Source organism: Apodemus sylvaticus, chromosome 1 (genome assembly GCF_947179515.1).
Source record: "Apodemus sylvaticus chromosome 1, mApoSyl1.1, whole genome shotgun sequence".
Taxonomy (NCBI): Eukaryota; Metazoa; Chordata; class Mammalia; order Rodentia; family Muridae; genus Apodemus; species Apodemus sylvaticus.
The window spans coordinates 102,924,003-102,996,091 of record NC_067472.1 but is presented as its reverse complement, the minus strand read 5'-3'; the positions used below and the strand labels follow the sequence as shown (position 1 = coordinate 102,996,091).

The 72,089-nt window shown below is 38.5% G+C and overlaps 3 protein-coding genes and 1 pseudogene across 3 annotated transcripts; 3 read left to right on the top strand and 1 right to left on the bottom strand.

Annotated features, from left to right (window-relative positions):
• The first annotated feature begins 6,268 nt into the window (after positions 1-6,268).
• LOC127681148 (olfactory receptor 51F2-like) lies at positions 6,269-7,210 on the top strand. The gene has a single exon (XM_052177125.1). The coding sequence runs from the start codon at positions 6,269-6,271 to the stop codon at positions 7,208-7,210; it is 942 nt and encodes a 313-aa protein (XP_052033085.1).
• A 5,169-nt stretch (positions 7,211-12,379) lies between these two features.
• On the top strand, positions 12,380-13,330 carry LOC127684192 (olfactory receptor 51F2-like). The gene has a single exon (XM_052181186.1). The coding sequence runs from the start codon at positions 12,380-12,382 to the stop codon at positions 13,328-13,330; it is 951 nt and encodes a 316-aa protein (XP_052037146.1).
• Positions 13,331-34,142: 20,812 nt separating this feature from the next.
• On the top strand, positions 34,143-35,089 carry LOC127681142 (olfactory receptor 51F2-like; annotated as a pseudogene).
• Positions 35,090-67,018: 31,929 nt separating this feature from the next.
• LOC127681134 (olfactory receptor 51F1) lies at positions 67,019-67,978 on the bottom strand. Its single transcript, XM_052177099.1, has one exon. It carries the CDS (start codon positions 67,976-67,978, stop codon positions 67,019-67,021), a length of 960 nt encoding a protein of 319 aa, XP_052033059.1.
• Positions 67,979-72,089: the final 4,111 nt, after the last annotated feature.

The window sequence follows — 72,089 nt, the reverse complement described above, 5'->3', positions numbered from 1 at the left end:
TTCCTTCCTTCCTTCCTTCCTTCCTTCCTTCCTTCCTTTCTTTCTTTCTTTCTTTCTTTCTTTCTTTCTTTCTTTCTTTCTTTCTTTCTTTCTTTCTTTCTTTCTTTCTTTCTTTCTTTCTTTCTTTCTTTCTTTCTTTCTTTCTTTCTTTCTTTCTTTCTTTCTTTCTTTCTTTCTTTCTTCTTTGATCCAGTGGCCATTGAGTAGTAGAGAGTTGTTCAGTTTCCATGAATTTGTAGGCTTTCTGTTGTTGCTGTTGTTGAACAACAACCAGTTTTAGTTCATGATGATTTGAGAAGGTGCAAGGGGTTGTTTCAATCTTTTTGATCTGTTGAGCCTTGCTTTGTGACTGAGTATACGGTCAATTTTGGAGAAGGTTCCTTGAGGTGCTGTGAAAAAAAAGCATTTTTTTTTTTGTGTGTGTTTGGGTAAAATGTTGTGTAGATATATAACTGTTAGGTCCATTTGGTTCAAAACTTACCTTAGTTTCATTATTTCTTTGTTTAGTTTCTGTTTGATGACCTGTGCAATACTGAGAGTGGAGTGTTGAAGTCTCCCCCTATTAATGTATGGGGTTTGATGTGTGATTTAAGCAATGTTTCTCTTGTGCATAGCCTCGCATTGGGGTGTAGATGTTCAGAATTGTTATGTCATCTTGGTGGAGTTTTTCTTTGATGAACTGAAGTGAACTTTTCCATCTTTTTTGATTAGTTTTGGTTGAAAGTCTATTTAATTAGATATTAGAATGGCTATGACAGTTTGTTTCTTGGATCTGTTTACTTGGAAAACTTTTTTCCAGCTCTTTATTCTGAAGTAGTGTTTATATTTATTGTTAAGGTTTGTTTTTGTTTATAGCAGAATGGTGGATCCTGTTTATGCATTTATTCTGTTAGCCTGTGATTTTTGTATTGCCAACTTAAGCCCATTGATGCTGAGAGATATTTTTTTTTTTTTCTCTTTCTTTTTTTTTTTGTCTTTTTTTTTATTTGATATAATTTATTTACATTTCAAATGATTTCCCCTTTTCTAGCCCCCCCCCCACTCCCCGAAAGTCCCGTAAGCCCCCTTCTCTTCCCCTGTCCTCCCTCCCACCCCTTCCCAGTTCCCCGTTCTGGTTTTGCCAAATACTGTTTCACTGAGTCTTTCCAGAACCAGGGACCACTCCTGCTTTCTTCTTGTATCTCATTTGATGTGTGGATTATGTTTTGGGTATTCCAGTTTTCTAGGTTAATAACCACTTATTAGTGAGTGCATACCATGATTCACCTTTTGAGTCTGGGTTACCTCACTTAGTATGATGTTCTCTAGCTCCATCCATTTGCCTAAGAATTTCATGAATTCATTGTTTCTAATGGCTGAATAGTACTCCATTGTGTAGATATACCACATTTTTTGTATCCACTCTTCTGTTGAGGGATACCTGGGTTCTTTCCAGCATCTGGCAATTATAAATAGGGCTGCTATGAACATAGTAGAGCATGTATCCTTATTACATGGTGGGGAATCCTCTGGGTATATGCCCAGGAGTGGTATAGCAGGATCTTCTGGAAGTGAGGTGCCCAGTTTTCGGAGGAACCGCCAGACTGCTTTCCAGAGTGGTTGTACCAATTTGCAACCCCACCAGCAGTGGAGGAGTGTTCCTCTTTCTCCGCACCCTCTCCAACACCTGCTGTCTCCTGAATTTTTAATCTTAGCCATTCTGACTGGTGTAAGATGAAATCTTAGGGTTGTTTTGATTTGCATTTCCCTAATGACTAATGAAGTTGAGCATTTTTTAAGATGCTTCTCCGCCATCCGAAGTTCTTCAGGTGAGAATTCTTTGTTTAACTCTGTACCCCATTTTTTAATAGGGTTGTTCGGTTTTCTGGAGTCTAACTTCTTGAGTTCTTTATATATATTGGATATTAGCCCTCTATCTGATGTAGGATTGGTGAAGATCTTTTCCCAATTTGTTGGTTGCCGATCTGTCCTCTTGATGGTGTCCTTTGCCTTACAGAAACTCTGTAACCTTATGAGGTCCCATTTGTCAATTCTTGCTCTTAGAGCATACGCTATTGGTGTTCTGTTCAGAAACTTTCTCCCTGTACCGATGTCCTCAAGGGTCTTCCCCAGTTTCTTTTCTATTAGCTTCAGAGTGTCTGGCTTTATGTGGAGGTCCTTGATCCATTTGGATTTGAGCTTAGTACAAGGAGACAAGGATGGATCAATTCGCATTCTTCTGCATGCTGACCTCCAGTTGAACCAGCACCATTTGTTGAAAAGGCTATCTTTTTTCCATTGGATGTTTTCAGCCTCTTTGTCGAGGATCAAGTGGCCATAGGTGTGTGGGTTCATTTCTGGATCTTCAATCCTGTTCCATTGATCCTCCTGCCTGTCACTGTACCAATACCATGCAGTTTTTAACACTATTGCTCTGTAGTATTGCTTGAGGTCAGGGATACTGATTCCCCCAGATTTTCTTTTGTTGCTGAGAATAGTTTTAGCTATCCTGGGTTTTTTGTTGTTCCAGATGAATTTGATAATTGCTCTTTCTAACTCTGTGAAGAATTGAGTTGGGATTTTGATGGGTATTGCATTGAATCTGTATAGTGCTTTAGGCAAAATGGCCATTTTAACTATATTGATTCTACCGATCCATGAGCATGGGAGGTTTTCCCATTTTTTGAGGTCTTCTTCCATTTCCTTCTTCAGAGTCTTGAAGTTCTTGCCATACAGATCTTTCGCATGTTTGGTAAGAGTCACCCCAAGATACTTTATACTGTTTGTGGCTATTGTGAAGGGGGTCATTTCCCTAATTTCTTTCTCAGCCTGCTTATCCTTTGAGTATAGGAAGGCCACTGATTTGCTTGAGTTGATTTTGTAACCTGCCACTTTGCTGAAGTTGTTTATCAGCTGTAGGAGCTCTCTAGTGGAGTTCTTTGGGTCACTTAGGTAGACGATCATGTCGTCTGCAAATAATGATAGTTTGACTTCCTCCTTTCCAATTTGTATCCCTTTGACCTCCTTATGTTGTCGAATTGCCCGACCTAGTACCTCAAGTACAATATTGAAAAGATAAGGAGAAAGGGGGCAGCCTTGTCTGGTCCCTGATTTCAGTGGGATTGCTTCAAGTTTCTCTCCGTTTAGTTTGATGCTGGCTACCGGTTTGCTGTATATTGCTTTTACTATGTTTAGGTATGGGCCTTGAATTCCTGTTCTCTCCAAGACTTTAAGCATGAAAGGATGCTGAATTTTGTCAAATGCTTTTTCGATGCTGAGAGATATTAATGACCAATGATTCTTAGTTTCTGTTATTGTGATGTTGGTGGTATGTGTGTATGTGTGTGTGTGTGTGAGAGAGAGAGAGAGAGGGGGGGGGATGGGAAGGGGAGGGAGAGGGAGAGGGAGAGGGGGAGGAGAGAGGGAGAGGGGAGAGGGAGAGGGGGGAGCGAGAGGGGGGAGAGGGAGAGATTCTCTTGTTTTGCTGGTGTAAAATTATTAATTTCTTGAGTTTTCTTGGGTGTAGCTACCCTCCTTGTGTTCAGAATTTTCCTTATAGTATCCTCTGTAGGACTGCATTAGTGGAAATGTATTGTTTAAATTGTGTTTTGTTATGGAATATTTTGGTTTCTCCACCTATGGTAATTGAAAGTTTCTCTGTAGATGTAGCATTCAGTGGGACTGTTGATGGTTTTAAGGCATCATGGTGACAACTGTCTACTTGATATTCTTGGTAGTCTAGTTATAGGGATATTTAACTCATAGTCCTTGTGTGTGTGTATCATCAGTGTGGCTGAGAAATTTTTATTATGCCTAGGGATACTTATTTCAGGGATTAAGAGAGGGCTCAGTGCTTAAGAGCACTTGCTACTCTTGCAAAGGACTTGGTTTTGGTTTTCAGCACCTACAGTAGGCAGCTCATGACCACCCAAAACTGTAGTTCTAGAGATGTGTACTCCATGGGCTTCTGTTTACATGTGGATACCCACACAGGCATTCATACATGCACATAAATAAAAGGCATAAGATTTAAAGAGAATAGCCATTTGATGATTGCTCATTTGTTTTAGATGTGGATTAGGAAGCAGAAAACTTGTTTATTATCCTCTCATTTACAAATACTCCAGTAAATTTACATAAATTTATTTTCAAATGAAGGTCTCTTTTTCACATATAGAAAGGAAAAGGGAGAGGGAGAGGGAGAGGGAGAGGGCCTGGGAATGTTGAATTGAGAAGCAATGCTAACCAAAACATGATCCACAGGTTTTAGAATCCTGGACCTTAGTTGAAAGACAAGCTTGACATTTTTACTTACAACTTTTCATGGAAGAATTGAGACAACAGCTTACCTACGCATCCTGTGGGAAATAATTTCTGTCCTGCTCATAGTGTTTGACATTTGCCAAAGTGATGAAAGTGGGGTAAAGATTAGAAAATAAATCCAAAAGAAGAGAGTCTGAGAGTAGAGTACCAGGAAGGTTTAGGAGGGCTTAAGAAATAATGCAAAAGAAACCCATTCTAATGCAACTGCAAAGTCATGGCCACCAAGGTGAAAATAACTCAGGGACATACAGTCGCCCGTTCCCTCAGACCTAAACCTCAGAGCCATGGAGGATGCCCTGCAAGACATCTAACAGAATCTATCAAGTACATGAATGAATTGCTTCTGAAAAATAATAGCAGAGCCCAAACACTTAATACTCACCTATATGTTATGACTGCTCAGAAAGAGACAGAGAGACTGGTGGTTAGATCTGAACTATCCTGTAGGGTTCCTGGCTAGGTATTGAGAGTAGGTGGTGGGAACTTTAAGAGCTGGGCTATTAAGAGGCATTTGGTGACATATGAGACTTATCATGCAATACTTTCCCCCCTTTTGATTCTTGGTTACTTTTTATGAAATGCTTCTACCATGTTAAGCTGCCATGTGATTAAAATAACAGAAATGCTTAGCCCCAGACTGAAACCTGTAAAATAGCCTAGATAAATCTTGCCTCTTTATAAACCTAATGCAAAGGCAGTTATCACAATACTTAAAAGGCTTCCAGTTTGGATCATTTCCTTTTGTGCTCTATCTACATCACAGACATGTTCCTTGAATGTCACAGCTTTAGCTGATTCTTCTACTTAAGTCGAGATTCACACCTTTTCAGTGGTTTTGTTCTCAGGGTCATTTGCAGGCTTTAATGTTACAACTCACCTGATTTTAACTCAGTCATCACATTGTAAACATGTGCATCAGTGAATGGAAGGGACAGACATTTATATTAAAATCAAACATACTGAAGAGAAAAATATGGTGTTAAAAAGCTTGAAAAACAAATAATGTGGTGTCATTAATCCTTCAGATTTATGTGCCCCAAAGCAGAAAACAGACTTCTCCTCACTCCAACATTAATATTCCTTTGAAAAGTAGGAAACCACAATGTTTGTAAAGGTAGTGTAGTCCTGCTTCAGTGATTTTCCATAAGCTTCCAATGAGTTGTTAGTTCTCAGTGTGGTCATCTTTTTAAATCATCCTTCTGCAGTCAGAATTTTCCTTAAACATAATTAGATTTCTGATTACTACCTGTGCAAACAAACCTTTTCCTTCTATCATCCAGGGAGGTTTATTTGTATATATTGCTATAAATTTTTCTTTTCTTTTAAGTATGTAATTATAGACAGTTGTGAACTGCCATGTGGGTGTTGGGAATTAAATCTGGTCCTTTGGAGGAGTAGCCAGTATTCTTAACTGCTGCACATCTCTCTAGCACCCTTATTATAGTTTTTGTTCTTTGTACTTGTGTTTGTGTATGTGTGTGTGTGTGTGTGTGTGTATGTGCATGCATGTGTATACATGGACATGTACCATGGCTGTGGAAAGCGGTCAAATGACAACTTGCTGAAGTAGGTGATCTTTTCCTATCCTGTGGGTTCTTGGCGTTCAACTTAGGTCAACAGCTTTGACTTCACTTGCCTCTCCCACTGAGCCATCCTCCCAGCTCTCATAACCAAATTTAGTCTCCCTTTAAATATAAGAACAAAGATGCTCATGCATAATATAATAGAGATCTGAAAGCTTGGGTGTCTTTACAGATGTTAGTGTTGCTTCTTCTCCAAGTTCACCTGTGTTCAGTTTGATATCTAACACATAAATGGACCTTTCCATTAATGATGACAGACAAGAACTGGTTCTTCAGTGTTTCTAAACTCCATGATATATAGCAGAGATTTGAAGCATTTCCTTTTTTCTGTCATTACAGAATGTGTGCCTTTCTCCTAGAGGCATCTGCTTCCTTCATTCACCATGCCATCCTTCAACCAGAGCACTGCGTACCCAACAGTCTTCTTCCTCACTGGCATTCCTGGTCTTGAGGCCTCTCACACCTGGATTTCCATTCCTTTCTGTTGTCTGTATGCCATCGCCATCTGTGGGAACAGCATGATCCTCTTTATCATCATCACTGAATCAAGCCTCCATGAACCCATGTACTATTTCCTGTCCATGCTCTCCTTCACAGACCTGGGTCTGTGCCTTTCCACATTGGGAACTATGTTGGGAATCTTCTGGTTTAATGTTAGAGAAATTAGCTTTGATGCATGCATTGGTCAAATGTTCTTTATCCATGGCTTTACATTTATGGAATCTTCAGTTCTCCTGGTGATGGCCTTTGACCGATTTATTGCAATCTGTAACCCACTGAGGTATGCTATGATCTTAACCAATCCACGAATCATTGCAGTGGGCTTTGCAATCATAATTAGGGGAACCACAATTCTTATTCCTTTACTCCTGCTCCTCAAGCGTCTGACTTTTTGTCGTAGTCATGTGCTCCATCATTCCTACTGCTTCTATCCTGATGTGATGAAGCTTTCATGCTCAGATACCAGGATCAACAGTGCCTTTGGCTTGGCCCTTGTCATCTCTATGGCAGGCTTGGACTCTGTCTTGATCCTCCTCTCCTATGTTCTAATAATCCATTCTGTACTTAGCATTGCATCCAAGGAGTGGAAAAAGGCGTTTGGCACCTGTGTCTCCCATCTCAGTGCTGTTGCCATCTTCTACATCCCTATGATCAGCCTGTCGTTGGTGCACAGATTTGGGAAACATGCCCCTCCCTTTGTGCACACTCTAATTGCCAATGTTTATCTGCTCATTCCTCCGGTAATGAATCCCATAATCTATAGTGTGAAAACCAAACAAATTCGCAAGGCCATGGTGAAAGTATTTTTTGTTAAGCTATCTTAGGAAAGTTTTAAAGTTATTTTTTAAAGAGAGTCCTCCTTGAATTTTTGTTTTATTATTCACTTGCATGATTTAACACCATAGCTTGAAAAAGCCTGTTAATAAATACATTTTATTTTTCCTAGTTTTGTAAGTTCCTGCCTGCAGAGTTTTAGACTGGATTCCCTAATGACAGAGATATCATGTTGTCTAGTTATTATCCTATTATTACTTCTGTACCTGTTATATATGTTAAAGTGTGTTTATTGTCATTGAGAAATTGATTTTACTGCTCTAAGTTATATAAATATTAATGGCTCATATAATAAAGACTCTAAAATATGTTCACTAATTGTATAATGTACAAAGTATCTTTATAATAATAATTATTGCCAATCAGCTATTCATAGTTAAATAAAATGTTATAGTAGAATCACCAAAGATTCGATGAGAAAATGTTATTGAAATGAGTACTTTTCAAGTTCTCTAAGGAAATTTTGAGAGCTCATTGTTAAATGTAAGACCTAGCAATGTATTGTCTAAAATGAACTCACGGAAAACCATCACCTGATTTGATCATCACACAATGCAGTCATACATTGAAACTAAAGTTCTGCTACATAATTATGCAATTATTCCAGCTTAATCTGAAAATTAAAAATATATATAGGACATGAAAAATGTTAACTATGCTAATTTTATCTTTATGTACTGAGTACCTATACTGAATTATCATCCTCTACTCCAGTATATCTTAAAAATAATTAATGAAAACAAAGAATTTGTGATAAAGCAGTGATTTTTACATCTAGTTTGTGATGGAGAAAGACTATGTTCTTTTCTCTGTATCAAGCTAGTGCAAAACTCTGGAATATGTTATATCCTTAAAGTGCTTTTAGAAAAAATTAATGAAGGTTATTTGGTTGTCTACAGAACAGTAAGGACAGAAACATCTTTTTAAAGGTTACAGAGCAATGGACTCAAAGCTTCTCTGCTTGCCTGCACAGAACCTACACAGATCAAGACACTCTGCACTGCATACCAACATAGATGGGGAGGGACTTTCACAAATGCGCTTTTATCAGAGGGTTCTCTGACACTGCAAGTAAGACTTATAAGACCGTTTCTCCATGGAAACTGAAGGAGCTCACAGTGAGGCAGAGGGGAAGGAAACCATAAAGTAGAAGGAGCCCATGGGAGGCTCATCCTCTGGGGTCCACATCATCTCCTTCTGGGGTTTTCTGATGAAGAAATTTTAGAAAGCCCAGGACATCTCTCCCTATAAATGGTCTGTATCACAGTGCAGAAGATCTCAGCTCCTCAGCCTGCTCTGAGAGAAAAACACCAAAGAACATCTGTGTACTTGTAAGTACAGCTGTTGCATTGAGGAAAGCAATAGACTTTACCACTGCTGTTTCTCATTAGAATAAAAAGATTATTAGCCTCATCGAGGTCTTCTGGATTCCTAAGGAAACCTAGAAGAACAGAAATCTGTAACTTTGGGCCATCTGTTCTAAGTGAGTTTAGTAGTGATATAGTACCACTGTCTTGCTTCACAGAGCAGGTTGAAGCACCATTACAATTTGAGTTTTCTGGCTAGTTTTGGAACATTCAAAGCTTCCATGTAAAACCTGATGCCACTCCCGCCATGTGTGCACCGCTCCAACACTGTCATCTTCATTGGCCATTATCATACACCTCCTGTATTCTGTTTGCCTGTTATCACATTGATTCTTCACAAATGCTGCCATTTTTAATCCTACATCCCATTTCTGATCTGCCAATGTTCATAGTGGAATGTTATGTACTCATTGAAGAACTCAGTCTAGTGAAGACAGAAGTTTCTTGGGACCTAGGACTGTCCAGGATTCTAACAAGTTTGCTGCATCATTTGGTACAGAAAAGACAATTCAGATTAGTTAGGCATAGGACCTTTGGTACTGAGTTAAAGTTTAGATGAGATGCCATTATTTTAGAAAAAAAAAAGCCAGCACTATGGGGAACAGACAGGGAGTTTGTTGAGGCTTCCTAGTTAGCTAACAACCTTGCCCCATGATCAATGAGAATCCTTGTCTGGAGAGAATAAGATGAAAGGTGAGAGAGAATACACCGGAAGTATTCTTCTGTCAAATGTATGTGTATGGGCAGGCACACAACCCAAAGCAGGTGAATACATTAACACAGACACATAGATCCACAGACACACCTTCATTTATCTAAACAATGCAATCTGAATGAGAACTTTTGAAGTATAGGAGCGAGGGGGTCCTGGAGACACCAGACGGAGACACCAGACGGAGAGGTCCTGAGCTAAGTTCAGAATCACTGGTCAGTTCTTTAAATATTTAGACTGTATAAATGTTACACTTACACTATTTTGTTTTCATTTGTTATAATATAATGGAAGGCATTAATGAATAATGATGAGAGCCTGGAGAGATGACTCTCTGGTTAAGAGGAGAGCCCAAGTTTCTTTTTCAGCATCCATGGTAAGGGGCTCATAGCAGTCTGTAATACCTTTGGTCCCTGTAGACACCTGCACTAGCATATACAACCCCACCTCCTATAGACACACACATGCTACATAAAAATAAGATGCATCTTTTCAAAAGATTATAATGATTAATAAGCAAGGTATCCACCTACTACCATATTATATTATTTAGAAAGGTATATTTTCAGATAGAGCATCATCAAACAATAGAATAACCTTTAATCTGTATGTATGACTCTAAAAATATACATAACTTAGAGAAAGAAGTGTTTTCTTGTGATTTGTTCTAGTGAAGGTGATGTCCCCAAGTGTTTCCATAAGCAGAAATTTATGTTGAATTTATTAGTAACTTTATGGATTAGATAGATTCTAAAGAGCTTAGCCTCATTCAGAAAAGAGAGCTACATCATTTAAGTAAAGTACTTCAGTATGTGGGAGAATGTTATAGTGCGTGCTTGGTCAAGTAAGGGAAATCTCAGGTTGAGCTTGTCAGACTTAAAAAAAAATCTATATTTGCTAGTTTGGCTATACTTTATTTTTAGTGATGTGGTAGTGGGTTTGACTTCATGCTGAAGGCAGGTAGGGCTACAGAGGGAGAGTATGCAGGTGTGTCTGCACAGACTCCACTGGCATCAGTGGGGAGAAAGTCTGGAAACTGGAAACACAGGGCAAAGAAACTACTTTCAGTAATATTTCTATATTTCTTGCAAAATGGATATAAGTATTTAATAAAGTGGTGAACATGGAATGAGAGGAAAAAAGATGCTTAATCTATAGTCACTATATGTACATACATGAACATATTTGCACAGAACAACAATTAGTGAAACAGGAGGCCCTGAATTTGAGAGTATATGGGAGGGGTTTGGAGGAAATAAAGGGAAAAGTGAAATGATATAATTATGTTATAATCTCAAAAATTAAAGAAATAATAGAAAAAGGGTTAGAAATTTAGAAAGTGGCTCTATTAATTATGGTGTATAGAATTCTCAGAGGCCTGCAATGTTTATTATTTACCCCAGGTTATTTTTTCTGTTTGAAAATAATCCCCCTGGTCTACTCAGTGTGAGCAAGGCATGCCAATGCATGTAATGGATTACCACTCTGTTGATCATAGTACTTTAGACTACAGAAGAGCTTTACCAATGATGCATATAAGGCCTTTGGTTGCTTTACATCAAGTTAATCTATACAAAGATTAACTGAGTCCAGTGACCTAATCAATCACAGGAGATTTTGGAAGGAAGGCAAGGTTGCAGAGGGTTCTTGTTTTGTATTTGAAGAAGTACAAAGTCATATTGTGAGAGAACCTTTGCATGAGCCGGAAGATGGTGTTGAGGATGCACGAGTCTCCTCCTCCACTCACCAGCCAGCAAGGGATGGAGACCTCAAATTTTTGCTACAAAGGTTTGAATTCTGTCAGTAACCTCAATAATCTCAGATGAGGACTGTGGGAAGCTGTTTTGATGGGCCCTAAAGATGGCGCCTGGCCGTGAGCCAGTCTTGCTGCTCGACTGATGGGCAGGTCCTTGTTTGGAAGAACTTGAGCGTCTAGCCTGCTTCCACCTTGTTGCAGCCTATGAGCATCTGCTACGTGGCTCATGGGGATTGGCTCACTATAATATATTTAAGGGGGTTGGGAAAGTGCCTCGGGAGTCAGAAGATTGTTCAAGGTTCCTGAATAAACCGCTTGATAGGCGCGACAGAGGACCCTGAGTTTCAGGGGAATACACTGCTTAGGGCTGAAATCGCAAATTCTGCTTTCTGAAGTCCTGAGTTGAGGACCTAGTTTTTCTACACTCCAACACAGAGAACTTTAGGGAATGGGCCTTGTTTCTAACCACTGAAGTCTTAGTACTTTAAAATATAGCTGGACAGATGTCATCTCATGTAGGAGAATGTCATTTGATGCCAGATGCCAGGTTTCCACTGCATGAACCATTGTTGTTGAAACTGAAGGCAATGGGCAACATGCTGCGAGAGAGCTCTAGAGACATTACAAGGAGCAGGGGATGGAGAGAAGAGATAAGTATTTTAGAATGGAATTTAGGTTGTTGAGGAAATTGGTATTATTGTACATATTTTTGTTATGGTATGATTTTCTTTTCTTCCTCCTTCCTTCCCTCTATCTCTCCCCTCTCCCTCCCTTCTACCCCCCCCCCCACACTCTTTCTTTCCTTCCCCGCTTCCTTTCTTGTTTTCTTTCTGGTGCTGGGACAGACGCCAGAACTACTACTGTGTCATGCTCTCCTGCTGACCCAATCTCATGCCCTCCTGGCCTTTGACTGTGGCAAGGAATGGCAAATTTTGTCTGGTCCCCTACTCACCCCCTCCTAAAATACAGAGCATATTGCTCTCTCTTATGTTTTCATATGCTTCCAAAAAATGATTGCACATGGAAAAGAAAAGTGGCGATTTATGATTTATTTTTGAGTCTGGCTTAATTCACTTAGTGTATTATATTTGTATAAAATTCATCCTTATATAATTCTTCATTTCATGACTTTGTTCCTCTACGGGAATAGTCTCAGTTGTTCCTCCAGTTTATCTACTCCAATTGTAACAAGCTATTATTTGTAACAGGTATTGTCTTTCAGAAATGTTTACTAGAGAACTGACCCACTTTGTACTGGGTGCATCAACAATATATACTATCATTTTAGGACATTCAGCTGAAAACACTGAAGGTTGAAGTCAATATGTCAATGTTCCAGAACACCTCAGCTTCTTCCATCATTTTCCAGCTCACTGGTGTGCCCGGGCTGGAAGCCTTCCACACCTGGATCTCCATTCCCTTCTGCTTTCTTTATGCAACTGCACTGTCAGGGAACAGCCTGATTCTCTTCACCATTATCACTCAGCCCAGCCTCCATGAGCCCATGTATTACTTCCTCTCCATGCTGTCCACCACTGACCTTGGACTCTCCATATCTACTCTGGTCACCATGCTGGGAATATTCTGGTTCAATGCCAGGGAGATCAGCTTCAATGCCTGCCTGTCACAGATGTTCTTCATTCAACTCTTCACTGTCATGGAATCCTCAGTGCTGTTGGCTATGGCTTATGATCGTTATGTGGCCATTTCTAACCCTCTTAGATATGCCTCTGTCTTAACTGACCTTAAAATAGTAGGGATTGGAGTAGCAATCATCACTCGGGGAACCCTAATCCAGACTCCCCTGGCAGTGCTCCTGAAAAGATTGTCCTTCTGTAGCAGTCATGTGCTCCGCCACTCCTACTGTTTCCACCCAGATATCATGAAGCTCTCATGCACAGACACCAGGATCAACAGTGCAGTTGGGCTCACTGTCCTGATCTCCACTGCTGGAGTTGACTCTGTCTTCATCATCCTTTCCTATGTCCTGATCATTCGAACTGTCCTCAACATTGCTTCTCCAGAAGAGAGGAAGAAAGCTTTCAGCACTTGTATGTCCCATATTGGGGCTGTGGCTATGTTCTATATTCCACTGCTCAGTCTGTCCTTTGTCCACAGATTTGGCAGACGAGCTCCTCCCTATGTTCATACTCTGATTGCCAATGCCTACCTGCTGATCCCTCCAGTCATGAACCCCATCATCTACAGTGTGAAGACCAAGCAGATACGCAAGGCTGTGCTGAACACTCTCCATTCTAGCATGACAAAGCCCTAGATCATTGTTTCATATGTTTTGTGCCTTTGGCACTCTATGGAAAAAGAACGTGATCTTTAAGGAGGTTAGAATGCTGAGAGACATTGTAACATTTTAATATTGATAGCTATCAAAATGATATATTTAGTTGCAAGAAAGAATGTATGAGCCAAAAGAGAGTACTGTAAACTCTAGATTTTCAAGATATCAGTGTTCCCTAAAATGTCATGATAGTAGTGCCTTTCCTCCTCCTGAATGAAAGATTTCAATGATATTGCTATACAACTCTCTTCTTTATTGTCAGAAATAGCATTACTTCTATTCATAAATGGAAATAAAATATAAATTATAATCCCAAATTTCCAAATGTTATTACCTAAATATACCATGGTAGCTATCCTTGTCCATATTACTTAATTGTACAATATCTCTGATTCTATCTTATTGAACCAGTAATGCTGCCATCAGGAATCTAACATTTTGGTCAAACATTCATTTTCATATCTTCAGAGAAGATTTTTAGTGTGTGTCACCAATGAAGAATAACTTAATTTTAACTCTTGTGTATAGTTTATATCCCTAGCACTTTGTTAACTGAGTGTGGAGGGACACCTCTGTACTGCACTTGCAGTAATGCTCAATTGCAGACAAGAGGACCAGAAGGCCAGGTCATTTTGATCATCTTGAGACATCAAAGATAGTTAGTGTTTGTTAGGGGGGTGATGATCTTTACCCAAGACAAAGCCAGACTTATTTAGCAGTCAGTATTCTATTTATGAATGAAGAAATAAATGTAAAACATTTTAATATTCATTTTTATACTTGTATTGCATCTTTCTTAAGGCAAAGTATAGGTTGTTAATAAGTATACATGTTACCATTTAGACTGGAAGGTAGAAAAAATACTCTTGATGGAAACAGGAATTATTTCATTCAACACAATAGACAGCAGGCATTTTAGGGCAAAATGCAAAGGGAATGGAAATAACAACAACAACAAAAAACCTGTGACAGTTCTTGTATCTTGTTGCTTTAGGAGAAAAGTTAAGACCATAGCATCCTTATACTCTTTCAATAGTTATTTACCCCAGAGCTAAGGTTACATCCTGTAATTATACGTTACTGCTAGGTTCATCCTGGTACTTTAGGGATTTATATAATGGGCCATCTAGAGTCAATATCTAACATCACAAGAAGGGATATTTCCTTGTCATAGTTCATTTGTCAAAAGTGAGAAGAGGATTTCTCATGGATGTGAACTTGGGTTGTTGGAAAGTAAACAGGAAGGACACTTCTCCTTTCCTCTTATTAAACACCTAGAGAAAGACCTTTTATATAAAGACATTTTGAGGAGGCTGCCACCTTTGCTTCTGTGACTGAGGAGGCTGGTGCATCCGGGAATGCAGAGAACACCAAAGAGTGTAAGGAGCTGAGCACCACAATGGCCATTTGTGCACCTATCCTGCCTGGGGACATCTGCTCCACAGGGAGTCCTATGGTTAGAGGTGAGGCCACCATCTTCACTACTGTGAAGACTGAGTAGGCTGTTACAACCAGGAATTCAGGGAACACCTGAGTGTAAGATCACTTGGGACTCGGTCTGCCAGGGCTCCACCAGCACCTAGGACCTGGGCAGTGCCACAGCACTCTGTTCAAGGGAGAGCTGGTCACCCAGAGGTGCTGAGACAGGCTTGTAGACACACCAGCCAGAGACAGCAGGAACAACAAACACCAGAGATAACCAGATGGCAAAAGGTAAATGTAGGAATGTTACTAACAGAAATCAAGGCAACGTAGCACCATCCGAACCCAATTTACCCACAACAGCAAGTCCTGGATACCTCAACACTCCAGAAAAGCAAGATTTGAATTTAAAATCACAGCTCATGGTGCTGATAGAGTGTTTCAAAAAGGACATAAATAACTCCCTTAAAGAATTACAGAAGAACACAAGTAAACAGGAAAAAGCCCTTAAAGAACTATAAGAAAACACAGCAAAATAGGTGAAGGAATTGAAGAAAACCATCCAGGATCTAAAAATGGAGGTAGAAACAATAAAGAAATCACAAAGGGAAACAACTCTGGACATAGAAAATCTAGGAAAGAAGCCAAGAGTCATTAGTGCAAGAATCAACAACAGAATACAAGAGATAGAAGAGAGAATCTCAGATGCAGAAGATACCATAGAAAGCATTGAGACAACAGTCAAACAAAATGCAAAACACAAAAAAGCTCCTGACCCAAAACATCCAGGAAATTCAGGACAAAATGAAAAGACAAAACCTAAGGATTATAGGTAGAGAAGAGAGGTAGATTCTCAACTTAAAGGGCCAGTAAATGTCTTCAGCAAAATTATAGAAGAAAACTTCTCTAATGTAAAGAAAGAGATGCCCATGAACATATAAGAAGCCTACAGAACTCCAAATAGATTTGACCAGAAAAGAAATTCCTCCCTTCACATAATACTGAAAATGCCAAATGCTCTAAACAAAGAAAGAATATTAAAAGCAGGAAGGGGAAAATGTCAAGTAACATAAAGGTAGATCTATCAGAATTACACCAGACTTCTCACCAGAGACTATGAAAACCAGAAGAGCCCTGGCAGATGTCATACAGACCCTAAGGGAACACAAATACCAACCCAGACTGTTATATCCAGCAAATCTCTCAATTATCATAGATGGAGAAACCAAGGTATTCCATGACCAAAACAAATTTACACAATATCTTTCCACAAATTCAGCCTTCAAAGGATAATGAATGGAAAACACCAACCAAAGGAAGGAAACTACACACTAGAAAAAGCAAGAAATTAATCTTGCTACACTCCCAAAAGAAGATAACCACACAAACATAAAAATTCCATCAAAAATGACAGGAAGCAACAATCACTATTCCTTAATATCTCTTAACATCAATGGACTCAATCCCCCAATACAAAAACATAGACTAACAGACTGGATATGTCAACAGGACCCCATATTTTGCTGCATACAGGAAATGCATTTCAGTGTCAAAGACAAACATTACCTCAGAGTAAAAGACTGGAAAACAATTTTTCAAAGCAAACAGTCCCAGGAAACAAACTGGAGTAACCATTCTAATATTAAATAAAATAGACTTTCAACCAAAAGTCATCAAAGAAACCACCCACAGGACACTTTATACTCATCAAAGGGAAAATCTACCAAGAAGAACTCTCAATTCTGAACATCTGTGCTCCAAATACAAGGGCACCCTCATTCATAAAGGAAACTTTACTAAAACTTAAATCCCATATCATACCCCACAGAATAATTGTGAGTGACTTCAACATTCCATTCTCCTTAATGGGCAGATCAGGGAAACACAAACTAGACAGAGACACAGTGAGACTAACAGAAGTTTTGGACCAAATGGATTTAATATATATATATATATATATATATATATATATATATATATATATATATATATAAAACATTTCATGCTAAATCAAAAGAATATATCTTCTTCTCAGCACCTCATGGTACCTTATCCAGAACTGACCACATTATTGGTCACAAAACAGACCTCAACAGATATAAGAAGGTTGAATTAATCCCATGCTTCCTATCAGATCACTATGGAGATAGGGTGGTCTTCAATGGCAACAAAAACAACAGAAAGTCCACATATGCATGGAAGCTGAACAATGCTCTATTCAATGATACATTGGTCAGGGAAGAAATAAGGAAAGAAATAAAAACATTTTTAGAATTTAATGAAAATGATGGCACAACATACCCACATTTATGGGACACAATGAAATCAGTGCTAAGAGGAACACTCATAGCTCTGAATGCCTCTAAAATGAAGCTGGAGAGAGCATACACTAGCAGCTTAACAGCACACCTGAAAGCTTTAGAACAGAAAGAAGCTAATACACGCAAGAGGAGTAGAAGGGAAACACAAACTAGACAGAGACACAGTGAGACTAACAGAAGTTTTGGACCAAATGGATTTAATCAAACTCGTGGTACCTTCTCCAGAACTGACCACAAATCATCAAACTCAGGGCTGAAATCAACCAAGTTGAAACAAAAAGAACTATACAAAGAATCAACAAAACCAGGAGCTGGTTCTTTGAGAAAATCAACAATATAGATAAACCTTTAGCCAGACTAACCAGAGGTCAGAGACAGTATCCAAATTAACAAAATCAGAAAAGGGAGATATAACAACAGAAACTGAGGAAATAAAAAAAAAAACAAAACATTAGATCCTACTACAAAAGCCTATACTCAACACAACTAGAAAATCTGGATGAAATGGCCAAGTTCCTAGACAGATACCAAATATCAAAGTTAAATCAGGATTACATAGACCATCTAAATGGTCCCATAACCCCTAAAGAAATAGAAGCAGTCATTGAAAGTCTCCCAACCAAAAAAAGTACAGGAACAGATGGTTTTAGTGTAGAATTCTATCAGATCTTCAAAGAAGACCTAACACCAATACTCTTCAAACTATTCCACAAAATAGAAACAGAAGGAACACTACCCAACTCGTTTTATGATGCCACAATTTCGCTGATACCAAAACTACACAAAGATCCAACAAAGAAAAAGAACTTCAGACCAATTCCCTTTATGAATATCAATGCAAAAATACTCAATAAAATTCTTGCCAATGAAATCCAAGAACATATCAAAATGATCACTCACCATGATCATAGGCTTCATCCCAGAGATGCAGGGATGGTTCAATATATGGAAATCCATCAATGGTATCCATTATATAAACACACTCAAAAAAATGACATGGTCATTTCATTAGATGCTGAAAAAGCATTTGACAAAATTCAGCATCCTTTCATGTTAAATGTCTTGGAAAAAAACAGGAATTCAAGGCCCATACCTAAACATAGTAAAAAGCAATATACATCAAATCAGTAGCTAACATCAAACTAAATGGAGAGAAACTTGAAGCAATCCCACTAAAATCAGGGACTAGACAAGGCAGCTCCTCTCTCCATATTTATTCAATATAGTACTCGAAGTTCTAGCTAGAGCAATTAGACAACAAAGGGAGATCAAAGGGATACAAATTGGAAAAGAAGAAGTCAAATTATCATCACTATTTGCAGATGATATGATAGTATACTTAAGTGACCCAAAAAAACTTCATAAGAGAACTCCTACAGCTGATAAACAACTTCAGCAAATTGACCGGAACTATAATTAACTCAAGCAAATCAGTAGCCGTCCTATACTCAAAGGATAAACAGACTGACAAGAACTTTAATCCTCTGAAGAATGAAAGCGAAGAAAGTCTCAGAAGGTGGAAAGATCTCCCATGTTCATGGATTGGCAGAATCAATATATTAAAAATGACCATCTTTCCAAAAGCAATCTACAGATTCAATGTAATCCCTATCAAAATCCCAAATCAATTCTTCATAGATCTAGAAAGAGCAATTCTCAAATTCATCTGGAATAACAGAAAAACCCAGGATAGCAAAAACTATTCTCCACAACCAAAGATCTTCTGGGGGAATCGCCATCCCTGACCTCAAGCTCTACTACAGAGCAACTATGATAAAAACTGTTTGGTATTGGTATGCAGACAGGCAGGAAGATCAATGGAATAGAACTGAAGACCCAGAAAAGAACCCACACACATATGGTCACTTGATATTTGACAAAGGAGCTAAAAACATCCAGTGGAAAAAAGACAGCATTTTTTAACAAATGGTGTTGGATCAACTGGAGATTCGCATGCAGAAAAATGCAAATCGACCCATTCTTATCTCCTCGTACAAAGCTCAAGTACAAGTAGATCAAGGATCTACACATAAAACCAAACACACTGAAGCTTATAGCTGAGAAAGTGGGGACGAATCTTGAACACATGGGCACAGGGTAAAAGTTCCTTAAGAGAATACCAATGGCTTATGCTCTAAGAACAAGAATAGATTTTGGCCACCCAGATGCCCCAAGACTCCCAGGGACTGAACCACCAACCAAGGGGCACACATGGTTCCAGCCAAAAATGTGGCAGAGGAAGGCCTTGTTGGATATCAGTGGGAGGAGTGGTCCTTGGTCAGGTAAAGGCTCAACAGAGGCCCCAACAAAGGGAAACCGAGGTGGGAGAGGTGGGAGTGTGTTGGGTGGAGCGGCATATATGTGGAGGCAGGGGGAGGGAGGAGGTGTTGGGGGTCTTTGGGGAGGGGGGAAATTGGGAAAAGTTTTACCATGGCAATGTAAATGAAGATGATATTCAATTAAAAAAATTCAGTGGAAAAAAAAAAGACCTCAGAAGTTGGAAAGATCTCCCATGCTTGTGGATTGGCAGGATTAATATAGTAAAAATGGCCATCTTGCCAAAAGCAATATACAGATTCAATGCAATTTCCATCAATATCCCAACTCAATTCTTCACAGAGTTAGAAAGAGCAATTCTTAAATTAATCTGGAATAACATAAAAGAAAACAAAACAAAAAATGGATAGCTAAAATTATTTTCAATAGTAAAAGAACTTCTGGGGCAATCAGTATCCTGGACCTCAAGCAGTACTACAGAGTAATAGTGTCAAAAACTACATGATACTACTGGAGGACCCTGTTATACAACTCCTGGGCATATACCCAGAGTATTCCCCAGCAAGTAATGACACATGTTCCACTATGTTCATAGCAGCCCTATTTATAATAGCCAGAAGCTGGAAAGAACCCAGATGACCCTCAACAGAGGAATGGATATAGAAAATGTATATTTACACAATGGAATACTACTCAGATATTAAAATCAATGAATTCATAAAATTGTTAGGCAAATGGGTGGAACTGGAAAATATCATCCTAAGTGAGGTAACCCAATCATGAAAGAACATGCATGGTATGCACTCACTGATAAGTAGTTATTAGCCCAGAAGCTTGGAATACTTAAGACACAAATCACATATCAAGTGATGCCCAAGAAGGAAGAATAAAATATGGATACTCTGGTCCTTCTTAGAAGGGGGAACAAAATACTAACAGAAGGAGATACAGAGACAAAATGTGGAGCAGAGACTGAGGGAAAGACCATCCAGAGACTACCCCTCCTAGTGATTCATCCCACATACAAAACCCAGACACTATTATAGATGCCCACAAGTACTTGCTGACTGGAGCTGGATATAGTTGTCACATAGGAGGCTCTGTTAGTACATAACAAATACAGAGGGGGACACTCTCAGCCAGCCATTAAACTGAGCACAGGGTCCCCAGTGGGGGAGCTAGAGAAAGAACCCAAGGAGCTGAAGGGGTTTGCAGTGCCACAGAAGGAAAGATACAAGCCACCCAGTACTCCCAGAGCTCCCAGGGACAAAAACATCAACTATATTGTACACATGGTGTTACCCATGGCTCCAGATGCATAGGCAGCAGAGGATGGCCTTGATGGACCTCAAAAGGAGGAGAGTTCCCTGGCCTTGGAAAGGCTTGAGGCAGCAGTGTAGAGGAATACCTGAACAGGGAAGCGAGAGGGGCTTAATTGGGTAACAGTGGAGGAGAGATGGCTTATGGGACTTTCAGGGCGGGGGCAGATCAGGAAAGGGGAAAACATTTTAAATGTAAATAAATGCTGGATCTTAAAATAAAATAAAATAAAATAAAATAAAATAAAAAGATGTTTTGAAATAAATTAATTCATACTTAAAATCTTTAGCACAACACAGCTTAGAAAGCACATTCATACATATTATGTCACTTCATATTCATAGCATAGTGGGACAGAAAAATAGGTGAGATAATTTTTGTGTTTTTCTTTGCTTTTGTTGAAAATATTTTTTTATGTATTTCCTATTTTGATTATGGTTTCCAACCCCTCAACTCCTCGCAGAACCTCATCTCCTCACCCAATCAGCTCCATGCCTTCTATTTTTATCTTTTTAGAAGACAAACAAGATAACAAAAAAGCTAGCAAGCCAGAAAACCACACACACACACACACACACACACACACACAGACACACATGCACATACACACACTCACAAATAAAAACAAAAATAGAAACAAAAGCACCCTATAAAATTCAAAGACAGAAATCATAAGATATTAGTAAAATATCAGTGAGACAGGCAGGAATATGTCAAAACAAAGCAATATGAGACAGAAGTTAACAAAAAGATCATTGAGTTCATTTTTTAAATTGAATCTTTTCTTTCTTTCTTTCTTTCTTTCTTTCTTTCTCTCTCTCTCTCTTTCTCTCTCTCTCTATTTCTTTCCTTCCTTCTCTTTGTTTCTTTGTTTCTTTCTTTGTTTCTTTCTCTCTCTCTCTCTCTCTCTTTCTTTCTCTCTCTCTTTCTTTCTTTCTTTCTTTCTTTCTTTCTTTCTTTCTTTCTTTCTTTCTTTCTTTCTTTCTTTCTTTCTTTCTTTCTTTCTTTCTTTCTGTCTTTCCTTCTTTCTCTTTCTTTGTTTCTTTGTTTCTTTCTTTCACACTCCAGATTTTATTCCCCACCCAGTCTACCTTCCAACTGTTCCACATTCCATACCTTTTCAAACTCAAAACTCAAAAAGGTCAACAAGCTGAAGGGACTAAGTGAGGACACCCCAGGCCCACTTGGGAGGGAGAAGAAAGCAATCACAAGGAGGGAGGGAGGGACCTTGGAGGGTAAGTGGACAGGGTGGGGAATAGGGGGAAGAGGGGAACTTGATCTGATATTGGGTAAGGAAAAAGGACTGAAGCCCTGAGGACCATAGAAAGAATGGCAACAGGCAACCTTGGGAGGTAGGAGTTTGCGAATGCAGAATGCACCAGAGACCTGGGAGGTGAGAGACACTCAGGAAACAAAAGGTGGGACCTTAGATGAAATGCCTGGCAGCAGGAAGAGGGAACTTACAGAGCCCACCTCAAGCAGACAGACAGACAGACATCAAGTGAGGCAGGGGGTTGCCATCCCACAGTCAAAACTCTGACCCATAATTGTTTCTGTCTGAAAGAACTACAGGGGTGGAGAGGAGCCTGATGAAAAGAAGGTCAGGCAACAGGCCCAAAGTGGGATCCATCTTAAGGGGTGGTCCCAAGCCCTGACACTATTACTGAGGGTATAGAGTGCTCACACAAAGGGACCTATCATGAGTGCCCTCCAAAATACTCAACAAGCAGCTGAAAGAGTCAAATGCAGATATTTACAACCAACCAATGGACAGAAGCTTTGGTTGAATTAAGGAAAAGCCGGAAGAAGCTGAGGAGGAGGGTGATCCTGTAGGAGGACTAGCAGTCTCAATTAACCTGGACCCCTGAGACCTTTCAAACACTGAACCACCAACCAGACAGCATACACCAGCTGATATGAAGCCCCCAACACATATATAGCAGAGGACTGCAGGGTCTGGCTTTAATCAGAGAAGAAGCATCTAATCCTCAAGAGACTGGAGACCCTAGAGAGTTTACAGGTCTGGTGGGTTGGGTGGTGGGTGGTAGGGACATCCTTGTGGAGATGGAATTCACTTTTTGTTAGTCATCTCCCGGTGTGCATGATGTCTACCCTTACATATGGCTAATATATCAAGCGAGACTCCATTTCAGAGGACTAACTTTTTAAGTGGAAATCATTTGGAGTGAGGTTTCAGGTTGGTGCTGGTTCTGCTTTGAACCTGTGCAAGCCCTGTGCATTCATTCTTGAGTTCATATTACATTGCCCCTGTGAGTGTCTGCCATTATTTCCTTGGTGGCATTCATCCCCTCTGTCTCTTAAAATCTCTCTGTCTCATCTCCTGCATAACCTTCTGAATCCTGAGGGGACGTTTTAATAAAGATATCCGATTTAGGACTATCTGTTCCAAAATCTACTCTCTGAACACTATCCAACTGCAGATCTCTGTGTTAATTACCATCTGCTGAAGGAGGAATCTTCTTGATGATGGCTGAGGCACTGATCTAGGAGTGTAGCATAATGCCATTAAGGACCATTTTATTGCTATGTTCCTTTAGAAGAACAATAGTATTTGATTTTTTTCCCTAGGCCCAGGGCCTGGCTAGTCTCATGTTCCTAGGAATTCCTGTATTTTGCAAATCAAATTTTGTTTTAAAATAAGTTTAGATTTAAAAGAGGATTTTAGAGACATTGAGAGTTTATGTTGCTTGACAGACATTTCCCTGACCATTAGTGCATTTGTATCAGTGAAGAGCATGCTGCACCTTAAGAAGCCAATGTGAACTCATTAGTGTTTATCACTCAGATCTCCTCATGTGCGTGTGAATGTGTGTTTAACATTATTGCCCCCTTAAGTGTTAGAATTACTTCGGGGATGAAATCTAACCTCCCTCTCATACATTTTCAGATTGCAATGAGGATTACTAAGCTAACTTCCACTCCTAGACAGCTTTCTTGTTATTATACACAGACCGTCTGCAGTACCATGTTTTGTCTATTACAAGCCCTAACAATTCTGATACATAAATATTTACTAAATAATTTGAAGCACTAATGAGTCAACGGAAAATACATATATCAATAGCAAACATTTTATCTTTTTGTAGATAAAAAATTAATATCAATAAATTTAAGGCCAGTATCAAGAAATTTTGTCAAGCCCAAAGTTTCTTTTTGATGTGTGTGCATCTACAAAAACAAGGGGAGATCCATCTTTCAGTTAATTTAATATGAACCAAACTTTCCAAGTGGAAATTCAAGAAACCCGTGCAGATGATTCTGCCCCACTGATTTTTCTCATCAGCTCCCAGTGACTTGCTTTGTTCTTGTTGGCTTCATTTTTAAGCTGTCTTTCTGAGGGCAGAATTTCCCTAAAACAGAATCAGGCTCTCCTGTATAAACAGAACTTTTTCCTTTATCACTTTTAAAATCTAAATGTTTAGATTTCTCTACCCAATGGTTACTAGTATTTGTTCAGCCACAAACACTTACTTTACATTATTCACATTTATGTTGGCACCCTATTGTCCTTTTTTTCATTTACATAAGAACTTATATATCATTATGACCTTTAGCATATTTTGCTCTCAGAAGCTGAGAAGTAGTAAAAAGGAAGGCAAACGATCCCATGTGCTGGCTTATTGTTTCCCTGAGATATGCTGTCTGCTATTCCAATAGTCATAGAACTGGATTATAGTTTTCGTTGCTTACTTAATCTCTTCTTTTAAATGTGTGTATGTAAGTGAGCCCTAGACAGAATACAGTGTGGGTCCCCTGAAAGCATGAGTCTCTTCACAGAGGTTACTTTGTTTCCTTTCCTAGCTAATCTGCTGTTGCACAGCAGGAACACAGGGAAAAGCCATGCATTTCCATTGAAGCACTAGGTCAGGATCTGGTTCTCTAATGATCCTAAGCTGTGAGGTATGTAGCAGAGGTTGCAAGCTTTTCTTCTCTCTGTTGTTAATGGTTGTTTGCCTTTTCCCCAAGGGCATCTGCTTCTTTCAGTCAGGATGCCACCCTTCAAGCAGAGCAGTGCCCACCCACCACTCATTGCTCCTTACTGGCATTCCAGGTCTTGAGATCTCTCACAACTGGACTTCCATCTCTTAGAAATGCCATCATTATCTCTGGGAATGGCATGATCGTATTGGTCATCATTGAGTCATGAACCCATACACTATTTCCTGTCCATGTGTCCTTTCCAGACCTGGATCTGTGCCTTTTCAAGTGTTAGTCATTATGCTGGCCACTATCTGGTTTGTTGTTTAAGAAATTAGACTTTTAAAAACAATATTTAATTTTTTGAAAATTTGCAAATTTATACAATGTCATTTGATCACATTCATTTAGCACTACCTCCTTCCAACATCCATTAATACCCTACTTACTCCTAGGCTTGGAAAGAATCTAAGGTATTGCTGAGGAGGAATGTTGTGGTGACTTCTGGACAGGACATGCTATTTATCACACAATCAACTCATAGGAAGTATGGTTACTAGCACAAAATTTGTATCTATCAGGCAAGTCAAACTTGCAATGTGAATGGGAAAAGAGCTGCAAGAAAAGAGAATTCAGCTTGATGCCTGTATTGGCCAAATGTTGCTACTCATGCCTTCATATTCGTGGAATCTTCAGTTCTCTTAGTCATAGCCTTTGAATACTTCACTGCCGTCTACAACTCACTAGTGTGTGCCGTGATCTCAACCAGTTCACAGTTATTATGGTGGGTTTTGCACATGTAGCCATGAGGACCACAGCTCCCGTTCTTTTACTCCTGCTCTTCAAGCATCTATGCTTTTGCTGTAGCCACGTGCATCCTCATTTTTCTGTTCTGATCATCCACTCTGTGCTTGGCAGTGCATCCAGGGAGGGGTGGGGAGAGGTCCTTGGTCCTTGCCTGTCCCATGTGAGGGCTGCTGCCGTCTTCTATAGTAACACACTCTCTTTGTCTGGTGCAGAGGCTTGGGAAGCACGATGTTCCTTTCTGTGCACCTCCATTGTTGGTGTTAGCCTCTCATCCTCTATAAATGAATCTTATAATTTAATACTTTGATAGACATGAAAATCAAAGCCTCTGGAAAAATTTTCCTTCACAAGCTATTTTAGGAAAGTTTTAGAATCATCCATCATTAGATGCCACCTGACTCAAACTTGATTATTCACTAATGCAAATATTATACTATAGATTTTAAACTTTGCTAATAGATGTTTCCCCTCTCCTTTGATAATTTGGTAATTTACTGTCTTTATTTTTTATTGGTTATTTTATTTATTTACATTTCAAATGTTATTCCCCTTCCCAGTTTCCCCTCTACAAACCTCCTATCCCATCCCCTCTCCCTGCTCCCCCATAGAATGCTAGGGTGGTAAGGGTACTCTCCCACCTACCCCCTTCCCACCTCACCACCATAGCATTCCCTTATGCTGGGGCGTTGGCAAGGGCCAGGACCAAGGGCCTCTTTTCCCATTAATGCCTGACACCACCATCCTCTGCAACATATGTGGCTCAAGCCATGTTCCCTCCATGTATAGTCTGGTTGGTGGTTTAGTCCCTGGGAGCTCTGGTGGGTCTGCTTGGTTGATATTGCTGTTCTTCCTAGGTGGTTGCAAACCCCTTCAGCTCTATCAGTCCTTCCCCCAATTCCTCCATTGGGGTCCTTGTGCTCAGTCTGATGGTTGGCTGCAAGCATCAGCATCTGTATTTGTAAGTCTCTGACAGAGCCTCTTAGGAGATAACTGTATCAGGCCCCTGTCAGCTAGCACTTCTTGGCATCAACAATCTTCTCTGGATTTGGTGACTGCATATTGATGGAACCCCAAGTGGGGCAGTCTCTGGATGGCCTTTACTTCAGTCTCTGCTCCACTCTTTGTCCCTGTATTTCCTTTAGTCAGAGCAATTCTGGGTTAATACTTTTGAGATGTGTGGGTGGTCCCATCCCTCCACCCGGGGCCTTGCCTAATCTCTGGATGTGGTCTCTACAGGTTCTCTCTCTCCTTTGTTGGGTATTTTAGCTAATGTCATCCCAGTTGGTTCCTGGGAGCTTCTTGCTTTCCTGGCCTCTGGGACTTTCTGGTGGCTACCCTCAGTTCCCCATGCGACTTTTTTTCTTAAACTAATTAAAAAATATATTTTATTAATTCTTTGAGACTTTTGTACAGTGTGTTTTGTTCATATTCATATCCCTCCACCAACTCATTACAGAGAAGAGAAAACCTTTACCTAGCACAACCATGGGGCCAAGAATAAACAGGCCCCAGGCCCAAGGGGAGAACCTACTTTTATTATTTTGTTTTTTTTTTGTTTGTTTGTTTAAAATTTTTTTATTCGATATATTTTTTATTTACATTTCAAATGATTGTTAAAGGGACACAGAATTAAACTGACTCCTAATGTCTCATTGCTTTTCCCAAAATTACTGACATATCTCTCAACCTTCATCTGAGAAACTTGTGTTTGCAGTAGCTGATGATTAACACAGAGACCCACAACCAGCCAAGATACAGAGAACAAGAGACCATAGAATGCTTAGCCCTACTTTGCAGGTTTATTTAGACAGAAAATTCTTGCACAGTTTTTCCCTCTGAAAAATCTGTGCCTCATATAATATGATCCTTCAGCGTGGAAAAATTAAATCACTTTTTGTAGTCACAGGCGTCTTATTGACTCTAGAATATAATATAATAACCCTCTGATGTTTCATATAATTAGATCCCTGGGTAAAGTCTAAGTTTTATTAATTCATAATTTTTGGTGGCATTGTTTATTATTACACACATAAATTATTTATGGTTGGAAATAAACTCAATGAGTGAATTGTAACAAAATAATACATTTTAAATTGTAAAGGGCATTGAGGTCAATATTTATATGAGTAGGTTTCCAAAGGGGAAAATTACCTTAAGTAGATCTGACCATAACATAAGCAATTATTAAAACTGACCCTGTAATACATTAAATGTGTGATTATATTAAAATATTAGAATACATGTACTATATAAATATGCTGAATTATGACACTGTATCTGACAGGTATGGGCTTAGATGATTAGTAAAATTATTTTTGTTTGTTGTAATGCTTGTGTTTGACAGCTGTTCACTCTCTGGGACAGGAGATTTTGTTTTGTTTTCTGTATTAGCGATACTAAATCCTGGAATTTATTATACTTACCACAGGAAGCTCAAGAAGAAAGAGGACTGAAGTGGGGGTTCTTTGGTTCTTCTGAGAAAGGGAACAAAATACTCAGAGGAGCAATAATGGAGACAAACTGTGGAGCAGAGACTGAAGGAAAGGCCACTCAGAGACTGCCCTACCTGGGGATTCATCCTGTAAACAGTCATCAAACCCTGACACTATTATGGACAACAAGAAGCACATACTGAAAGGAGCCTGTTATGGTTGTCTCCAGAGGGGCCCTGTCAGCACCTTACACATACAGAGACAGATGCTAGCAGCCAACTGTTGGACTGAGCGCGGGCTCCCCAATGGATGAGTTGGAGAGCAGACTGGAGGAGCTAAAGGGGTTTGCAGCCCCATGGGAAGAACAAAGATTTTGGCCACCCAGATGCCCAAGGACTCCCAGGGGCTAAACCATCAACCAATGGGTACACAGGTTACAGCTAAAAGTGTAGCAGAGCAATGCCTTGTTGGGCATCAGTGGGAGGAGAGGTCCTTGGTGTGGCAAAGGCTCAATAGAGGCCCCAACAACGGGAAATCGAGGGGTATGGGAGGTGGAAGTAGGTTGGGTGGAGGGGCATATACTTGCAGGCAGGGGTAGGAGGAGGGATTGGGAGTTTTCGGGGAGGGGGAATCTGGGAGAGGTTTTAACATTTGAAATGTAAATGAAGATTATATCTAATAAAAAAAAAGGACCAGAAGAGAAAAATGACAGTTAAAAAGAAAGAAAGAATTAAAGAATTAATAAAGTTTATTGTGTGTTTACACTAAAGTTCAGGCAGCATCATGAAAGAGGGGTAGGTAGTAAGAGCCAGAGAAATAAAGAATCTTCTATGAGACTTTATCTTTTAGAAATGACTGGGAAGTTTCACCCACAAAGTGTACCTTAACAATATGGCTACCTAAAAAATCCTGAAAAAGAATAGCACCAATAGATACATTGAATGGAAGGGGAAAATAGATACACTAACATGGTCTCATTCATAGACAAAAACATACAGGCAATTAAAAATACAGGAATTTTAGAAATAGCTTTTCTCAGTAATGTGACTACCAATTTTTATCTGATACCAAATGGTCAGCCTGAGTCGTGTACACACAACTTAGAATGAGTGAATGTGCTGGCTGTATTTATATATTTAGGTACATACATACTTCTATGACATAATAATGATTAAAGAAAAAGAGATCATGATTTTGTCAGAGAGCAATGGAGAAGTATTGGGAGAAATTGGATAGAGAAATGGGAAGGTAAAAGATGTAATTATATCTTTTTTTATTTTCTACATTCTTTGTTTACATTCCAAATGATTTCTTCTTTCCCGTTTCCACCTCCCCATAAACCCCATAAGCTCTCTTCCCTCTGCCCATTCCCCAGTCAAACCCCTCCCACTTCTCTGTCCTGGTACTTCCCTACATTACTGCATCAAACCTTTCCAGGATCAGGGCCCTTTCCTTCCTTCTTGGGAATCATTTGATATGTGAATTGTGTCTTGGGTATTCAGAGCTTCTGGACTAATATCCACTTATCAGTGACTGCATTCCATGTATGTTCTTTTGTGATTGGGTTACCTCACTTAGGATGATATTTTCCAGTTCCAGCCACTTGCCTAAGAATTTCATGAATTCATTCTTTTTAATTCCTAAGTAGTACTCCATTGTGTCAATATACCACATTTTCTGTATCCATTCCTCCATTGAGTGACATCTGGGTTCTTTCCAGCTTCTGGCTATTATAAATAAGGCTGCTATGAATATAGTGTAGCATGTGTTCTTATTGCATGCTGGGCAATCCTCTGGGTATAATAGGTATAACAGGGTCCTTTGGAAGTGTCATGCCCAGTTTTCTTTTTTTTTTTTCTTGATATATTTTTTATTTACATTTCAAATGATTTCCCCTTTTCTGGACCCCCACTCCCCGAAAGTCCCATCAGCCCCCTTCCCTCCCCCTGTTTTCCCACCCAACCCTTCCCACTTCCCTGTTCTGGTTTTGCCCTATACTGCTTCACTGAGTCTTTCCAGAACAAGGGGCCACTCCTCCGTTCTTCTTATACCTCATTTGATGTGTGGATTATGTTTTGGGTATTCCAGTTTTCTAGGTTAATATCCACTTATTAGTGAGTGCATACCATGATTCATCTTTTGAATCTGGGTTACCTCACTTAGTATGATGTTCTCCAGCTCCATCCATTTGCCTAAGAATTTCATGAATTCATTGTTTCTAATGGCTGAATAGTACTCCATTGTGTATATATACCACATTTTTTGCATCCACTCTTCTGTTGAGGGATATCTGGGTTCTTTCCAGCTTCTGGCAATTATAAATAGGGCTGCTATGAACATAGTGGAACATGTACCCTTATTACATGCTGGGGAATCTTCTGGGTATATGCCCAGGAGTGGTATAGCAGGATCTTCTGGAAGTGAGGTGCCCAGTTTTTGGAGGAACCGCCAGGCTGATTTCCAGAGTGGTTGTACCAATTTGCAACCCCACCAGCAGTGGAGGAGTGTTCCTCTTTCTCCACATCCTCACTAACATCTGCTGTCTCCTGAATTTTTAATCTTAGCCATTCTGACTGGTGTAAGGTGAAATCTCAGGGTTGCTTTGATTTGCATTTCCCTAATGACTAATGAAGTTGAGCATTTTTTAAGATGTTTCTCTGCTATCCGAAGTTCTTCAGGTGAAAATTCTTTGTTTAACTCTGTACTCCATTTTTTAATAGGGTTATTTGGTTTTCTGGAGTCTAACTTCTTGAGTTCTTTATATATATTGGATATTATGCCCAGTTTTCTGAGGAACCATCAGACTGATTTCCAGAGTGGTTGTACTAGCTATGTAATTATATCTTAATTGATAAATAAAAAATAATAGAAAAAATGATTTGGTTGTGGACAAATTGTGAAAAGTTTCAACAAAATTATAAAATCTAATTTATTGCAAGGGAGTGATAACTTTATCAGTTGGTCCAGGTACTAGTGTGGGGATAATAGATATAGAAGCTGTTCCTATTTGGGGACAATTTTTAAGGGTGTTGGGTGAAAGAATTAGAATACCAGTTTCTTCAGTGAAAGTAAAAACACATGAAGTAAAACATATAAGAAGAAAGCCAGAAAACACCATGAGCCCATGGGAAGCCTCTCCCTTTGGGGTCTGTGTCCTCTCCCTCAGGAGTTTTCTAATGAAGGGATTTCCAGCCTGAGACATAACTCGTGATATATGCTCCCTACTACTTCCCCAGCTCCCCAGCCTATATCTGGAAAGAACAGAAGGAAAAGAACACATCTGTGTGATTTGTAAGTAAAGTTACCATATTCAGGGAAACAATAGCTTCAACCCATGCTGCTTCTAGAAAACTTGAAAGGTATTAACTTTCAAAGTTAATTATAACTTAATTCAAAGGTGGTCCCTAATGAAAACTGGAAAGCTTCAAAAAACATAACATTTCTGGCAATTCTGTTCTGTATTGTATGGCTTAATTGTTGCAGGGTCTTTCTGTCCTGTTCCTTTGAGAAGTTTAAAGAGCTTTTCTCATTCTATTTACTGCAGAGTTTCGATTCAAAACTGCCTCTTACAGTCAGTGGATACTGTGACTCCTCTCTACTGCTACCAGCATCTTCACTGATTTCTGTCTAATCACTGTTATGTCTTACATGTGCACATATAGCATGTTATGAGCACATTAGGATACTTACAAATCATTTCAATTTTATTTTACACATTCTAGTTTTGAACTCTCAAGTTCACAGGAGAGGCATCTGCAATGAAGTACTCATTTGGAGAGTTCAGTGTATTGGTGGCTGAGCAGCACAGCAACCCAGTGTGCTGAGTGACACACCCATGTTAAAGACCGGGGAGGAGAGAGAGAGAGAGAGAGAGAGAGAGAGAGAGAGAGAGAGAGAGAGAGAGAGAGAGAGAGAGAGAGAGAGAGAGAGAGAGTCAAAGTAAATATGCATTAAGCTTACAGCATGCTTTGATGGTGGGTCTGGCATAGGATCTTCTAAAAGATTAATGTTTACAAGTGGGACAGAGCACTCATGTTGTTTAGGGGAGAGTAATGTATCTCACCTCCTGCCAGGAGCCAAACTGACCTTACTTTATGTTTAGAGTTCATTTTAAAGATAGGCTTAGACTTTGACTTCTCCTCAGCTACAGACCTTGGAGAAATCGACTGGTCAATGGTCATTGTGCCCTCCCAGAAGAAGAAAACATCTTACAGCTGCCAGAGATTCACCTTGACTGAATGCCTGGGCTACATGAAGAATCCCACTTGTTCACTTCTTCTCCTGCCTGTATATGTTCCCTGAGAAAATACAGTTTGGGAGGCCTTGGACAGTTAATTAGTCTTGGTCTCATTCTTTGCGGCTCCTGTTTCTGTTTCTCTGCCCTTCTCTTCTAGGGTCCCCTGTCGAAAACCCCCACGGGCTGGGGCAACCTCCAAGATTCCAGTTTTACCACACACAGACACACACAGAGACACACACACACAGAGAGACAGAGAGAAGAAGAAGAAGAAGAAGAAGAAGAAGAAGAAGAAGAAGAAGAAGAAGAAGAAGAAGAAGAAGAAGAAGAAGAAGAAGAAACTGCCCCATGAATTGAGGAAAGCATGCCTGTGTGAGGGAACTTGCTCTTTTTGATATTCTGGTGAAGGGAAAGTCCAAGCTAGTATTTAAGATGGTTCTGGAGGTAAACAAGTGAGCAGGTCACAATAAAAGTGAATATTGACAACTATATTGCCCAGTATATTGTCCATTATATTGGACATGATATTTGGGAAGGCATTATAGTGATTGTGAATACAGAGATAAATAGTTTGAATTTATGATGAGGGCAATAAATAGCTGAATTTGAGGAATAAAATGAATAGTGGTTTTTTGTAGAGTCCACCAACATTGACATAGGAAAAGTCTAGAAACCTTTCAGCCACAGGAAAGAGCAATTACCTAAATTGTTACTGGAATAGTTCCTAAAATGGCACAAGCACTCTTTAAAGTACTGGTAATGGAACAGAAGATAAAGAGAGTCATCACGACCAATAACTGCTGTTTGGGAAACAAGCCAGTCTTAGGTCAGAGGCCCACATGCTCGCCTGCACTATGGCGTGGGAGTGGGAGGGGATAAGCATAAGAAAAAGAAGGGCAGAAATGTTGATTCCATTTCATTTTTAAAAATTTTTGGCAATATGTCTTATTTAAGTGAGTGGATGACAGTTTCAACGACTAGAACACTCCAGAGAACATTTTATTTCATGTCTGCCATTGGACTGTGAGCAAAAATCTAGTACCAAGGAGTTAAGTGTGCACAAGTTAAAAATAGACCTAAATGAAAGGAACAATGAACTTACCAAAACGATAGAATTTTGCATACCACCTCCCAGGAACAGTTCATCATATGTACCCATTTTCTAGCATGTGATGAGCTTGTCACTCACATTGCTGCTGATCACAGGGAAAGAATACATAGATGAGGAAATAAAGATATTTATGCCAAGGTTGGCTTGCCCTTAAAAGACATGCTAATTAGCCTTTCAGCTAAGGAGAACTCTTTTTCGGTAGGTTGTTTTTATTTTTAGAAGATAATTGAGTAGTTGAAATCGTCTTTAGCATACAAAATAATGGCATATGCTATGACCTTTTTTGCACATCTAACTTTGCACTCTGTTCATACGCACCACACCATCATCCTATGGTCTCTATCCTTACTCACCTGCCTGTTCCCTCTTATAGTTCCCTTTTGCTTTCATGTTCTACAGACCTGCACGCATACGCATGCATAGATGCTAAAATATGCTATATATTCTTTATCCAGTCATCTATTCGTGGTCATCTAGGTGATCCCCTATAATGCTTTGTTATAAATGGGTCACAATAAGAAAAACTATTATTTGTGAGATTTATGTCAGTGCACACTCTGCTGAGTTCTTTTTTGTATTACTTAGTGTATTCCTTATTACAATCTTGTTGGGTTAATCAACATTAAGCAAGAGGTAAGAAAACAGAGGTGCACTCACTGCAATTATTTGTCATCTGGTGGCTTAGTAAATGGCAGAGCATTTGACTCTCATCAAATGTAGACTATGGATTTGTAAGAAATTTGGCTTGAGTACAATAAAAATTATAACATCAAACTGTCCATAATGGTAAATGCTTGCTTATAATGACTATCTTATGTGGAGATTTCACACACATTTCTTTTTGATATTGTACATAACCAGTCTTTGAATGATCAAACTTGTCATTGCAAAATCCTCAACTGCGAGTTAAATATTTGAATTCAGTATGTCAACCTTCCAGAACACCTCAGCTTCTTCCAGCATTTTCCTGCTCACTGGTGTGCCCGGGCTGGAAGCCTTCCACACCTGGATCTCCATTCCCTTCTGCTTTCTCTATGCAACTGCCCTGTCAGGGAACAGCCTGATTCTCTTCACCATTATCATCAGCCCAGCCTCCACAGCCCATTTAATTCTTTCTCTCCATGCTGTCCACTACCCACTTCAGACTCTGCATATCCACTCTGGCCACCAGGCTGGGAATATTCTGGTTCAATGCCAGGGAGATCAGCTTCAATGCCTGCCTGTCACAGATGTTCTTCATTTCACTATTCACTGTCATGGAATCCTCAGTGCTGTCATCTATGTCTTTTGATCATTTTGTGACCATCGCCAACCCTCTTGGATATGCTTGGTCTTAACTGATCTTAAAATAGCTCAGATTGGAGTAGCAGTAGTTACCAGGGGCACACTGGTTCTGGTTCCCCTGGCAGTGCTCCTGAAAAGATTGTCCTTCTGTAGCAGCCATGTGCTCCGCCACTCCTACTGTTTCCACCCAGATATCATGAAGCTCTCATGCACAGACACCAGGATCAACAGTGCAGTTGGGCTCACTGTCCTGATCTCCACTGCTGGAGTTGACTCTGTCTTCATCATCCTTTCCTATGTCCTGATCATTCAAACTGTCCTCAACATTGCTTCTCCAGAAGAGAGGACGAAAGCCTTCAGCACTTGTATGTCCCATATTGGGGCTGTGGCTATGTTCTATATTCCACTGCTCAGTCTGTCCTTTGTCCACAGATTTGGCAGACAAGCTCCCCCTATGCCCATACTCTGATTGCCAATGCCTACCTGCTGATCCCTCCAGTCATGAACCCCATCATCTACAGTGTGAAGACCAAGCAGATATGCAAGGCTGTGCTGAACATTCTCCATTCCGGCATGACAAAGACCTAGATTGTTGTTTCACTGTTTTTCTATTCTGTCATTGTCATTTTCTACTCTGTCATCTACACTGTCATTGTCAGTGAATAAATGACATTAGAGGAGATTATAATTTGTAGATTGATGCTCTTGTTGCAAGTTTCTGATATAGATTCAGGTTTAAGCAAGAAGACAAGTTAAGAGATAATAGTATGAACCACAGATTTTTCGAGTTATTAATTTTCCTGAAACATTTTCCATAATAGTAGGAACATGTCCTGATCATAATATAATTTACATAAGCAATCATTTTTCCTTGTTTTGCAATGTAGTCTTTCTATTTAAGTAGAAGGTGAGATATGTCTACTACATGGCTTACATATCTCCTTTATGGAGAACAATGCATTTTCCTTCTTCGTAGATTATTGCCACACTTTTAATAATAACTAAGTTATCAAACCACTTAGGTGTGCAACAACAGGGTGCTGAACACTCAGTTACTACTTTTAGTACTTTAACCAGTCTTTATCTCCTTGTTGATTGTTGCCCAGTACATAAACAAGATTGTCTGACCAAGGCTGAGAGCAGCCTAGGTCTTTGAATATAAGCATGAATATCCAGAAGGCAATTTGACACCGTGATCATTGGGCAAAATAACATCAGATTTTACCTTTGTACATGTGATCTCTCTAAGCCAAGATCTTTGAGCAGGATTACAATATCAAGTATGAAATCGCCTTTTGTGGTACAGGGTTTAGATCTGATCAGGAAGTGGTTACTTATTTTATAACGCTTGTACCACTATGGCAACAGAAGGAACATCTTGCCTGGAAGGGTTATTTGAGTAATATAGGGTCATGAATCAGTAATATAGGGTCTTTTTTCTGGCAGAAGGCTGAATCCTACTTTCAGGCATCTTTAAACATATGAGGAATGCTACCAGGATTAAAAAAATACATGAAATTGGGAGTATAATGAGAAAGTTTGAGGGAGTCGTGGTAGATACAATATTTCATTATAAACATACATAAAATTCTCAAAATAAAGAAAATAAAAATATTTATGTAGTATATTTGTTTTCTTTGAGTTGCCAAAATTATAAGAAAATGAATTTTGAACTATTTTAATGTGATTATATTTGCAATGTTACATCTGGACATCTTCATCAAGAAAAAATGATGATAGGGATATCAGAAATCCTCTAATTAGGATAATAGAAATAACATCTGTAAGAAACACATGGACTATTTAATGCAAGTAACTTTTTTTTAAAAAAACCTAACAGATAATGGAGCTGACAAAGGGCTATGGAATGAGGAAGCTTATTTCACCGATTCAATATAAGAACAAAGAGAATTCAGGTTTACAAAAGCTTATTGAAACCTAGCATCTTGGCAGCAGATTTCCTCTGAGCTAACACTCGGGCCCCTCTTACCAGGGTGCTTTCCTATTCATTCTGATATTTGAAGACTGAGGTTGCTTCCTAGAGCTAGGAAAACCTTAGAGAAAGAATGTTTCCACACCATATCTCATTCCTTAGGAGAAGAGAAGAGTACAAATCAAGTTCAGGTCCCAATTCCTGAGGAGAGTCTGTTGGTACTTTGTTGTGTTTTGAGATGGCATAATTATATTGCAATGACTCATGAGGAAAAGGTAAAAATAGTCATCAGTTAATGTCATTGTACAGAGAGATATTACTATAGTGAAATTGATAGTACACCAATCAAACACATGATTCTGGTATCTTCTAATCTCCCTCAAGCATCCTCCAGTTAAGAAAACTAATCAGAAATTGTCTGTTAAATAATGTATGTGCTTCATGACATTTGTCTGTTTACTAAAAGCATGCTATAGATTTTGGAGTTGAGATATGAAATCTTCAATATTAGCACTATGTGCCAAGTTGTTTGTTATGTAAGTAAGCTTGCTGTGGTCACAAAAGGGGTTTTGTTTGGTCCTTTAACCCATAATGCTGATATAAGAAACTAACTAGTATCTAGTCTGATATTTCTGTGCTTCATAGATTATGACATAATCTAGAAAGATGCTAGTTGATAAATTTCAGATATGTCCTAAAAGCATATATTTTCTGCTTTGTAAAAATCTTTTAATTTTCTACAACTGACATAGTTCTAATTTAAAATGGGCAGTGACAGTTACAGGGTGTGTCTACATCCAGGTTTGTGTTGTAGTCTGTAGGCTGTGCAGAGACTGAATTAACCACACTGCACTTTTTCTTTTAATTGATGCTCAGCTTTCTAAGTTTCTCTTGTTTCTTCCTGTTAATCAGTTTCCCCCACAAAGTTTGAGCACATGCTATTTCTGTGTTTAGATGGTAGACTAGTTATTTAGGTTCATTATTTTCACTAGTCTGCCTTCCTGAATTCCATTAGTTTTTCCTCCGTGTATCTACTGATACATTGTAATATTGGATTCAATGGGACCACCTCATTCAGGTTCTACTGTGGGCTGACTGCAGACTACTTAACAAAATTGAAGACGCTGACAGGATAAACAGAGTTTGAAGAGAGATATTATATTGACTGTATTTCTTTCTCCTATGTGGTCCATCAGATAGTAATGATTTCTTAATATTATGGGATTTCTAATTTCTTAGTACCTCTTTCTTGCTTCCTTAGCTCTCTCATCATTTTGAAAATCATCTCTTCATTAAAAAATTCCAGCTCAGAGACTATTACAGGATGTCTGCTCTGAAACAGTCTTTCCTAGAAATGTCTGCCTAAACAAGCTAGAAAGAGTATCAGTAGATGTGCTAACATGGAAAGGAGAAAATTTCATTGCGTCACAGCCCCAGACAAAGAACTATAGGCAACTAATAATTGTTTGGAGAGGGAAGATTAGTTTCTCTCAGTGATAAGCTCCTTTATTGGTTGCCTAGTACAAAGTGGTCAGCCCTGAAACCATGCTCATGTGGTTTCAATATCCTTAGTCATCAGGGAAATGCAAATCAAACAACCCTGAGATTTCACCTCACACCAGTTAGAATGGCTAAGATCAAAAACTCAGGAGAAAACAGGTGCTGGAGAGGATGTGGAGAAAGAGGAACACTCCTCCACTGCTGGTGGGGTTGCAAGCTGGTACAACCACTCTGGAAATCAGTCTGGCAGTCCCTCAGAAAACTGGGAATGATAGTTCCAGAGGACCCTGCTATACCACTCCTGGGCATGTACCCAGAGGATTCCCCAGCATGTAATAAGGATACATGTTACACTATGTTCATAGCAGCCCTATTTATAATAGCCAGAAGCTGGAAAGAACCCAGATGTCCTTCAATGGAGGGATGGATACAGAAAATGGTATATATACCAAATGGAGTACTATTCAGCCATTAGAAACAATGAATTCATGAAATTCTGAGATAAATGGATGGAACTGGAGAACATCATTCTAAGTGAGGTAACCCAGTCTCAAAAGAACACTCATGGTATGTACTCACTGATAAATGGATATTAGCCTAGAAACTTGGAATACCCAAGGCATAATCCACATATTAAATGATGTCCAAGAAGAACGGAGGAGTGGCCCCCGGTTCTGGAAAGATTCAGCGCAGCAGTGTAGGGGAACACCAGGACAGGGAAGTGGGAAGGAGTGGATTGGGGAACAGGTGGAGGGAAGAGGGCTTATGGGACTTGCGGAAGTGACATGCCCAGTTTTCTGAGGAACTGCCAGACTGATTTCCAGAGTGCTTGTACTAATTTGCAACCCCACCAGCAGTGGAGGAGTGTTCCTCTTTCTTCACATCCTCACCAACACCTGCTGTCTCCTGAGTTTTTAATCTTAGCCATTCTGACTGGTGTAAGGTGAAATCTCAGGGTTGTTTTGATTTGCATTTCCCTGATGACTAATGAAGTTGAGCATTTTTTAAGATGTTTCTCCACCATCCGAAGTTAAAGAATTCTCACCTGGAGGCATGGAGGTTCTATGTAGGCTCTTTCTTCACACCCTACTAGGTCCTAGAACCAGAACACAGAAAGTTGCAGATTTCACCCAAGATCTGTAGAGATCACCACAAGGGAGAGCCAGCTCAGCCTCTCACATTAGATTCTAAGGTTCTGTTATGCAAGGACTACAAGCCTTCGTTCTCTTAACCTTGTTTCCTAAGAACTTTTCTTTTTCTGAGGTCAGGCGATTGTACTAAACAAGGTATCCTATGACATGGAGAGGGAAGTACTGCCAGATGGGGTGTTAGTATGGGCTTTGAGGAAAGGACTTTTCTAGAAAAAGCTGTGCTTTGTTTTGTAGCTCAACAAGGAGAAACATTCATGCAGGATGGGGAAATATAATGATGACTTCAGAGAGAAATTGGAATGAATTGAGACTGATGTCTGATTCCTTTTGGAAAAGCTATGAAGAACCAGTAAAAGGACTGGGGAGTCAGGACTGCTATGGTGTTAGAAGAATTATTGCTTTACTTACTGGTTCAATGCTTATCTCATAAGCTCTGCTTTTGCAAAGGTTGTAAAGTATGTCCTGTGAAAACTATTTGCATTCAAGAGAGAGATTTAAGAGCGTTCTCTTAGAGTGAGTGTGTCCACATTAAAGCAGCCTCTGAGAAAGCAGTATTGTTTAGTGGGAGATCTTTGATGGACTCTCAGAAGAGTCAATATAATCTCTAGGTCTAACAAATATGGAAGCAACTTAAAATAATTTCACATAAAGAAGAAGTGCTCTATTGGTTGTATGTCTTTTATCTTCCTTTAAATCTGAGTTCATCACTGTTAATAATAATAATTCCTAAGATGAGAATCAACATGAAGACACCACCTTTCTGGGTATCCAGAGGCCCAAGCTATAGCTCAGGCAGCTGGAAGGAAAATCATCTTTGAATGAAGACATGTTAATCTGATTATTGAACTTGTGTTTATACATTTTTAATTGATAACATGTTTCATGGACGTTTTATTTCCTAGTGAGGGTGTAATACTGACTTTGTCAATTTATTTGTCTCCAGTGTCAGGAAAGGGTGCTTTCAACTCAGCAACCCTAAAAGAACAAAAGCTGCATTTGCTTTTTATATGAGTAGTTTCCATGCCTCCTGTGTTTTAACATCACTTATGTAATGAAGGACCGCCTGTATCATCTTTTACTTTCAAGCAGATCACTTAGAAAGTGTTGTTGTTCACTGGCAAGACATGATGTTTTTAACAACATCTGCTAAAATGTTTGCCTACAGTCTTTAAACATTTATAAGTACCAAACATAAAAATTTTATTATTTGACAAGAATTTTTATGGGCCTAGTTGAAATAAATGTTTCCCTTTACTTATCTATACTAGTATCAGACATCTGACAATTTTAACAGAAATGTACTCAAGGCTCTTCAGCTTTTGAAGTGATCAAAAACCAGAATAAAGCAACTTAGAAAACAGCTCTGATCTGCCATTGCTGTCATCCTTGAAGAAATCTCATAGTGTGTTGCCACTCTCTGTTTCCTCTACTCACATTAATATTTTGAGTAATAAAGATATGCTTTTAAAATATTCCACACCAATTCCTATAATATGAGGATTCTTCCAATAACATTCTCACTGCAAAGTTCAATTATGAAATCCATTAGTTGTGTGAGCACTGTGCTCATGCATTTGTAATGACTGTTTTTTGTCAACTCATAGCCCATCTGAAATGCTGTATTTAATTGTTCTTCACTGTGTGGGAGCTGCACCACGGAATTCTCTTCTCCATTAGCTTCTAGATGTACTCGTTTATCTCCTAAGATAAGTTACATGCTGGAGAGTGGCAGGAGGGAGCAAAGTCTGGAATTCCTGATGAAGGTCCCGTGGTTCTCCTCTCTTTCCTTTTGGATACTGTCAATAGCTATATAACAATTTCCACAGACATAGTTAACATTTTATCTCTGGACTCCTTTGTCATGGTTTCTGGGCCCAAGTAATCTATATTCTAAGATGGTGACCATGCTATGTCTGAAAAAACAATATACAATAATAAAGCAGATCTTTTCCTTTTAAAGCTCCAACTTTAAGTCTTGAATTATTTTGACTGTGCTCTTGTAGATAACTAACACAGCCATCATGTTATAACTTAGTCCTTTGTTGATGAGTTTCACAATTAACTTTCACAGCCAATTTTAAGCTTTCAATATAGTATTATTGACCATATGCTGAACATCAAATTTTCACAACTTAGGTATCCAGTAGTTTCACAAAGAGTTGATGAGGTGCTTATTTTTAAACTTGTAATAGATATTTGCCTAGGAAAATATCAGTGATGAACAAATCTGCAAAGTATAGGGATATAATTTCCATACTTGCTTTGGAAGTAGACTACAAAAATCATCCTTTTAGGCAGAGTTACTTCACCTCCATCATGAGCCTGTGCTTGTGTGTGTGTGTGTGTGTGTGTGTTTTCATGCACATAATGTTTGCTTTGGGGGGAAGTTAGAGGATAACATGCTAGAGTCAGTTCCTCCATGAGAGTCCCAGGGATCTGACTTATATTTTTCTGTCAAATTCTAATGTGTTAATCTGTCAGTGTTTTGGAACAATTGTAGTAGGGCATTTGCGAGTCAAGGGTTGATGCCAATGGAATCTGGGAAGAACCTCTTACTGGCAGACATCCATGTATCTCTAGTTCTGTGTGAAACATCATTCACAGACTAAACCTACAAAAATAGACATTGCAAATGTAGATAGGTGTTCCTAGGCGTTTTATTAGTTTTCCAATTTGTAAATGATAACATTTTGCTTCAAAGGTTACTCTTCCAAATAAATTTTGCATATCCATGTGTATAAATTCAGTGAAGAAGGAAGAAAAAGAATCAACAATATTTTGTTGTAACAGGGAGGACCTTATCATTTTTTGTATTATATTTTGTCAATGACAACACATTTACAACACGTTTCTTCTATAATTAAAGTTTATCTACAAGACCCTTAAAAGATTTTTTGATTATTTTATAGTAAACTGAAGAAAAATGACAAAGTTGAAGACCTATAGAGAAAGACATTTTTTTGAGGGACTTTGGACTAAATACAAAGGTAAAGAGAAAATGTAATGTTAGAACAGATAGGAAGCCAGTGTATGTGGGGACAAGTGGTGAGGGTAGTTTGTTAGCTTTCTACCACCTAGGAAGTTACAGGATATCAGAAAATTAAAAACTCTATGGAGAAGCTTATTCACTAGAAAACATAGTTTAAATCATTCATAGAGTTCACATTATTCAAGCTAGAATAAGTTACAAAAGCCTCAGTTTCTCAAATAGTTTTTTTTCCCCCATTAGGTGTGTCAGAACTAAGATAAGTTACTAGATGATATAGACAGAAAGTTTGCCACCAATTATAAGAGCAATTTCTTAGGTCACACATGGAATGGAATTGGTGACATTGAAATTGTTCTAATATTTATGTATGAAAGAGTATCAGCAATAGTATAATTCAATAACTAGCAATTAATATCTATTATGTGGATTGTATTTGGCTAGATATTTTAGAAGCTTTACAAATCAAGGTAATTTTTTATCTATATAATTAATTAATGTCCTCATGAATACTTGCATAGCCCGTATACAGGCATACCAATGTTCACGGTCATATAAAGATGCACAGAGAAAGACGAAACACTAGGAAAGGAAGATGATGGGAAGACAGTACTGAAGGTCACTGGAGACATTATGAAAAAGTTAATGAGGGTATTTAAATATGAGTCCGAGATCTGTAAACCTTGAAGATGGAAAGTGTGTGAAAGGCTGAAGTAGAATGGACGGTAAAGTTCAGCACTAGGAATGGTGCCGTCATCTAAAGGCATAGGCAATTTTTAAGTCTTGAGACTTGAGACACATGTTAAAGCTAAGAGAAAAGATTTTATAAGTCAGATTATAAAAGTTATAATAATTTGTGCAATCCTTGGCAGCATATCTCAGGGAATTTGAGATGGCTACAAAATGGTTAAAGGCCATAGTAGCCAAGAATACTGATGACGCCATGAATGTGAAGAGATGAATGAAGAACATCTGTGACAAGCAGGCACTGAAGCTGATCTCCTGGGCACTGAGCCAGAATATTCCCAGCACTGTCACAATTGTAGAGATGCGGAGACCAATGTCACTGGTGGACAACATAGAGAGGAAATAGTTGGAGAGTTGATTCAGTAAGGACTACAAACAGAATCAAAGAATTTACAGATAGTGCAGTTAAATAGAGGCAGAAGAAGGGACTGGAGATTCAGGGATGAGCCCATTCCAATCCAGGGACACCAGTCAAGAGAAAAGTAGGAGAAGTGGAGCTATAGAAGATGGGCATTATGGTCTGTCCAATCATTATCTTCAGTTCTTAAATTTAGAATTTTGAAATTATTTTAGTTGAAGTCAAATAGACATTCAAAGTGGAATTAGAAACAGTTTCTGATAACGTTTAAGATTTACATGGAAATATTTCTGATAAAATTGAAGAAATACATAGAAAACATGTTAAAATTGAAGATTATCATGGAAATTATACAGATAAAATGGCAAGCATAAAAATAATTCTAATTTGAAATTGGAATTATAAACATTTTCAGGTAAAATTGAAGATTTACGCAGAAAATATTTCTGATAAAATTCAAGAAATATATAGACAAACACGCTAAAATAGACTATTTCATGGAAAATTATATCACTTTCAGTCAACTTAGGAATACTTTTATGCCTACCATTACTATATCTATATACAATTTTCCAAGATAATCTTCAATTTTAACATATTTTTCTGTATTTTTTACAATTTTATCAGAAATATTTTCCAAGTAAATCTTCAATTCTATCATAAAATGTTTCTATTTCATTTTCCAATTAATTTAGCAATGTTTTATGTCACTATTTTACTCTTTAATTTTCCATGAAAAGTATCAATTTTAATGTGTTTTTCTATATATCTCTTCTATTTTATCAGAAATATTTTCCACGTAAATTTTTAATTTTAATCATAAAACATTTTTACTTCCTTTTTCAATAAAAGAACATACTTTTCAATAAATAAATAAATAAATAAATAAATAAATACATACATACATACATACATAAATATAAAAGATAGACATTCAATAAAGTGCAATCAAGTAAGTCTAACATCAACATGTACCCAGTAATTACTTTTGATACCAGTTAGGAGGACTTCTCAGATGGCTTCCTAATGCTCCACCCTATCCATTTTCCACTTTAGCTGTCATCTTTCTTATAACTTCTGTTTACATAATTACTAAATCTTAATTTTGAACTTGATATAAATGGAACCATACAAATGATAACTATTTTGTTGGGAGTTTTTTTTATTCAAAATTATATGTAGACCTCTCAGAAAGCTAAACTTTTTAATTAGATTTCAGCTAATTTAAATTTATTCAGCTAACTTTATTTTACCTTTTATATTTTATATAGTCACCGATCACTTACGTTTAATGAAAATTTTTGATTCAGCTTGTTGACTTTTTTGAGTTCTGTGGACTATATCTTGGGTATTCTGTACTTTTTTGGCAACTATCCACTTATTAGTGTGTACATACCATGCATATCCTTTTGGCTCTAGTTACTTCACTAAGGATAATGTTTTCTAGTTCCATCCATTTACCTACAAAACTCAGCATGTCCTCATTCTTAATAGCTGAATGGTATTCCACTGTGTAAATGAACCACATTTTCTGTATCCATTCTTCTGTCTGGGGCATCTAGGTTGTTTCATACTATCACAAATAAGGTCACTATGAACATAGTGGAACACATGCCCTTGTGGCCTGGTTGGGCATCTTTTGTGTATATTCCCAAGAGTGGTATAGCTGGGTCTTCAGGTAGATATATTTCCAATTTTCTGAGGAACCTCCAGATAGATTTCCAGAGTGGTTGTACCAATTTGCAATCCCACCAGCAATGGAGGAGTGCTCCTCTTTCTCTACATTCTCTCCAATATGTGTTGTCACCTAAGGTTTTGATCTTAGCCATGCTGATTTGTCTAAGATGGATTCTCAGGGCTGTTTTGATTTGCATTTCTCTGATCAATAAGAATTTTGAACATTTCTTTAGGTGCTTCTCAGCCATTTGAGATTCCTCAGTTTTGAAATCTTGGTTTAGTTCTATACCCCATTTTTTTCCTTGGGTTGTTTGGTTTTTTGGTGATTAGCTTCTTGAGTTCTTTATATATTTTATATAATAGTCCTCTACAGGATATGGGGTTAGTGAAAATTTTTTCTAAATTTATAATTTAATTTAGCAACTAATTGGCAAATTATTTAGGGAAATATAGGGAACGTGGACAGGGGGGAGTGGGAATGGGGAGAGGGGGACTTGATGTGGTATTGGGTGAGGGAAAAAGACTGAAGCCCTGAGGGACATTGGAAGGAATGGAAACAGGCATCCTTGGGAGATAGGAGGTTGGGGGAACTCTCCAAAATGCACCAGAGACTTGAGAGGTAAGAGAGTCTCAAAGGTTCTCTTAAAGGGAGGGAACCTTAGATGAAATGTCTGACAGTAGGGAGAGGGAACTTATAGAGTCCACCTCCAGTAGGAAGATAGGGCTTCAAATGAGGGAGAAGGGGGGACCATCCCACAGTCACAACTCTGACCCCTAGTTGTTCCCGTCTGAAAGAATTACAGGGATGGAAATGGAGAAGAGCCTGAGGAAAAGAAGGTCCAGCAACAGGCCCCAAAGTTGGATCCAGCTCAAGGGGCGGTCCCAAGTCCTGACTGCACTCCAGAAAACCCAACAAGCAGCTGAAACAGTCAGATGCAGATATTTGCACCCAACCAATGGACAAAAGCTGCTGACCCCTGTGGTTGGATTAAGGAAAAGCTGGAAGCTGAAGAAGAGGATGACCCTGTAGGAGGACCTGCAGTCTCAATTAACCTGGACCCCTGAGATCTCTCAGACACTCTCACACCAACCAGGCAGTATACACCAGCTGATATGAGGTTCCCAACACATACACAGCAGTGGACTGCCGTGTCTTGGTTTAGTCAGAGAAGATGCACCTAACCCTTAAGAGACTGGAGGCCCTAGGGAGTTTAGAGGTCTGGAGGGGTGGGAGTTAGGAGGGTTTGGGGACATCCTCGTGGAGACAGGAGGTGGGGAGGATGTATGGGATGTGGAGCAATATGAGGGTAGACAGGGGTGGGGGAATAAAATATGAAGTGCAAATTAAATAAATAAATAAATACATAAATAAATAAATACCCTTTGATCCCAATACTCTTGGGATTCTCATTTTGTAGCACTAAAACCCTACTTTGTTCATGATTGTGGAAACTTTTTTCTTTGGGGTCATTGAGTCAAGTTATAAGCTTCTTATAAGCTCATATGGGCTGGCTCTTAATCTGAACTTGCTACAGGTTTTCGGCAATATACATCAATGTATCAATTCTAAGACTGTCTTACACTTTACTGTAATTATCTGTATAAATTTGTTTTAAGCCTTCTCATGAATGTGAGAGATGTGTTTGTCTTCTAGAGAGATAAGTCTTGGAAGTTTGGATAAACTCTTCAAGCTTATAAGAATAGAGAGATAAATTTGGGAATCAGAGAATAAAAGACTTTAGAGTCTGTGTTATTATAAACTAAACCAGATTGTCTGATTATAGTGATAATGGTGGTAATTATGGTATAATCTTGGTTCAATTAATACTTTCTACTAATAAATGGAGCAAATTTATGATACATATCTTTGTTATTAAACATAAAATTACTCAAAATGTCTACTGTCCAGACTTAAAACATATATTTTAAGAGTGTGTATCTATTTTGTGTCCTGTATTTAAATTGGTGGGCATAACTTTTAACAAGTTATAGATTATTTGACAAAATGTGAATACACAAAATAGTGCATTTTGAAAATTGCATACTTACTATAAGAGCCAAAAAAGTCTTCAAATTGTATTTATATTTCTATTGATACTGTAATAGAAGACTTCCATGGTCATTTCAGATTCATGCCTACTTTTGAACACTTCTAGTATCTAATTACACTGCTCATCTAGTATCTAATTACACATTCATGGACATAGATGAAGATGAGTTTTCCTATTTGTACAAAGTATTGTTTGTTACATATTTAAAATCCTTAGGCACTAAAAGGATGATACTTTTTACTTTTATGATGATTTTTTATTTTAAAACACTACTGTTCTAAGACTAATATTATGAATAGTAGATCCGTGTACATTTTTAAATTTCTTCACTTTATACTTTCAAGGTAAGTGCAAACACAATATGATTGCATCAGAATTCAGTCTTCTCCATGGAAAAGACTATATTTTACACAGCCTTTGCATTTTCTTTCACATTTTAGTTATTATTCTCCATTAGTTATATTATAGTTGAGCAGACTTATATCTGCAAACCCATGGAATTTCCATAAAATATGCTCCCAAATTCATAAATCTGCATCTTTTTACCTTGTCTGTTTTTTGCATACACTTTGAAGTTAAAATAAAATTGCATCATTTCTACCTTTAACTCCTCCCATGTAACCTCACCCCTGCTCACTCAAATTTATAACCTTTTTCTTTCAGTGTTAACCACCATTTCCCATTTTGCTGCAGTGTTCCTAGTTCATATTACCATTTTTCCAAAACTTCCATTTCAGAGTAACGTTATTATTAGCACAGTGAAAAGAAAGCCTTTCTCAGCTCTTCTACTTCTATTAAACTTTCAACACTGGTAGAAATGAACAAACATAAGATCTACTGCTAAAATGGAAAATTATCCTAAATCAAAAATCATTGAGAATAATTCCTTTAAACTAAGGCAAATAGAAATGATTAAACAGTAGGCCAATTTTTCCTTATATTCACAGATAAGTACAGCCCTCATTAAGGAAACTTCTCTTTGCACTAGAAACCACGGCAAAAATCACCACCAATCCAAATGCATAGTTGTGGAGGCCAATCTCAAAAAACATATCTTGTACCTAAGGCTCAGGGAACATTGTAGGAGAAGGGAAGGAAATATTCTAGAGTCAGATAATAAGGGAGTTTGTTTTAAGACTGTCTTTTAGGAATGTCAGAAATGCCTAAAAAAGACGAGTCAAACATTTTTTAAAATCTTTTTTGAAAGTTGTAAATTTTTCAGAGTAAAATCCAAATTTCTACAAAGAAATTTAAATCAAACCATTTTTTAAAAGATCAACTAGGAAAAGAAATATTTAAATTAAGCTGCAGAAAAATAAACCTGCCCCTAAATTTATCCACACTCCTCAATTACTAAGACATGGACACTGTGAACTATAAGATATGAATATGTAGAAGGTTATTGTAGGGTGATGGGTCAGAAAGGTCAACAGTAGCAATATGGAAGTTCTCTAAATGCAATGAGATAAGACAATATATTCCTAAGTTCTGAGTATATATGAGATACTACTGAAAATAGTTTGCAGGGTTGGTAGCATGTAATAGTACATTCTCTTTTTAAAAAAAATTGAATTGGCAGTTTTCTAAACATTTAACCATAAACTCACCATAGGACCCAGAAATTCTACTTCTAGAAACTTTCTGAAGACAAATGAAAGCATATGCATACACATCTATGCATTAATGTTCATGATAGCATTAGTTACTATAGCCCCAAATTGGGAATAATACAAACCTTATCTACTGATTGCAGATGAGCAAACTGCGAAGCATCTCTATGATGGAACAGTGTTCAGACCACAAAGGAAAGTAAAACTGATATTACTGCAACATGAATGCACTCAGACAAATTATGCAGTATGAAAAATCAAGATTGTACATAGTGTCACCAATCTTAATCAAATAAGTAGAAAAGAGAAAAAATTTAGTGTCTGAGCTGTGTGTACTGTGTGTGCATGTTCATATGTTTGTACATGCTCAGAGACCAGAGGAGGTCATCATGTGTCCTGCTCTGTCATTTCTCACTTTACTCCTATGAGACAGGCTCTGTCACTGTAGCTGCAGCTAGCCTAGTTACCAGCAGGCCTCAGTGATCCAGCTGTTTCTGATCCGCATCCCTAGGGCTAGGGTTACAATGTGAATCACCATACCCAACCTTTTACACAGGTATCTGGGGTTCAGACTTCGGTCCTTATGTTTGAGGACCTACTGAGCTATGACCCTAGTCTAGAAAGGAAATTTGTTTTGAAGACAGAAAGCAGGTTAGTATTTGTGTCTCTCTGGGGGTAGGATTTGGACAGCAACCAGAAAACTATTTTGGGTGATGGAAAATGTTCTAAAATTGGGTAGTGCTGATGGTTTCCATTACAAATGCACTAATTTTTGGAATATATACTTTTTTCTAACACATATGTTATGATGAAGACTTTCAAATAGAAATTTGGGTTTGAAACCCCCCTCAAGAAATACTGAGTATAGAAAGTAATTGGTGGACAACATCAATAAAATTTTTGACAAAAGTCTAGTGTCCAGTCTTGTTGGTTTTTCTATGAAAGGTAAGCAATAAACAAAAGTTCAGAAAATATAGCTTCAGATAGGCTTTAATAAAACTCCAGGAAATGCTGTAAATTTTTTTGGTGTTTGGAACAAAAATAGACAAGAAATATTTTTATCTAAAATGATTGACAACTATTTACTGACATTGAAAAATTGTTGTGTTTTCTGCACTATTGTATTAGATACTGACATATATAGGAAGATTTAGTTCCCATTTGGGGACAAATAGAATCCTGGGACAGAGTTAAAGTATAGGAAGAGGTTCAGTTAAGCTGGACTTTAAATCCAGTAGTTATAGACTGTGACAGTGAATAACAGGAGTTTGATAAACTGACTTGAGTAAAACACAAATAAAGCATATCATCAAAATCTATTGAAATTATTTCCTGATAGTTATAAGTATATATCAATAAACCACAGACATTTTAGAAAAAAATCCAGGAAAATATTTATATAATTACATAGTTGAAACAGAACTAATAACAAAACAAAGCTAAAAGTTAAGAGGGTAAGGTTTGGAATTTATATTTTGGTAAGAAATGAAGAATTCTTTTTATAGCAAAACATCTCCCATTTGAAATATATACAATATTTAGTTAGATAATGTGATTACTGCAGAAACAATGAAACATGAGAAGTCGTATCTGCTCCTATAAGTAACCTGTCACCATACTCCTGCATGAAACTCATTGGTTCAGGAAAAAAAGCGAAATTTGTCAAATAACTATTAGCTAATACAGGATGATTTGACATCATTGACAGTCAAAAGAACAGCAATGCTGTTTCAGAGTGAAGACTTTATTGAGGGTTCTTCTGACAGATGTAATGGACCCAGTGTGTGAATCCAGGAAGTCTCAGTGTGGTCATTACTATGCTGTGTAGTGTTCTGTGCCAAGCCCAGCTTGGGCTTTTTAATTAATTAATTAATTAATTAATTTTTAAATTGAATATCATCTTGATTTACATTGCCATGGAGGGGACAGAGTGCTATGGTTGCTGCCCCTGGGACAGGTCCTTGGTCTGAGCCCCCATGAGGCTGCGGTGGATGTGTGTTGATGGCTGCTGTGGGCTTGTTTGTGTATAATGGACATATTTTCTGGAACTAGCACTAGCAGTGGAGGACTCTTTCCTTCTGAGGAATGTCCTCCATGTTAACATAAACTTTTTGTTTATAATTACAAATACAGATAAATTCTTGAGTTCAGGGTCAGCCTAGGACAGAGCAATAAAGGTTAGACCCAGGCATGATGGAAATGGTAATTTCAGGGCAGGGTCCCACCCAACTAGCTTGTCATCTGTGATTAATAAAGGCAGTCAGATCTCTGAATTCTTTTTCAATATTAATAAAAAATGTACACCTGCTCTTAAAGGGCTGGGGTCACAGGATGCTGACTCATAAAATAATCAAAAGGAAACCCGAAGTAAATGACTGAATTGATATGTAATTTAAAAACTGGGCTTCTGATCTGCAATAGATGAGCCAACAGAACTAAACAACAGTTCTTTACAATCTTCTTTAGGGAGAGCTGAGCTGTTTGGAGATGACTGGAGAAACTGGAGAATGAAAACAGATCTTCAGGTTTTTTTTTATTATTATTATTTTTGATAGGATTTCTAACTTGGTCAGAAGATCTAATAATTGTTTATTTTATATCAGCTTTTCTCACTTTGGTCAAAAAACCCATGAGATTTCCAGATAGCATTTACAATTTTTATTAGCAGAGCTGTCTCAATTAGAGAATTTTTAGAATAGCAATAAAAAGCTGTCTAGAGCAGAGCAGAGCAGAACATACATGCAAACACACACACACACACACACACACACACACACACACACACACACAGAGAGAGAGAGAGAGAGAGACAGACAGACAGACAGACAGGCAGACAGACAGACAGACAGAGGGGGGTCAGGAAAACCATCTCAGCAGAACCTAGGTCCTCAGCTAGGACCCACTTTTGACTCTGAGTTCTTTCTTTTCACTTTTCACAAACACCCCTTCCTCAGGAACTGTTCTCCAAGCTGAGGCTAGTCCTTGGCATTTCTGTGGTTGAGAGTTAAATTAAAAGTGAGAGAACTTAGTTGATGTTTTCCAGAACCTGGATTAGAATAAATGTACTGTAGAAATGCAAATGCTAAGAAATGTAAATCAATAATAATGAGGTTGTATCCACGTCTGTACTTGGGAGTTTCATTAATTTATGTGTCAGGAACACAGTCTAAGTTAAGTATAGAATATATATCTTAAAAAATGTCATGTTTCATTAGGACATACATTTACCATGACTACTTAAACCTATATAAATGAAACATCTGCATGGAATTTGGAGTTTCGGATAGGCATAGCTGTGGATGTGAACAGAACAAAGAAGTGAAGGTATAGTGAAGAGTTAAGAGGACTTGGAAGTCATGGTCCGCATAAAAGAGGGCCTTGCCTTACCAAGGTGGAGAATTAGAGGCCTTCCAGGTGGGTGTGCTGAAGGAAAAACATCAGAAACTTCACATGGGTCTTTATACTCACTTCCACTGAAATTTCCTTGTGTCTTTTGACATGAGTTACAGTTCAGCTTAAAATGAACAGACAAAGATATTATAGACAGAAAAATTATGGTTTCCTACCAGGATGTAGCTGGATATCTGGACCTGTAGACAGAGAGTGGAGGTTTCTTTTATTCTTCTATAGTGGGTTATATGAAAGTTACCCACATGTCTCTATGAATGTAGAATCTTTATAAGGAATTTTGGTGATAGAAACACTGTGTATGTGATTTCTCTGCCATGCTGGATGTCTCAGAGTTCTGTCCCCTGGGATGCTTAAGTGACATCTGGGATCATGGAGGCTTAGACAGATGGGAAAGATCCACATGAAGAAAACAAATATAGGCACAAAGATTCTATGTGTATATACCTTAGTTTAAAAAATGAATTATTACTTTGATGATGGACACTGGGTTGATCATTTCTTTTAAACATTCTGTGTGTTTCTTGTCAGTGATTTTGTTATATGATAATTGGAGTAACAGAAATTTGAAAGGATTATAGTTAACAGCAGATACATAATATGTGTTCATTAAATATCTCTTAAAATGAAGAGATAAGTTTCATGAGATCCCTCTCTCCTTCCTTCCTTCTTGGGAATCATATGATATGTGAATTGTGTCTTGGGTATTCAGAGCTCCTGGGCTAATATCCACTTATCAGTGACTGTATTCCATCTCTGTTCTTTTGTGACTAGGTTACCTCACTTAGGATGATATTTTCCAGTTCCAACCATTTGCCTAAGAATTTCATGAATTCATTGTTTTTAATTGCTGAGTAGTATTCCATTGTGTAAATATAGCACATTCTCTGTATCCATTCCTTCACTGAGGGACATCTGGGTTCTTCCCAGCTTCTGGCTATTATAAATAAGGCTGCTATGAAAATAGTGGAGCATGTATCCTTATTGCATTCTGGGGAATCCTCTGGGTATATGCCTAGGAGTGGTATAGAAGGTTCCTCCGGAAGTGTCACGCCAAGTTTTCTGAGGAAACACCAGACTGATTTCCAGAGTGGTTGCACCATCTTGCAATCCCACCAGCAGTGGAGGAGTGTTTCTCTTTCTCCACATCCTCACCAACACCTGTGTGAAGGGTGTTGTTTCCCTATTTTCTTTCTTAGCCCATTTATCATTTGTTTAAAGGAAGGCTACTGATTTCCTTGATTTAATTTTATATCCAGCCACTTTGCTGAAGTTGTTTATCAGCTATAGAAGCTCTCTGGTAGAATTTTTGGGGTTGCTTAAGTATACTATCATATCAACTGCAAATAGTGATGTCTTGACTTCTTTGACAATTTGCTCTCCCCTTGATCTCCTTTTCTTGTTTTATTGCTCTAGCTAGAACTTCAAGTGCTATAATGAAAAGATATGGGGAGAGTGGGCATCTTTGTCTTGTCCCTGAGTTTAATAAGAGTACTTTAAGTAATTCCATTTAATTTGATATTGGCTATTGGTTTGCCATATATTGCTTTTATTATGTTTCTGTATGGGTTTTGAATTCCGAATTGGCAACATACAGGTTAGGCAAAAAAAATCTTTCCCAACTCCACATCCAATAGAGGGCTAATGTCCAAAATATATTTTAAAAGTCAAGAAGTTAACCCCCAAAAATCCAAACAGGCAATCAAAAACTGTGGTATAAAGATAAACTGAGAATTCACAGCAGAGGAATCTCCAGTGGCTGAGAAGAATTTCCTTCTTAGAAGGATGAACAAAATTCTCAAGGGAGGACATACAGAGACAAAGTGTGGAGCATAGACTGAAGGAAAGGCCATCCAGAGACTGCTGCACTTGGAAATCTATCCCAGATACAAACACCAAACCCAGACATGATTGATGATGCCAAGAAGAAACATGATATAGCTGTCTCCGAGAAGTTCTGCCAGAGCCTGACAAATACAGAGGCAGATTCTTGCAGCCAACCATTGGATTGAGCACGGGGTCCCCAATAAAGGAGTTAGAGGAGAGGCTGAAGGAGCTGAATGGTTTTGCAACCCCATAGGAAGAACAACAATATCATCCAACCAGACCCCTGCCCCGAGCTCCCAGGAACTAAACCACCAACCAAGGGACCCATGGCTCCAGCAGTGTATGTAGTAGAGGATGGCCTTGTAAGACATTGATGGGAGGAGAGGCCCTTGGTCCTGGGAAGGCTCGAACCCCACCCCTACCCCCTCCCCCTCACCCCCATGTAGGGAAATGCCAGGGCCAGAAGATGTAGTGGGTGGCTGGGTGGGTGAGTATCCTCATTGAAGCAGGGAGAGGGAGGATTGGATGGGGGTTTCCAGAGGGAAAGCCAGGAAAGGGGATAACATTTGAAATGTAAAGAAATAAAATATCCAATAAAAAAAGAAAGAAATGTTCAAAGTCTTTAGTGATCGGGGGAATGCAAATCAAAACGACCCTGAGTTCCAATCAGAATAACATTAAAAACTAAGGAGACAGCACATATTGGATAGGATGTGGAGAAAGAGAAACATTCTTTCATGGCTGCTGGGAGATTGCAAGCTGGTACAACCACTCTGTCAATCAGTCTGGAGGGCCTTCAGAAAATTGGAAATAGATCTACCTGAAGACCCAGCTAAACCACTTGTCTTAGTCAGGGCTTTTATTTTTGCACAAACATCATGACCAAAAAGCAAGTTGGGAGGGCAGGAGAAGGGTTTATTCTGCTTTCATTTCTACATTGCTGTTCATCACTAAAGGAAGTTAGAACTGTAACTCAAGATGGCCAGGAAGCAGGAGCTGATGTAGAGGCCATGGAGGGATGTTTTTTGTTGGCTTGCATCTCCTGGCTTGCTCAGCTTGCCTTTTTTTTTTTTTAACTAGACTAGGGATTGCACCACCCACAATGAGCCCTCCACTCTTGATGACTAATTGAGAAAATGCCTTACAGATGAATCTCATGGAGGTATTTCCTCAACTGTAGCTCTTTTCTCTGTGATAACTCCAGCCTCTGTGTCAAGTTGACACACAAAACCAGCCAGTACACCACCATTCTTGGGCATATACCCAAAAGATGCCCCACCATGCCATGGGGTATGAGCTCATTTTGTAATAGACAGAAACTGGAAACCACCCAGATGTCCCACAATAAAAAATGGGTTCATTTATACAATGAAATACTCTACAGCTATTAAGAATGAAGACATCATGAGTTTTGCAGGCAAATGGATGGAACTAGAAAACATCATCTGAGTGAGGTAACTGAGACTCAAAAAGGACATGCATGCTATGTACTCAATAATAAGAGGCTATTCGCCAAAAAAAAAAGTACAGAATACCTAGGATATAGTATACAGAACTCATGAAGGATAACAAGCAGAAGGGCCCAAGTGAGGATGTTCCAATCCCCTTTGGGAGGGAGGAGAAAACAATCACTGGAGGCAGAGGGAGAAAGAGACCTGGGTGGGAGAGAGGAGGGGGAGGAAAAAGGGGAACATGATCAGGTATGGGCAAGGGGGTTGAGGGGAGGCAAGAGAGAAGCCCTGAGGACCAACAGAATGAATGGAAATATGCAACCTCTGGAAGTGGGAGGTGGGGGAACCCTCTAGAATGTACCAGAGACCTGGGAGGTGATAGAACTCTCAGGACTCAAAGGGAGGGACCTTAGATGAAATGCCCAACAGTCAGGAGAGAGAACCTTCAGCAGAAAGATAGGGCATCAAATAGAGGGATTGGGTTGCCATCTTGTAGTGAAAAACTCTGACCCAGAATTGTTCCTGTCTAAAAGAACTGCGGGGACCAAAAAGAGAAGAGACTGAGGGAGAGGAGGTCCAGTGACCAGCCCAACTCGGGATCCATCTCAAGAGGAGGCTCCAAAGCCTGACACTATTACTGATGCAATGGTGTGCTTACAGACAGGGGAGTAGCATGGCTGTCCTTTGAGAGTCCCAACAAGCAGCAGACTGGGGCAGATGCAGATATTTACTCTCAACTATTAGATTGAAGTTGGGAACCCCTGTGGTTGAATTAGGGAAAGGCTGGAAGAAGCTAAGGAGGAGGGTGATGCTACAGGAAGACCAACAGTTTCAATTAACCTGGACACCAGATATCTATCTCTCAGAGAATAAGCCACTAACTGGGCAGCATATACTAGCTGGTATGAGGCCTTGGACACATATATAGCAGAGGACTATCTGATCTGGCCTCTGTGAGAGAAGATGTACCCATCCCTTGAGGGACTTGAGGCAACAGAGAGTGAGGAGGTCTGGTCAGGGGTGTGGTGGTGACATCCTCTTGGAGACAGGGAGAAGGAGGAATGGAATGAGGAACTATAGGAGGGTGGATCTGGAGAGGGATAACACCTGGAATGTAAAAAATAAATAAATAAATAAATAAAAATAAATAAATAAATGAAGGGATGGTTCAACATACATAAATCAATTAATGTAACCCATCACATAAACAAACCGAAGGATAGAAACCACATGATTTTCTCATTACATTTAGAAAAAAAATGAAGAGATAAATCTCCAAGATAGAGAGACAAAGTCAAGGGTTCCCCTGAGTGTTGCTCTTTCTATAGAGGAAAGATTTGTTGGCTTGAGATTTTTGTTGGCTTGAGATTTCAAGTGAAGGAGACTTCCAGAAGAAATTACTTTTACTCAAGGGTTTTATACTAATGAAACTCTGTGCAATGGGTGGTTAAGGCTTTCAAAGTAGTTTTAGGTTATTCTATTTCATCTTGATTGTTCAGTCCAAGACAAGGAATACCTTTTAATTTTCCTTTCAGCACTAATGAACATGGTGTTTGACAGATTATATACCATCCACAGTGTCTGTAGAATTAACTTCTCCTCACTCTTTTTGAATGCCCTCTTTTTGAATGTCCTTTTTTATTGAAAAAAATTAATAAAATATACTCTGATCACATTTTACCCTCCTCTGATACCTCCCAGATATCCCCCACAACTTTCTACCCACTCAGTTCCTCATCCATTTTTTCTCTCTCTTTAAAAACAAGCATGCTCCACTACATCACAAGGACATTTGGTCAACTAAGTGGCTCATAGTAGCTTTATTTGCAATAGTCAGAAACTGGAAACAACATAGATGTCTCTTAATCAAAGGATGGATAAAGAAAATATGGTTCATTTACATAATGAAGTATTATTCAACTATTAAAAATGATATCATGAAACTTTCAGGAAAATAGATGGAACTAGAAAAGGGTCATCCTGAGTGAGGTGACCTGCACCCAGAAAGACAAACAGGGTACGGACTCACTTAGAAATGGATATTAAGCCATAAAGAAATAAATAACCATGCTGCAATCCACAGACTCAAAGAAGCTCAGTAACAAGGACGGCTGCAGGAGGTCTTGTGAATCTCACTGACCAGAGGGGAGCAGACTAGATGGGGATGGGGTGGGCATGAAGACAGGAGGGATCAGGTCGGGTGAGAACAGAGGACTGAGGCAGACAGAACTTGGAGAGACAGATAGAATAGGAAGGGGCATCTCTGGGTTGAGTTAGAAACCTAGGTCGATGGAAACTCCCAGTAATTGAGGAGGAAGACTCTATCAAAGACTCCTAGCAACGGGAGATATGGGGCCTAAGCCAGCCATCTGCTACAACCAGGCAAGACTTCCAATCTTGGGGTACCAATCCAGCCCCAAAACCTTCAACCTACTATTTGTCCTGCTTATGAGATGTGCAGGGGAAAGATGGAGGAGTAATGGCCAAGCAATGACTGGTCCACCTTGAGAACCATGCCATGGGAGGGCAGAAACCTCTGCCTCCATGGTGCCCAAAGCTGAAAGAAAAGACATCCCAGCTCTAGCATTTGTTGTCCTATCAGCAGAAGAGAATGATGGCACAGAGAAGAACTTCTGGAAACTCTAACTTCAGTGCAGTCTTTGACTTAGTATCTTCTCTGCAGGTGGATGTTGTGATTTACAGAACAAAAGAAAACAGTGAGGCAACCCAGTCTTAAAAGATAAATCATGGTATGCACTCACTGATAAGTGGATGTTAGCCTAGAAACGTGGAATGCCCAAGACATAATCCACATATTAAATGTCCAAGAGGAACGGAGGAGTGGCCACTGGTTCTGGAAAGACTCAGTGCAGCAGTATAGGGCCATACCAGAACAGGGAAGTGGAAAGGGGTGGATGGGGGAATGGGGGGTGGGGTGGGGGGGAGGGAAGAGGGCTTATGGGATTTTTAGGGAGTGGGGAGCCAGAAAAGGGGAAATCATTTGAAATGTAAATAAAAATATATCGAAAAAAAATAAAGAAACCTTGGGAAGTTGATTTTTCTTTTTCAACAGGTGATTTCTGTTTAAGATCAATTCAATAGTTTCATGGATGAAAACTGAATGAGAAATGGATGAAGTTAGGGGCTCCTGATAAAATGGGTTTATAACAGAAGAGTCTGCAGAGATGGAAAAAATGAAGCTAAAATGGTAAAAACATGTGAAGCGTGAAAACAAACACATTCTCTTTTGTAAGGTGGAATCAGTTTTAATGGTGTAGCAGGGATGAGTCAAAGGAGACACTAATAAATCCGACCTAGCTGGCTAAACAGGATGACATCCCCAAAGGGAAGTAAGACATGTTATTTTGATCAAAAATCATTTGAAATGTAAATAAAGAATTTATCAAATTAAAAAAAAAAGAAAAAAGAAGAAGTTTAAACACAGAGACAGGAGAAATGTCTGAGGAATGTTCAGTTACTTTTCTGATAGTAAAGTGCCTTACTGACAATGGGCAGCATGACTTGACTTCACTCTGAGTTTGAAGGACTGATCGGGTTTGCATGTAGTTTGTCTAGGAAGGGACAGTTAGGAAAAACACATTTTAGCTTTTATATGGAGCAGGTACTGAGGAATATTCAGTGAATGGCTAATGAACATTAAGTACATAACTTTGTGGAGTTAATTTTGAATAATGGGTTTCTACCAAATCCTAGGACAATGAGTACAAAAACAGATTTAAGTTATTGTTGAGTCTTTTGTGATTAATTCTGCATATTTTAATTCTTGTGAATTGTCACAGATTAAGAATTATGGAGTCCTTAAAATCTGTTTACACCATCTTCTATCATTAGCCAAATTTTAATATTAAATGAGATTCCTAAAACAATAATTGTCAGAATAAGCAATTCTTTCATATAACAAGCATGAGAATTTTATGAAGAATCTAAATTATATATAAAGGATTTTGTTGTTTCCTAGCCTAGTGACATAAATTTTTAATCTTGATCACTTTTTAATTGTTGTATTAATGTGTCTGGTTCTGTTCCTGCTGGCCATCAGGAAAGGCCAAATGAAGTGACAAAAGGACATACTCTACTTTTATGAAATTGTTTTGTTACTCCTATGATCAGTGATTTCACAATCCTGGTGGGTTTGGCCTTTAGTAAACTTCTATCTTCAGTTTAGTCAACTTAGTTCCTAGAATTTTCATCATTGCCTTAAAGACACTTATTACATGCCATTAATAGTGCACTTTGATGGATGATGAATAGTTACAAGTAGCACTGGGCATTGTCTTGGCAAAATATTTCCTCTTTTTGAACATATTTCAAAAACTTTCAAAGTGACAGATAAGTTGTGAGAAGGATACTGATGTTATAGATCTGTCACCATGTCCTGAGCATTTGAAACTTTAAGGGAGGCACATAAATATTGAAAAATGGTACATCTCTTGAATAGCTCATAGATTCTTTGGTTCCTTTGTCTGAAGGTGTTTGGCCCTTCTTTGTTCCATTTTTGTATGTTCCTCTTGATATGATACACTTGACCCTTAAAACATTTCCCTGACCAGTCAGGCTATGGCTTCTCACGGTCTCAGATCATCACCATATGCCAAGGTGACCTCTTTTTCATGAACTGTCTTTAGAAAATGGTGATGGTTTGGAAAGTAAATGAAGTCTATTCCAGGACTTCAGAGGACTCCCCTCATTTGTGGCTTTGCCTTGAGTAACTATTTAGAACTAAGTAAGAGTTTAAGACCTTATTTCTATCAAACTATGTACTAAATTATGTGATAATTGATTCATTTCATGCTACCATGAAGAACTATACTTTTTTGGGGGGCCAATATCCACTTATTAGTGAGTACATACCATTTACCTTTGTTCTAATTAAGTTATTTTATTTATTTACATTCCAAATGTTGCTCCCATTCCCAGTTCCCCTTCCCTGAGTTCTTTATCCCATGCCCCCACCCCTTTGCTTCTGAGAGAGTACTCCTCCATCCATCCTTGTACTCCAAACCACCCATCTATCCCCACTTCATAGCCCCCCACCCCAGCATTCCCCTTTCTTGGGGCATCAAGCCTCTACATGATTAATATTTTGTGCAAATAAACCACATTTTCTGTATCCATTCTTTGGTTGAGGGTCATCTCGGTCGTTTCCAGCTTCTGGCTATTACAAATAAGACCTTTTGGGTCTTTTAAGTCCATGATGGACACTCAGTCCATTTACCTTTTCTCTGTTCCCCAAAGCTCAGAAAAAAATAGAATTGGTCTTTCCTCAACTCCCCACAATTTCCTATGGTCTTGTTTCTTTACCCTACATCTCCCCTATGCCTGCCATCTCTTACCAAACCAAGAGGTTGCTTTGTCTTCACATGAACTATCAGCAATAAGAGAAGTGAACACAGGTAAGCTTGGGGATGTTATATAGTTAAATAGCTGCACTTGCTTTCTGACATACTTGATGCGGACAAAATCAGGTATCAGCTCTTTGGATAAGACCAAAGTACCATGTAAATGGCTTTCTCTGGATGCTCCTGGGCATCTCTGTAACTCATCACAAGCCTGATGAAGTTGGCTGACAGCTCAGAAAAAGGATATCACAGTACATATTTTAACAGCACTTTCTTGCTTTGGAAATGTCATCAAAGGGAAAGAAAAAGGTGGTATAGTGAAGATTTAGCTCAACCTGACACATGGGGTGTTTGTATACTTTATATCAAATACTCATTTGTGTTCTCATTCATTTCTCTGCATTAGAAACAGAGGATAGCCTTGTCAGACATCAATGGAAGGAGGGGTCCTTGGTCCTATGAAGGTTCAATAGAGGGCAGTGAGGCAGTAGTGGGTAGGTGGAGGAACACCCTCATAGAAGCAGGGGGAGGGGTAATGGGACAGGGAGTTTCCTGGAAGGTGGGGGGGGGACTGGGAAAGAGGATAACACTTAAAATGTAAATAAATTAAAAAATTAAGATAGAAATGTTAAAAAAAACTTTTTAGAGCAAACAGAAATAAGCACTCATATAAAATCTTGCATGAGATTTTGAATAATTTATTTTTTAAAATATTGAAATTAATTATATCACTTCCTCATTCCCTTTAAGGTAACAAACTCAGGAATAATCAATAAGAACCAAAACAAGAAAACCCAGATTCTTCATAATTTCTCAGTACTTTCTGAGATAACTAAAATTGCCTCTGAGTACCTATTATATTTCTGGCCTTAATCCACTTTTTGTTGTTTTAATGAAAGCATTTATTTTACTTTAGTAAACATAACAAATGTTCCCTAAGCACTCCCATTTGTGTATAGTAGTGAAAAAAAAAAGCTACTTGGCATAGTAGTGAAAAAAAAAAAACCACTCACATTAGCCTTGTTTGATATTAGTTTGTATATGGATCTACAGGTATAAATTGGACATAAAACAGGATAGGAGAATGACAGCTGTGTGTGTGTGTGTGTGTGTGTGTGTGATGTGTGTATGTATGTGTGTGTGTGTGTGTGTGTGTGTGTGTGTGTGTAAGGCAGAATCTAAAATATGATGCATATGACTGGATTCCAGAAAGCAAGGATGAACAAAGATAGGGTCAGACATAGGCTAGAATGCAAAGAATGCAAAGAATGACAACTTTCCTGTGGAAACCTTAAGCTTTATATTCAAGTGGTAGAAAACAACAGAAAGATTTAACATCAGAGAAAGCTCATAAATACACTGCAATTTGTAAGGTCACTCTTTTCAGAGAAAATAGGTTGAATACAAACAAGATAAATATAAAAGATGACTGAGTTTCGTTCTCATCCTTTTGAATACATGTCAGCTGAGGCTTTGATTGTTTAAAGAATGAATTTTGTCAAATGCTTTTTCAGCATCTAATGAAATGACCATGTGGTTTTTTACTTTGAGTTTGTGTATGTAGTGGATAGCATTGATGGGTTTCTATATATTGAACCATCCCTGCATCCCATTTTTAGGCAAATGGTTGGAACTGGAAAATATCATCCTAAGTGAGGTAACCCAATCACAAAATTCATGGAATGCAATCACTGATAAGTGGATGTTAATTAGCCCAGAAACTCTGAATTCTCAAGACACAATTAGCATATCAAATGATACCCAAGAAGAGGGAAAGAAAGGACCCTGGTTTTGAAAAGAGTCGATCCAGCATTGTAGGGGAGTACCAGGACAGGGAAATGGGAGGGGGTGATTGGGAAATGGGTAGAGGGAAGAGGGCTTATGAGACCGATGGGGGCGGGGGGAGCCGGGAAAGGGGAAAGCATTTGGAATGTAAACAATATAAGGGAAAAAAAGAATGAAGATGTGGGGCCGGTAGTGGCCCAGGCCTTTAATCCCAGCACTTGGGAGGTAGAGGCAGGTAGATTTCTGAGTTCTAGGCCAGCCTGGTCTACAGAGTGAGTTCCAGGACAGCCAGGGCTACACAGAGAAACCCTGTCTTGAAAAACAACAACAACAACAACAACAAAACAAAAAAAGAAAGAAAGAAGATAAGCCTTCATAGTCACATAGAATGAATACATTGAAAATTCAGTAAATCCTAGAGAATTGGAATCTATTTCTCTTTGTTTTGCATATGCATAACATTGCTGTGGCTTATGTGTCTGACTGGGACCCTTGCATCCAAGCCAGCTGCTGCCATAACAAAAGATGCTCAAGTTCCCATGGACTCTTCCCTAATCTTTCACTGTTACTTGGAATTAGTATCCTGCTGCTTTTGAACCCTTCGGCTTCAGGAATAATTGCCTTATACCTCCAACCTTCTTCAACCCATGAAGCTCTTGTTTTCTCCTCTCACGGTCATCTTTCTACTTTCATGTTCTTCCCTGTACACGAATTTAAATCTAGGTTCTGCTTATGAGAGAAAACATATTCTTTATATTTTTGCATCTGACTTGGTTAAAACGATGATCTCCGGGCCCTTGATTTTTCCTGCAGATGTCAGGGTCTGTTTTCTTTATAGCTGAATAAAATTCTACTATGTATATATACATTGTTTTCCTCATCAATTAATTTGTTGATGGATATCTAAACTTGTGCCAATTTTTAGCTATAAAAATGGCCTTGTAAATATGTCTGAACTATGTTAAATAAGAGTTTTCAATGATATAGACAAGATAGACAAGATGGCATAGCTAGATCCTATGATGCTGACAGTTGTAGTTCTTTGAGGAACATCCTTGCTGATTTCCACAGTAGCTATAACATGTTGCATTTGCCTGAGTATTGCATAAAGTTTTCTTTTCCAATATTTCTTTAAAAAATCTCTCAAACATTACATCTGGGCCCTAGTTTTCCCTCTGTCCTTTCTTCCCAGTGTCTCTCTGCTCTCTCCCATAGATCCACTCCTTCTCTATTTTCTACAAAAAAAAAAAAAAGAAAAAAAAAAGAAAAGAAAAGAAAAGAAAAAAGATAAAAAAGGGAAAAAAAGAAAAAGAAAAAAGAAAAAAAGAGCAGGCTTCAACTAAACATGGCTTAGCAAGTTGCAATAAGACTAGAAGCAAATTCTCACATCAAGGCTGGAGCTGGCAACTGGCAACCCAGCAGGAGGTAAAAGGCCCCAGGAGCAGGCCAAAGCCTGAGAGCCACTGTCCATTTCCACTGTTAGGAGTCTCAGAAGAACATCTAGGTACACAACTCTGATGTGTATGCAGAGGATCAAGCTCAGACCAATACAGAGTCCGTGTTTGTTACTTCAGTCTCTGTGAGCCCCTATGAGCCTTGTTTAGTTGATATTGTGGGTCATGTTCTCCATGCGTCCTCAACCCCTCTGGGTCCCACAATCCACTTGCACCCTACCCTCTTTTTTGTGGTTCCCCTGCATTAGCCTAATGTTTGGCTGTGGAATTATGGCTCTGTTCCCATCAATTCCTGGATGATGTCTCTCTGATGAGAATTAGGCATAGCAACAATTCTTGAATATGGCAGAATATCATTGACTTCTTTTTTCTCTGCCAGTCATGTTTGGTTTTATTCTGCATCTCAGGGCTGCCCTTCCTCTGGTTCCTGGCCAGCCAGACGTGTCAGGTATGGGCTCCTTTGTGTGGCATGAGCCTCAAGTTGGGATTCTAACTAGTATTTGACTGCTTTTCTTGGTCACCATCTGAATGGCGGAAGATGGAACCTGAAACCAGTTTTCATTTGTGTTTCTCTGATGGCTAAGGATACAAAACACTGGCAGATGTTAATTTGACATTTGTGCTTATTGCCTATTATGAGAGCTGTCTGATTACCTCATCAGCTCATTATGATTTTGGAAGAATATTTAATATTTTCACTTCTTCATATATTCTGCTTATCAGTCCCTGTGTGATGTGTAGTTGGTGATATTTTTACTGTCACAACACTCTAGCAATCATTTAGTTTTCTGCGCAGAAGTTTCTTAACTTCATGTGATCATGTTTGTTAACATTTGGAATACTTCCTATACCAATGGAGTCTTTTTCAGAATAGTTTATGCCTCTATCCTGATGTGTTTTTTCTCTGTTTTCCTCTATCAGTTTCAACATTTCAGATTTTATATTAAGTTTTTAAAATCCATTTTGAGTTTACTATTTCTCAGAAACAGTGGATTTATTTTCATTTTTCTGTGTGTGGATAGCCTAATATAACAGCAAGTTTCTGGTGTATTGCAGTTACCAGCTCCTCTAGCATATTTAACTTGTCTTCTGTGGATTTCATAAGAGCAAAGCTTTCTATTTTTTGCATGGCTACACTTTTAGAACAATGCATGGCATAAAAGAATAATAGTGAACATTTAAAAAACAGTTGATGGAGCTTGGTAAAGCAGGTAGGTCCCAAGTTGGCTGGGTTCTGTGGGTGTCCCAGCTGGTGTGGATGTATGAGCAGCGTCTTACCTGTTTCCCTGGTTACTGTGGACAGAACCTCAAGTGGAGTGATGGGGTTACCAACTCGCAGTAAAAATGTCTGACCTAGAATTTTTCCTGTCTAAAAGAACTACAGGGAAAAAATATGGAGACTGAAGGAAAGGCTGTCCAGTGACTGGCCCAACGTGGGATCCATCTCAAGGGAGGCACTAAGGCCTGATACTATTACTGATGCTAGGATGTACTTACAGACAGGAGCCTAGCATGGCTTTTCTCTAAGAGGCCCTATCAGCGGCTGATGGAGACAGATGCAGATACTTACACCCAAGCATTGCACTGAAGTCAGGGACTCTTATGGTTGAATATGGGGAAGGATTGAAGAGGTTGAGAAGGAGGGCAACCCATAGGAAGGTCAGCAGTCTCAACTAACCCAGACCCCAGGGAGCTCCCAGAGACTGAGCCACCAACCAGACAGCATACAAGGGCTAGTCCGAGGTACCTAGCACTTATATAGCAGAAGACTGGCTGTCTAGCCTCAGTGGGAGAAGATGAGCCTAATTCTCCAGAGACTTGAGGCCCCAGGGAATGGGGAGGTCTGATGGGGGAAGCACCCTCTCAGAAGCAAGGGAGTGTGGGAGAGAAATGGGATGAAGAAGTATGAGCAGGTAGATTGGGAGGGGGAGACAATGACTGGAATTTAAATAAATAAAATAATTAAAGAAAAACAGTTTAACTGCACTGAGTTCAGAAAAATTTCTGTGTTTTCTTTATCTTAAGGCCTATTTCATATAAAGACTATGATTTTAAAATTTATATTTCCTCATGAATATTGTACACATCACATGTACATTCCTCTATAGAATTATATCCAAAATAACTTCTTGATGTGTCCTTGGAAATCCTTAAATTTCAGATTGCAAGAAAATCTGGATAGTGTACCATTGTTGAGCTATCAGCCATAATATCATTACATACATTATTTTAATTTTTCCCATGTTTATGTTTATTGAACAGAAGAGTATATGTTTATTAATCCTTTAATTTCTATTACCCTATGTAAAAGAAAAAACATAGTAACATGAATATGTTGATTTTGTTTCTATTTGATGACAATAACATGTATCACATTAAATTCTTAAGGAATGTTATACATTACATGAACTATTATAATGTAAATATTTAATGAGCCATTAAGAAACAAAACAACAACCTCTGCTCTAAGATTCCTTGCATTTTACTTGATAGTCTCTTCTAGACCCAGAGTTGCACTTCATTTATCAAATAAAGAAATAAATATTCTCAATTCCCAAAGCTTTTTTTGACTATTACTTGTCTGAATCATTTTTTTCTTATCATTTATATCTTGTATTGTCTCTGAATACAATAAGCTAAATAGTTTTTAAAAAGCTATGAAACATTTAAAACTGAGACATGGATTCATGGTGATGCACACTTTACTTCTTGCCATAGATTATCGCCCCTGGGTCCATTTAGCAGCGTGTGTAACACAGAGCACGGTATCTAGGACATGGGAACCATAGATCAAAATATCAACTCTGATCCAATGTTATATGTATGGCCTGAACATCTCCAGATCTTAATTCAATCAACAGTGTATATTTTAATTGTTTTGTAAATGGTTACACATTTTGTTGCACTGTTTTGATGGCAGAATATTCCTTGTGAGCCACTTGAGAAAACCTAGCACAAAACTATCAGGAAATGTCAGTTACTTTGAGCAATAGTTTTATTTCTTCATTATAGCTCTTTACTTTTCCCTGATTAGACTGTAAAACTCATGCAAAGCATAGCATAGCATATTTTAAACATAAATCATATAAATATTCATTAACCCTTGCTAAAAAAATTGAAAACTTGAAAACTCCCATGACTAATGGGGAATCTCCATCCACATTTGCTTTTGGAACATAAAAATCACACCAGGATTTTTAAAAGTTGAGAGTACTCTGTTCATTTTGCAAAGAGCAAACTAAGAATAGCCTTTCTGATTTGTTTGGTTTTCACACTATAGATGATGGGGTTGAGTACAGGGGGTAAAAGAAGGTAAACATTGGCCATCATTGCATGGACCACTTTGGGCGCTGACCGACCATAGTGATGCACCAGAGACAGGCTAAACATCGGGATGTAGAAAACAGCAACTGCTCCAACGTGTGACACACAGGTGCTGAAGGCCTTGTGCCGTTCTTCAGAGGAGGCAATAGTAAGGACAGAGTGAATGATCAGTATGTAAGATAAGACAATGCATGGAATATCTGTCCCTGTGGTCAGAATGAGATCAACTAGTCCACAGATGCTATTGGCCCGAGTGTCTGAACATGCTAACTTAATCACATCTGGATGGTAACAGTAGGAATGGGAGAGGGTATTCCTTTTACAGAAAGAGACAGGTTTAAGGAGCAGAAGTAGTGGAACTATTAATAGTATAGAGCGCATTATCACTAGGAAGCCCATCTGAATGATTCTAGAATTAGTAAGAATCATGGTATATCTAAGAGGGTCGCAGATTGCTACATAGCGATCAAAAGCCATAGCCACTAGCACCCCAGATTCTATAAATGTGAATCCATGGAGAAAAAACATCTGAACAATGCAAAAATCTAAGCTGATTTCATTTGCATGAAACCACAGGATTCTTAAAGTTGTTGACATTGTAGAAACAGTCAAACCCAGGTCAGTGGCAGAGAGCATGGAGAGGAAATAGTACATAGGTTCATGCAGACTATGCTGGGTCACAATGATAAAGAGGATGATGCTGTTGCCAGAGAGGGCAGTGGCATAAAGACAACAGAAAGGGATGGAGATCCAGCCATGAGCAGACTCTAGGCCAGGAATGCCAGTCAACAGGAAGGTTGGTAATTTCGATGTGAAGTTGCTTGGGGATTCTGTGCTGTCCTGCTTTTGTAGCATTTGCCTTTACAGCACACACATCCTAAGAAGTAACAAATTGTACTGTTATAAAATAGTATTTAGGCAATTTTCTGATTAGAAAAAAATACCCTAGGAAATAAATTCTCTTGCCCAGAAAACTAAAATTTATTACTCTAGCAATTATAATTACAGACACTTAGAAAAGAAAAAATTGTTACTGTTAAACCAAGCAAATATACTCACATAAATGCACATTTTTACATTTATCTTTATATTCATAGATTTTTAAGTTTCTATGTGAGTAGTCATTTCTAGGAATGCAAAAATAGGAATGTTTCAGTGTGAGGGAGTCACTAGAACACAGGAAACCAAGCACAAATTTATTTTTCATATGTCTGGTTTAAAGTGAGCAAGAGAATCCTACTTAAAGATGTCCATGTGTTTGGAGTGGACCTTCAGGTATGACTCTCTAGACATAGATATGTAGGAATAATCTTTTCAATCCCACAGAATGGGTGAACAGCCAAGGAGAGTGGATTATTAAGAGAAAATAATGAAGACAGAGTATTATGGAAGTTTAGGAAAGTCTGAATGATTTATGAGAACCATTATAAAAGAAAGACCCTGGTTTCCTCCTGTGTATATGTTGATAACAGTGCTGAGCAGCCAACTTTAGTAAGCATTGAAACTGCAGGCCTCAGGGAGTTTAGAGGTCAGGTGGGGTGTGGAGTGGAGATAACCTCATGGAAACAGGAAGGGAGGGAGGGGAGGAGGTATGGGATGTGGAACAGTCAGAGGGTAGAACAGGAGTATGGGAGGGGGGAATAAAATCTGGAGTGTAAATAAATAAATAAAAAGACAGTTCAGAGTAGTTATTGACCTTGGGAAAGGCAGGTGCACTCACTAACTGAAACTCACAGTGTATTAGGCAATGGTTGGAGAAACTGTGGGGTGCTATAGTTTGGTTCATTTTCAGAAACTTAGTGGTTAAGGCAAAGACAGTGATAGAGGGATAGGTATGGGGGTGTTTTGAAAAGGGAAGAATTTAGGGAAATATACAAATTTATAAACTGTGATTATAGATACAGTAATAGTTATGAGTTTTAGATAATGAATGAGAGGATTTAGTTAATATATAAAAGTCTGAACACATCAGTTGACTGAGCTCAGCAAAGGAGAGTAATTAGATCTCAGAAAGATGAGGTTAAACACTCCTCCACTGCTGGTGGGGTTGCAAGTTGGTATTACCACTCTGGAAGTCAGTCTGGTGATTCCTCAGAAAACTGGGAATAAATCTTCCAGAGGACCCTGCTATACCACTCCTGGGCATATACCCAGAGGATTCCCCAGCATGTAATAAGGATACATGCTTCACTATGTTCATAGCAGCCCTCCTTATAGTAGCCAGAAGCTGGAAAGAACCCAAATGTCCCTCAGCGGAGGAATGGATATAGAAAATGTGGTATATATACACAATGGAGTACTATTCATCCATTAGAAACATGAATTCATGAAATTCTTAAGACAAATGGATGGAAGTGGAGAGCATCATCCTAAGTGAGGTAGCCCAGTCTCAAAAGAACACTCATGGTATGCACTCACTGATAAATGATATTAGCCTAGAAGCTTGGAATACCCAAGACACAATGCACATATCAAATGATGTCCAAGAAGAAGGAAGGAGTGGTCCCTGGTCCTGGAATGGCTCAGTATAGCAGTGTAGGGGAATATCAGGACAGAGAAGTGAGAAGGGGTGGATTGGGGAACAGGGGGAGGGAAGAGGGATTATGGGATTTTCGGGGAGATGGGATCTAGGAGAGGGAAAATCACTTGAAATGTAAATAAAGAATATATTGAATAAAAAAAAAGATGAGGCTAAACATTTTGATTGACACTAAGTTAAAAATTAAACAGTAGGAACATTCCTTACCCTGTTAAGGTTTTAGGTCAAATTTAGCAAGAATTTTCTTTATGCTAATAAATATCTTCCAATGTGTTTTTAATTAACCATTTTATGCTATTTTTGTCTTTTCTTAAATTTTAAATTTCATGAGTTTCAACTCTGAGAATTGCAATATACAAGTATTGCTACAAACTGCTATTATATGGATGACAAGATAGGGTAGAATAAATGATCACCTGAATCTTCTATAAACCTTTTTGAATAATTATGTGTATGTAATAAACAAATACAAAGACAACACCATGAGCATCCTTATCTATCTTACCAGAGTTTTGTGGAAACAGGAACTTTCTATGTCCTTACTAGCAGAGACAGAACAGGCTATCATGCTGGGACCTATGGACTTTTAGTAAGTTTAAACTGAACTGTGGGATTATATGCAATATGTGGATCTCTCTGGGGGATGGACAAAGAATAAACAACATATTTAAAAATGTAAGGTATCACCATTAAATCCCAAAAGGTTTTAAGGTAATAACTCAAGTAAACAGTTGTCCTCCAGTGTCCTGAATGATAAACAGAGGAAACCAGCTTGACTCTTTATAGTGATGTGCTGTTCCTTGTGCATTCTATCACACTCACTCTGAGTTCATATGTGAAAAAAAGCCTGTATCCTTGTAGTTATCCATCATCAAGACTGACTCAACAATATTTCCACACTTCTGTTATGACTCAGAGTCATGTGGGGAAGGATGCTATCGAGATGTCCTATTTCTGACTTAGTACTCTGTAATCTCTTATTCTCTGAATGTTGACAAATTTTGGGTTTCTTTTAATTTTATTCTAATGCAAGAGTTGATGGATGCCCTAACCTATGAGTTTAGTGATAATTATTAGAAGTTATTTTAATACTACACCCACTAGCAGAAAAATTGTAGGTTCTCCTGTGAGACCTATGAAATACCTAGGCACAGGTTCTTGGCCCCAGTAATGCTGCCAGGCATGAGTTCTATCTAGTGGAGAGGACCTTACATATGATCGGAAATCAGTCACTCCCATAACATTGAACCACTATTGCACCAGCAGGCATAGCTTGCCAAATTAGTCATTGTTGTTGCTCATAAAGTGAACAGATGGGTAAGATTGTGCCTAGCATCTTCTAGATCAATGAAAGCTAGCCAAGGGGAATAAAACCTAAGATCAGCACTCATTGATTGCTCTATGTTTCATGATTCAGATATGTGGTGACTTCAGCTACAGAGTGTAATAGATGATAAGTGTAAAAAAACTGTGGAGCACAATGTGATACTTTAATATATGTTTTCAAGGTGTGAGACCGAAGTCCTGTGTATACTTTATACACCTCAGACATTTGTCACTTTGTGTGAAAACTTCTGTTTATTTTGATGTTTCATGTTTTTGATTAAAGAATAAGAATGAAATAGAAGAGTCACTGACTCTGAGGGTAAATCATGACCACTAATTCATTCATATGTTTTTGCTTTTAAACTTATATACAAAAGCACCCAGTTCACCAAGATATACAATTTATAAAGCAAATATGGATAACAAATAAAAACAATTGTGGAACTATGTCCTTGAGGGACAGTTTTTCTTTTAGAAGGTTAAAGTCATAAAGGTCCTCAATACAACAGTGTTCTACTGTCCAGTCTCTAAGCTTTCACTACTATTTAGCTATATAATTAAGAAAAGCTACTTTGTGTATTCACATTTTGCCAGATAATCTATAGCTTGTTAAAAGTTATGCCCACCAATTTAAATACAGGATTCAAAAGACATATACACTCTTAAAATATGTGTTTTAAGTCTGGACAGTAGACATTTTAAGTAATTTTATGTTTAATAACAAAGATATTTTACATTTGCTCCATTTATTAGTAGAAAATATTAATTGAACCAAGATTATATCAGGGCCAGTCCATTACTGGTTTTGTCAAGCATGATTCTAATAGGGACCAGATAATTATTACTCCTTGTTCAATCCACAGGATTCCAAAGGACCTTTGGCCCTATCTGGCCTCCGACAATGGTACAATGGTGGAAAGAACCAGGTGGTCGAGACTGAGCAGAGTGATGGGAACCACTCTGAGAGTACAGAAGCTAAAGTAATTGGAGGAGAAAGTTTTGAGCATAGCATGATGGTATAGGCACAAGTATCTGTATTAAATACTAGGTAGAGTTTCTCCAACTACAGCACTACCTGTGTAACACCTACTGCTTTTTAAA

What these genes read in the sequence shown, in the direction of transcription:
- LOC127681134 (XM_052177099.1), bottom strand. Translation starts at nt 67,978, where the DNA reads ATGCTACAAAAGCAGGACAGCACAGAATCCCCAAGCAACTTCACATCG.
- LOC127681148 (XM_052177125.1), top strand. Translation starts at nt 6,269, where the DNA reads ATGCCATCCTTCAACCAGAGCACTGCGTACCCAACAGTCTTCTTCCTC.
- LOC127684192 (XM_052181186.1), top strand. Translation starts at nt 12,380, where the DNA reads ATGTCAATGTTCCAGAACACCTCAGCTTCTTCCATCATTTTCCAGCTC.